This window comes from Rhipicephalus sanguineus, chromosome 7, assembly GCF_013339695.2.
Source record: "Rhipicephalus sanguineus isolate Rsan-2018 chromosome 7, BIME_Rsan_1.4, whole genome shotgun sequence".
NCBI classification, from domain to species: domain Eukaryota; kingdom Metazoa; phylum Arthropoda; class Arachnida; order Ixodida; family Ixodidae; genus Rhipicephalus; species Rhipicephalus sanguineus.
Window position 1 is genome coordinate 118,011,867 of NC_051182.1, and position 72,089 is coordinate 118,083,955.

The following is a 72,089-nucleotide window of genomic DNA, read 5'->3' on the forward strand; positions in this document are numbered from 1 at the left end:
TTCAGAGCTGTTCATGATGTCGCTGCGGCCCTGAGAAACACTAGAACAAAACGTATGCCAACTTTCTTTTGTCGCATACTAATTTTCCATGTTTTCTGGTGATACGAATTTCGGACGATACGAATATTTTTTGGTAACCCTGCGAGATTCGTATCACCGAGGTTTTACTGTATCTCTCAGCCTTTCGTTGTCTTCGTTTTTCTTTGCTTTTCTTTTTTTTCTTTTTCTTTTTTTTAGCGTTGAGGCGCTTGACGCGCGTGCCCTCGCTCTGCTCACGCGAGCACCTACGACGACGAAACGCGGCTACAAGATAGGCGGATTCACACAATTTGCTGGCCGAACCTCTTGCGCCGCCCCCACAGCGTTGACTGCTACCTATGCAACGGAGTATATACAAGTGCCAAAGAAGACATTGCACGACTTTTTACGTTCATCAACATGTTATTCGAGCATTAAATCAGCTAAGACGATGGCCATTGTTGTTGGAGATATTCATCAAGTCCCCATGGAGCACCTGTCCAGTCTTCAGCCGTTTCTCTGGTTACTACACCTGGCTTTAAGTTTTTGTTTCTCGAAACAATCAAGCAGCAGGAAATTGGTGAATACAGATAGAGAACACTTAAGTTTGTATTCAGGTTTTTTAATTGGGTGTACTCATCATGAATAAAGGGAGGCGAGAAATGCGAGACGAGTATTTTAAGAGTAGGTGCTCATACGTGAGTGTTGGAGAATCCGTCCAGCCAGCTGACAATAATTTTTTTTATTTTTTTACGGCGGAGCCGTTATCCTTTTCGTCACGCCGTTACGCGTTCGCATAAACTGTCATCATCATGAATGGCCTATACCTTTCGAGCGCGTGCAATGCAATGAGTCAGCCGGCGCGCTCTTTCTACGTCCTCTTCTTCAGCTACGCTCCCCGAACATATGCGCCGGGCGCGCGCTCTGCCTCAGCGACGTTGTGTTCGGCGTGGGATGCAATAATTTGGATGGATGAGAGATTGAGTACAGAGAGAGAGAGAGAGAAAGAAGGAAATGGAGAAAGGGAGGGGGAGAAAGAAACAGAGAAAAGGAAAGGCAGACATTCTTGGCGAAAAAAAAACTTCGTGACAAGGCGGGATTCGAACCCGCATACCCATGTTCGAAGGCGAACATCGTAACCACTAGGCTATCCAGGCACACTAGCAGAGCAAAGCATAGCCTTGTATATTAAAGTATAGCTGGGGGGGGGGGGGGAGGGAAGTTAGGGTCAGAAGGAGAGGTGTGAGGGAGAGGATGAGGGGAGAGAGTAAAGCATGGCATAGGAAGAAAGAGAGAAATGGAGAGAAAGAAAGCAATAAACCGAACAGAAAGAAAGGCAGAAAAAGATAATCAAATAAAGAGATAGAAAGGGAAAGAAAGATAGAAAGAGTGAGGAATATAAAGAAGTATGTCGAGAATGAAATAGACAGAGACAAAAAAGACAGAAAAAATAGAGAGAAGAGAGAAAAGGAAAGAAAGGGATGAAGAAATGGAGAGAAAAATAAAGAGAAACAAAGAAGGCCACTCAGCTCTGCACTTGTTCAAGCTTGGCACCACTGTTGCGATGCTGCGTTCACTTTTTTTTCTTTATCGGCACGAGCAACTCGTGACACTCCTGTTCCTCTTGCAAGCACTTCCGGTCGAGCATGTACTTCCGGTTTTCCGATTATCCATAATGTTTTGTTTTAAAAAATAAAGCTGGTACGAAATCGATGGTTCCGGTTCAAGCTAAGAGTTATATTGGACGCATATCTATCGGAGCGTAAGTTTACTCGAGATGAGGGCCAATTAACTGCCAGGATAATTAGTGAAAATCAATTGAATGAGTTCATCGAAAGAGCGGACGGTTTTCTTGTAAGCAGCTAGGAGCGTTGCGCCACCTGGCGGAACAGATCTCAACCACGCGCTTCTTCCTACGTGTCCTCTGAGATCTGCTTCGGTAGCTGGATGAAATGCAAAGTCAACTGAAGGAATACCCCAGTGCACACGATCGCCGACGTGTGAATGCCACTGCGATACACCTAAGTGAAGTATTAGAGTCGACTCCAATTTTCGTTCTTAGCTTTCACTTGACCATACATGTTCCTGAAAGATCTGTCATTTTCTCATACCTGTCATTTTCTCATGTATTCAAGTCCTCTCTCGCTGTCCTCTGTCTCTTTGAAATTCCGTTTACACCTGAGAGTGGAGTATCTCTAACTGAGTATCTCTACCTGAAAGTGGATTAAGCACTACCTTTCATGCTGCAAAAGCGCGTAGCCATTACAGCGTACGGAGCAAACAAAAGTGCCAGTCCACGTGATAGACAAAGCCTAATGAATTCAACGGAGAATTAAGCCAAGAAAGACATGGAGGGCATTTCTTGCTGTTTTGAACTGTGGTCTAGTAATTATGACATAAGTTGAAATGAACAGAGGTAGACGTAAAAATGCCTTTGCCGTGGATGGGGCGCGAACTCATAACCTTCGAATTGCTAAATAATGTCCCCCATGCTCTTCTGGTCCTAACTGTCTGTTGAATGCATTAGGTTATGCCTTGCAAGGAAACGGGCTCCCGGAACAACCCGCCTTCTTTCGTTCAGTCTACGTTATGCTTTAGATGGGCCTCTACGTCTGAAGCAGCAAAGAGTCACAAAAACAGGTAAACTTTTTTTTTCAACCAGAGCTTTAATGAACCGTGGCGATGTCGTGTGGTGAAGCTTATTGGAGGGAAAGGAGAAGGAGAGATCGCGCGCTGCACAGTCAATAGCACTCCAGTATAGTTTTACTCCGCAATATAGTAGAGGAGCGGAGGCTATCGCAAGGAGGAACAAAAAAAAAAAAAAACGAACGAAGAACGAAACGAAACTTCAAGGTGAATCTTTGGTTTCAGCAGGCGGGCTGGCGATAACGCAGTCAGTAAGGCATCGCCCACACACACACATAAAAACAAACGTTCGGCGCACGTCTCACACCACAGAGTCCTTCAATGTCTCGATCGGCAGAGATCTTCGGCTGGCAGCTTCCTGCGTTCGAAGTTGCGGTCTCAGTGCTTTCCCCGTAAGCGCTACGTGTTGAGAACTGCGGGCGCTTGTAGACGGAACCATGCCACATCACCTGAGCCCCGTGAGTTGCCAGGGGACGATGTCCATTTTGGCTAACCAGCTTCGCAATGAACTTCGAGACGCGTGCTCAACCGCAGTGGAACTGTCACTTGCATTCTGCATTAGCGATGTAGTTCAGAAGCCATGTAGCTCAGGAACTGAACAACCTGGTTCCTGTAGTTCAGGAACCGTGTACAAGCTGGCGGGGATGGCGTGCACAAAGTGTACGCACGAGAGACAGATGGGAGCTACGCGCCTCGCAAGCAACTGCTGGCAGTGCACTGCAAGCTAGAACGCGCGCTCCCGAGTCCCGAATCTAGAATGTGCTGTACCCTTCGCGTTCATCAGCCATCAAAGTATCTTTTCGCGTGTGTCATAGTATCATAGTTTCGCCTGTCATGGTGCACGAGATACGCTGCCAAGCCAGTTGGCACCATAGCTTAAGCACAACGCTTGAACTGTGCATAGGTTTTTCATGAAGTTTTGCGGAATACGAGTGTAGAGACGAACGTATTGAGGGCTGAATCTATGTCATATTGTGCAAGGCATCCTACGCACACATTTTTTTTTTGCTGCAATGATGCTTTGAGGACAGATTTATTGGGACAACACTTAGTGCCACAGTCTTCCCGAGATATATATCTACAAGCATCTTCGCTGACAAGGCATCACAATTTGAAAATTGCGTTGTGCCATATTTTTCGCCACTTTTGGTGTCATAGAATGGACTTAAGGAACACGCTGTAACGATACGTTCAACGCATGATAGAAGCAGAGACAGTTCACTACAACCATTTGCAAACACCCACGTCACTGGCATCGGCAGCTACGCCACACGCGATATTGCAGCGAAGCAGCTGCAGTTGCGAACCATGTTTCTAGATGTATGCAACAACGCCACGTTTTCTCGGATGTCCGTTACGTCATACTGCACCGTTTTGCATCCTAAGTCGCTTTCGACAGCAACAAGCCAAGATATGTTCCACTGCGTTGTCCGCGAGGCCACGTACTTTTTCGGCACTGAAGAACGCAGCGAAGAGAATAAGGCACATATCATTTCATGAAGTCCCGCACTGTACAAGCAACCGAGGTTCTTAGCTTACACAAGCCTGTCGTGTATGTCGCAAATGCACAATTGGTATTTGCACAATTGGTATTAGCACAACTGGTATTTGAAACAACTCTCGGCAAACGCACGAAAACGACTACCGACGATGCCTTCTCTGCGATGTCAATCTTCATTCCGGGTGCCACACGTGACAGTGCCATGACGTCACTCATCCCGCTCATAAAGGTAGCAGGTCTTTTGACTTCTTTCCATCTTCTCATCCTGAGGGCAGAAGAGTGAGTGCGACGTCCATGGCGTACGAGATAAGTTTACGTGGTACAAAGAACGATTATGTTTTGCCTTGACGTAACAGCGATTTTATGGTGCTACCGTACAGTCAGTCTGAACCGTCCGAGCGTATTTTGAAAGAAGTGATGTTATTGATTGCACGGATGTTCCACGCGAGCGCTGGGCAGCAACCTGTCACATGCAAGAAGCAAAACGTTCACGCTAAGGCTATTTAAAACATGCAGCGCAGCTTTCTTTCGCATCCGGCACGTGATCAGAATATTGTCCCTCGAAGTGCTTATCAGCTGTGGAGTCGCGACGTTCGCACACACTTCCACACTGACTACTGACCCTCTGAAGTCCTAAAACACTGCATTTCAGGTTGAGTTGCACGTCGTCTCTGTAGTGTACCTCGGAAGCCTATTGCCGACCGGCAAGCCTCACTATCAGTCAGCTGGCCATGTCGATGAGGGGTCATTGCAGCACTCTCGCGTGCTTGTCCTCATCGTAACGAACTTTCTTTGGAGACTTTCGTACGAAGGAGCGACATGTGCAGTACAAGTCTACCGCAAAGATCTGTACAGCGATTTTCGAACAGACACAGCACGTCACACTGTTCAGGTGGCATTCACTTGCTGATGTCATTGCTGCACTGTCTGTACACTCCTCATAAAACGATGGCACAGCACGGCAAAGCTTTTAGCGGTGTTCTTGAAGCGCCACCGTCCGGGCCTAGTTTGTGGCCACATATTCGGTGAAGTCTTCTTGAACACTTCAGCTATGGGCCGCGGAAGATGATCCACCGTCAGCTTGCGTAGATTCCGTCCCCGTTCTGTTGTTTAGGGCCTCCGGAACTTCGTCGCGCTATGGATTCCACGTCGTTGTTAGCACCATAGGTGCAGATCATGGACTCTCTCCACTTCGCACCCATCAGAAGATGTCGATCGTATACGTCACTAGGTGCGCACAGAAGCACATCCTTCACGACACGCCGACCAGAACGCATTACGCATGCGTATTGTTATACTGCCCGCAGAAGCACATCTGCTACACTTTTTCCGCGACGCTATCGGGGCGACAGGAAGTGTCCGGCCAGAGCCTGCGCCGTTCCGTACGCGCATGCGCCGGAAGAAGCGTCCATCATCTGCGTCCTGCTATCCGCGCCGAACAGTCCCTGGTCCTGGGCCGTGGTCTGCACGACGTGCGTGAAGACCGGGCAGTTCTGGACGCCCAGAACTCCGCGCGTGGAGCAGTACCCGTCAGCATCGACGAAGCCGGCAGGAGCGGCCCTCCGGAAGTCGGCGGCGGCCGCGGCTGCCGCCGCAGTGCCGTAGTTGTGGTTCCGGTACAGGTGGTGGTGGTCCACGACACCCGCGTTGGTCGACATGGCGCCGGAGTTGGCCGGGTGCGAGCGGTCGACCGCTGCGGCGGCCATCGGGCCGGCAGAGCCGTCCAACGGGTGGTCTTCGCGGCCGAAGCAGGAGCCCATACGGAACCGGTCTTGGCCGAACTGGTCGGCAAACCTGCAAGAAAGATAAGGTTGAAATTTATATTCTTAAGATAACATAGTGGATGACAAAGTGACGCCAGAAAGCAAGATCGCTTAAAGGAAGCAACGAAAACTCACAGGTCCTTTATACATTAGTCTAAGACGAATCGAAGGCGAAAACCATCTTCTTTTTCTTCTCAGTCGATTGTATTGATCCCGCGGCCCCCGAAAGGTTTCTGCACTTATAACGTGGCTTTATAATGCCTCCGGGGTCAGAGGCATTGCAAGCTTTCCGCACCTTACGAACCTCCGGGATCGGCCCACCCATGACCAAGCGACGTTATGTAATGACGTCATCATGTCACGTCACGTTATGTGACGTCACTGTGATGCCATGGTGACGTCACACATTTTGGTGAGCTGTGACTTAATGGCGACGTAATCGCATGATCATGATTGTTCGTATCACTCGTGATGACGCCGACGGTCACTTTTCGTGTTTATGAGGCACATTAAGGTTTTCACCTTGATAATTTCGGCTGCTCAGTTTTCGGAGTGATAGCGCATTGAAGAAACGTGCGCAGTGTGTGTAAGGTTATATTTGAACGTTTTAGTCTGTCTGGTATTCCCCTACACGCAAACCGTATAGCGCAGGCCCGTAGGCAGGAATGTTTTTCGGTGTGGGGGGGGGGGGGGGGGGCACTTGCTGAAAGCCTTGACTATTTGAGAAAAACGCCTATTTTTCATGATTTATTTTCAATAAAACACCATGTGCCATCAAAATTTCGGAGGGAAAGGCGCCCCCCCCCCCCCCATCAGGCTACGGGCGGGTGGGCATGAACTGGGCGTCAACTGCGCATGCAGCGCCCGATACGCATCGCCCGAAAAACATGGCCGCACTGCCGAAAGCGGTTGCCGTCTACGTCGAGTCTGTCACGTGACCTTCGTGCGCTCTGTAGCCCGTTAGCTTCGAACCAATGTTTGTATTCGTTTTAGATTCATGTCCTGAAGCTTCGACAGCAATGTATTTGTGGCGATTCGGCACCGAATCAGAAAGCCATACTCAAATATTGATGCTTTAGGCTTAACGAGTTGCGATGGGCGCTATCGAAATTTCGGAGAACATTGATTGCGCGTTTGCTAGTTGTTTTTTTTTTATTCTCCACCGCTGGGGCCACTTGGTGTCAGTGCTTTGTTTAACTTAATTCAAAAGATAACGCAAGGCGGATAAAGCAAGTAAAAGGTATGTTGAGCAAACAAACATGCCTTAGCACTATGTGCAATGCTCCAGCTTGAGGCAGTGATGGCGAGCTTATTATCTTCTACATCGTGCATACTCGAATGCGGCGACTGACAGCCACAAGGTTTGAGATTGGGCTAGTTCGTAATACATCTTCAAAAAAAGAGTTTTAGCGTATTTTGGGCGTACGTACATTGATAAAGTTCGTTTGCGAGCGTTGCTACGCCATCCAGCACACGCTACCGGTATTCCGCTACGCCTTTGCGTGCAGCGGAATACTGGACAGGCTAAAACGATCTATTACGCTCTTTCAGCATGTGCTGGTTTATCGTACGTAAGTACGGAAATATGTGATCGTCGTGGACTGCACGTAGCTTTTTTAGTCTGCAAGAACCCATCAGCCACTTTGATCATCTTATCACGTTACCGCAAGCAATGAGGAACTCGCGTGGCTAAGACGTTTAAGATGAAGCTACGTGCCGATAACGACGTTACGGTATTTCCTTACTTACTGTATGGTAAACCGGCGTTGCTAAGCACACTGTTGTGGGTGAGTTTGCTATCACATTTAGTGACAGCGGTGGCAGAGCGTTTGGTAACCACTTGATTTCTAAACGGTTGACACTACGTCTAGAGTTAATTAATCAAAACGAACAGCTGACCGAGCTTATACTCACCCTTTATGAAGGCTATTAAGAGAAGCAAAGCGCACTGTTACTAAAAAAAAAAGTTGTCGGGAAACACCATGCCTGTTGATGCTTACCGACATGATGCGTGGTTCTTTGTTATAACTTGGGCTATCGCATTACGTCTCTTGTGATGTACGACTCTTTCTTTTTAACTTTTCAGTGCTAATTTGTTTCGGTGTGCGATGACAAGAATGACAATATTGATCGTTACGATCACTGATGTTTTCATATATTGCATAGACTGCATTGGACACTTGCATGTGCGCTTGTGATGTCTCGTATAGACCACCTGTCGAATAAAGTTCGCACAACTATGCGAAATCTCACAGAAATAATGGCTTGATCTTGGATAAATAAGCCCTTGTCTTGGGCGTAATATCCCAGAAAGGTAAAAAAAAAAATATTAGACGATGCGTTTAAACTGGAAGTGTGCTTTCACGTTGCGCATTGCTTTTAATGTTCTGGAACACAGGTATATAGTCAAAACAAATTCTGAAGCAACAACTCCAGCCTCTCACCTGTGCGCGTTCCAGGGTCCGGGGCACGGTCCGTACTGCCCTCCACCTGCTGGGTTGAGCCCCAGGTGGACGTACGAGTCGACGGTCGTCATGGCAACGGCGTGGGCAGACGCTTGGGCGGCCGTGCCCGTGGGGTCTACGCCGCCACCGTACTTGCACGTGGCCAGAGACCGACTGGTAGTGCCGCCTTCATGACCTGCACGTAATTTGAACGCGACAGCGTTAAAGAGCTTGCTTCGCAGAAATTCCGGTGTCGGTGTCGTTGGTTGTGAGCGAAAAATCAGCGTTGTCCCTCAGCGAAAATTCGAGGTAGGTGTACATAAAAAAAAAAGAATAATCAGTTTGAGTGGGACCGGGGATTGGAACCTGTGACCCGTCGCTCCGTGGCGCGATGCGTTTAGTCGCTCGGACACCACGCGTACATACTCTAGCGTACTAACGGCGAGCTATTTATATACACCATCTACCGTTGGTGGTACGCACATCTCGGACGTGCTTCGGCGTGGCAGATGCTTGACTAGCACCCGCGAGATGACACAAAGGGCCTACGGGCGCGCTTTGAACGGCACTGCCCCGCCGTGTTTCGACGCGCCGCATGCATGAATATAGGAGCCGGAGGGCGTCCGCGCTTTGGCTTTGCTTGCGGCACGATTTAGGTGTCTTCCAAGAAGCGAATGCAGCTAGCGATTGGGAAGGCGACACGAACACGGTCCGATCACGATATCGCGTTCTACTCTTTAAAGCGAAGATTAAGCCCCCTCCGTTTTTTTTTTTTTCGTGTGCAAGGCGGCGGCACGAAAGCAATTAGACGGATTCTTCAAGTACAACGATGTTACTTGGAAGAAGGTGCCTATACACATAGAGATATACGTATGTTTGATGCAAAGCGTGAGACTCATTAACGATAATTGTTTAAGTTGTCAGGTTGCACGTGCCTAAACTACCGTATGATTATGAAAGAGCAGAGATAGGGGCCTTTTGGTTATACATGGTCCTTGGATAATCGCGCTCTAACCAACTTGAGACGAACTGGACGCACCACAACACATATATCATCAGAAACAAGCTCGATGGTGTATCTTTCAGTATTCTAAGTTTCCCTGCATTTGGTATATTTTGATTTGATAGTGACGGCACAAGTTCATCGGTTGTACTTTGTTCTTAGTTTTTTTGTAGTGATTACGCATGTAGATACCGAGATGTTTTTCATGCTACATCGTACATCGGCGTGTATAAATGCGTCTTTCGCCTTCGTATTTATTTCAGTTGAAAGTTTGTGCTTGTGTCTGCTTATGAAGGTGAAAGCCTTAGATACCTCATAAAAAAGCGAAAGTTCACCGTCGGCGGCGTCAGAGTCCCACGTCAGCGGCGTCAACACAGAACAAAAAATCGTCACCCCGTGATGACATCCCCGCATGACGTCACATATCGCCAGAATTTGTGACGTCCTCATAGCGTCACCATGATGTCACATGACGTGACGTCACATGATGACGTTATCACATAACATCGTCACTTGGTCAAAGGTGGGCCGATCACGGAGGCAGTGCGAATCTAGGTGAGGCGCAGAAAGCTTGCAAAGCCTGCGATCCAGGGTGCAGTACAAAACCACGTTAGGTGCAGAAAGATTTCGGAGGGGGCCGGGGGAGAATGGTTACATTGACTGAGAAGAAGAATAAGATGCTGGCTTTCGCCTTCAAGTTGTCTTAGGCGAATGCATAAGGGGCTCTGTGAGTTTTTCTAGTCCTACGTTCTTAAGCGGAGCGCAAATAACCGTGCCATGAATTCCGACCAACTAGCCTGCGGACCAGTACCCTTCATCATCGTATGTGCCTTTATCACATAGCAATATCTCAACGCAGTGGTCGCTACCACTCACCTCGTAGCTGTGGCGCGCAGTCGATGCCTCCGGTCTGCGCCACCGAGCTGAGTGCATCGTGCGCCAAGGTGGCAGCAGTCGAGGCCCCCAGGAAGCGGCCCGTTGCGGCCGCGGCCACAGCCACGTGCTGCGGTGTCGTCGGAGGCGTCGGTGGCGAGGCGCACTGGCCTGCATCGAGACAAGGTAAGAAATTTCATGGATCAATATATCGAAGGTGCTAAACCTTTGCCAAGCGCTTTGTTCCCTGAACTTGTACAATATTCACGCATTTAAACGCGACGGCATTTTTTTGAACAGCGGAGCTTCTTAAGCTTGAGTTCCAGCAGTGGCCGGCGACCGCTCAAAACTCGGCGCAGCTGTGCAAAGCGAAGTGAAAGCGTGGCATATCCATGTATAGTATAGTAAAGCAAGTGGTAGGAAAGGGAAGTGAGTGTGAGGAGGAGTGATGTTAGGGTGAAGAGGATGGAAAGGAGGAGTGGTACATAGATAATAACAGCCTGAACGAAATAAGTACGCCGGATGCTACAGTTGGCACTATACGTAGCCATGTATAGTCTAGTATGCCAAGTGTGCGGGAAAGAGAAGCGAGGATGAGGAGAACGGAAAGGAGGAGGGCAAAGCATAGCATAGCCTTGTATAGTATTGTACGGCAAGGGGGTGGGATAGGGAAAGGAGAGGGAAAGGTTTATTGTGACAGAAAAGCTGAGAGGTAGGGAAGTTGAGGAGGGAAAGGAGGATGGGAGAGTGTAAAGCAAAGCATAGCCATGCATGGTATAGTATAGCAAGGGGTCGCAAAAGGAAGTGAGGGTGAGGAGGAGGGAAAGGAGGAGGGGGAGGCTAACAGCTCAACTGTTTCCTCAGTCTTCGCACCAAGAGTGCGTAGCTGCTCCAGTCTTTAGTGCAAGGACTGCTATGAGCAATTGCTCGCGATAACCGCCTTATGTCGCTGCATGCAAATGTGACCGCTAAAGGTAATGTTGACTCTGATGTTAGTGTTCGAATAAAATTACGCCGACGTAACACTAACCGCAGACGCTGAAAATGAAAGTACGTGCATTACATAGCCCTAAGTTTTCGCGTCTGAATGCGCGAGTATTGTACATAGTGGCAAACAAATATTCATCATAGTAATCCCTCTCAGCCCGTTTTATGTTCACGGCGGTACGAAGACCTTTCCCAATTATCTCCAATTTATCCTATCTTGTGCGAGCTGATACCATTTTGTGCCTCAAACTTCTTAATTGTTGCCACGCAATCTACACCCTCTGAAATATGGAAGTACACAGCTCGAGCACACACGCACGAGAGAGACGACCCGTAGACACACAGCGCTTGTGTGCGCACATGTCGTCTCTCTTGTGGGTGTTTGTTCACGCTGGTACTTCCTTAATTCAAGATGAACCAACTTAACCAAAAAGAAGTATTGAATAATTTAACCATCTGCCATCTTTTCTATTCATCCCAACGCTCTGAAAAATATTACCATATTAGATTTAGTCAGTTAAACTTGATAGTTAAATTTCCCACACAATGAACTACACTCGGCACACAAAAAAAAAAGCGCTAACGACCCTATGCTACCAATCTCACGTATCGACAGCGGGCCGGAAGAAACCAACTGAGAATGGTCTCTCGGGTAAATAAAAACCACAAATCTATTTTGAAAAATTCTGGCAGATCCTGTGCATTGTGGGAATCAATTTCATGCGAAGCAGTCAGCGAGTAGCAGCCTAAGCCGGATTTTTCTCCTTGAGCCAAGTGTCACGAGGTGGATCGACGTCATTCTGTGTAAGTTTCTGTGTAAGATAAATTCATTCTGTGTAAGATAAATTCATACAGAAAACGGTTCCTTTCATGCATCAGAAAAGTTGCGCGACGCTACAAACTGACGATTTTACCCTGTCTAGCTGTACGCGTGATTGCAGACACAACAATATAGTTACTTTCTGCGCGTATCACGAGCGAGCGAAATAAATTTTATTTTGCGACAACGCGCCGCTTATATGGAGTGAACAGGCGAGGTGCAACCGACTTCCAGGCCGATGTCTTGTGCGTGACGTCACGGACGCGTGCGGAGGCCTTGAGCTAATAATCTAGGTGGCGTTGGTCGAGTTCGCACTTGTGCGGCTTATAATCAACTCGAGTTTACCTTAAATATGCTCGTTAATAGGGCTTTTAGTATGACGCGACCAGAGATAACAAAGGTGAAGGAATTAAAAACGCAATGATGTCAGTGCTGTGCATGAACTCAATTACATGAGGCCGCATCTCGCTTAAGTCATCCTGAAAAGCCTTCGTGCGTGATCTGGTTATATTTGAGAGTTCGGCTACCTATCCAAATAACTTTAATTGTACCTGCAGCTTAAAAGTACTGACAAAAAAAGAAATTAACTTTCCATTTTACCATTTAAACAAACGACTACAATATGGAGAATTTCTTAGAATGGCGCCGTCTCAATGCCTGCTACGAATTCCTCACGAAGCAAGGGGTAGGCTCCAGCAGAAGCGGCCCTGATAGCCATAGCAACGAATGAGTGAATGAAGCACTGACGCAGTAACTCCTTTGGGAGTTGTCCCACACTGCCGACATTGCGGCTGCCTGAAGACTACCCAAAGTCACGTTCTTTGGGAATGCGAGGGAAACCCGCCTCTAAAAGCAATACTGCCAGCTTCCTCCCTCGAGGCGCGGGAGTCGCTCTTGTCATCAAATGACCAACGTATTCAGACAGAAGTTGTTAACTGGGCCGAAAAGGTCGTGGCGAGCTACTTGCCACCACCATTCGAACCACCGGCAAGGTAAATTCAACGACCTCGCTGTGTCGTCAATAAAGTTGTTTCTCTCTCTCAATTTCTGGGAGTTGTCCGATGCGTGAGCCGAGAGTTTTAATGAGGCAAAAGCCTTAGATGACCCATCTAAAAGAGAAACGTGAGTGTCGGCGACGGCGACACAAACGATGCAAGAAGGGACGTGATCAGAGATTGCGGCTCGACGACGTCACAGATTGCGAAAATTCGTGACTTCACTGTAAGTAATCGTGGCGTCACATAATTTGAAGTCACGTGAAGACGTCATCACACGAAGTCGTGGCGTCGTCAAAGGTGCGCCGACCCTATAGCGCCAGGTGAGCTGCAGAAAGCTTGCAGAGCTTCATGTTCGTTTGCCTCTTCCGGTAGCGCTGCTATAATCCTGAGGAGGTTTCTGTTTAGGCGTTGTCTATTCTCGCTCACCAGCGGGGCACACGACAAACGTATGGCGCTCCTCGCGAATCCTTAGATGGCGAGGATGCCGCAGAGCTTCGGAAGATTCAAGTGAACGCGTATACAACTGTATCGAGACTGCATAAAATCCATCTTATATACTTTGTGCCAGGACGTCTGTGCATGGTGTGGCGGCAGGCCAACGTTCTTCCACATGTCACGGAGGTGTGAACAAAAGCCAGCAGGTTTGGATAAATTTCTAAACCATAGCATAGAGTTCAAAATGGAGCAGTGGGAGGCTCATCTCGCCAGCACGGACCCGGAAACGCGCTCCTAGATCAGGCCCGCCGGGCGGCGAAAGCCAGGGGCGTAGACAAGGGGGGGGGGGTTCAACCCCCCCCCCCCGAAATTTTTCAGTTTTGCTTGCGTATATATACACGCACACATACAAACGCACGCACGAACATACATAAAGTATGGTTGAACCCCCCCCCCCCGATAAAAATTTCTGGCTACGCCCCTGGCGAAAGCTATTGGAGCCCTGGACCTAGGGAACCCCCCCCCCCTTTAGCTTTTGCATTCCCCTTTACCCACTTCCCTGAAATAAAGTTTCTTCTTTCTTCTGATCCTGGAAGCCGTGCAAAAGCACCTTAGGTCAGGAATCTTTTAGAAGCGCTGGGGGCAAGGAGAAATATATCGACTTAGAGGAAAAAGATGAAGATGGCTAACAGTTTATCGCGATTCGCAAGTTTACCAACACACCCGGTGCGAGTGCCACTCTCAGAACTCCAAGTTTTGAACAGAGCTCGATTTACATTTAGTTTTAAGGCGAAAGCCTTAGATGCCTTATCAAAAGCAGAAATTGACCGTCGGCGTCGGCGGCGCCAACACCAGTGATGCAAAAAGCCATCATCATCACATGACGTTACCATATGACGTCGTCATGACGTGACAGGTCGCCAAAATTCATGACGTCGTCATGACGTCACTAAAACATAAGGGGATGTCAAGTGATGACGTCATCACATGAAATAGTCGCTTGGTCAAAGTAGGATGATCACGGAGGCAGTGCAAAACCAATAAAGCTTTCTGCTGGGCGAGTTGGTTCATACTTGCATGGGAAAACGGTGGCGCGCAAACTTAACACAGACGAGCGCAAACTACTTCTTGCGCTCGTCTGTGTCTAGCTTGCGCGCAACCATTTTCCCTCGCAAGTGCAAAACCACTCTATAGTTGCAGAAAGCTTTCGGAGGGGGAATGGGTGAGGTCAATACATCGACTGAGGAGCAAAAGCGGATGAACTTAGGCATAAGGGATCCTGTGAGTTTTTTGCTATTGTTGGTCATTGGACTCCCTATCTAGTCAACGTGATCTGAGGCAGTTTACTTACCTCGGTTGTAGGGCGAAGTGGCGGGCGGGCAAGGGCCCGAGTTGAGCATGACCGGCTGCAGACCGCCGGTGGTCCCGCAGATCATGTCCACCTGATGCTGCTGCTGCTGGTGATGCTGCTGTTGCTGTTCGGCCAGCGAGGACGGGACGCACAGTTCCACGGACGCCGCGGATCCGTCGGGTGCGGAAGCCGCACGCTGAGATTGTTGTTGCTGCTGCTGGCTTTGCTGCGATTGGCTGCTGGCCCTGCGAAGTTATTGGCATGCGCAGGACGGCAATACTTAAAAAAAAGCATTCAGGAGCCTTTAAACACGAGCGCGTAACTACACAGGGAAGCAAGAAGACAGAGACAAACGCTTGCCCGTGTCTTCTTGCGTGCCTGTGGAGTTATGCACTCGTATATCAACTATCATGAATCACCGACTCGCCCAGTCCGCCATTGAGGAGCCCTTGCCTTATCGGGAAAAGCTTGGCGTTGCGTGCCTGAAGTACTTCTTTCTTTCTTTCTTTCTTTCTTTCTTTCTTTCTTTCTTTCTTTCTTTCTTTCTTTCTTTCTTTCTTTCTTTCTTTCTTTCTTTCTTTCTTTCTTTCTTTCTTTCTTTCTTTCTTTCTTTCTTTCTTTCTTTCTATATCGCATTGCGCAATGCTCTATACTAACTGTTTCCTTCCTCCATGCCGGGAATTGGGCCTTCATCCACGTGTTCAGCAGCGCAACACTTCTGTTGCTACGGGCAACAACGACGGTCATGCGTTCATATCTAGGCAGCGTTGAAATGGGGCTGCGTTAAATGACGAGTCCCCTTGATAACCGCGATAAAAGTTCCGCTTGCCGTATCAGGAACGGGTGATCGCCGACAAGCCCACGATCGAGTGAGCATCAGTTAGTGGAAAACGGTGCATGCAAATACGCATGTGAGAGGCGCACCTTGGAGGGCCGCATTTCTCCCCGCTTGCGGGAGCCGGGTTTTTCGGCTATAACGCTGCCACGGAAGTTTGTGAGTAATAACTAGCTTCGTATGAAGATATCCTTAAACCAACCAAAGAGATGTGCAGTGATGTTCCGTGCAGGGAATTTTAGGGGCGAAGCACCTGGGGGCCGAACCTTGTACCCCCCCCCGCGTCTAACGTAGCTTTGGTTTCCACGGAGTGTGCTATGGGCGCTGCTACCGCAGCGCCCGCTCCCAACGCGTGCTTCTGGTTTGAATGGAGACCGCTAGGGGCACGTTATGCTCTCAGATGCATTTCACAGACCTCGTTTTCGCCTGACTTCAATTACATTCCATGCTAGAAACCGTGGCTCTTCATTTCACCGAACTCAAGGCGGTCGTAATGAAGGGGAAACGAAGGCCGCACCTCAACACCATATACGCATTATGACATAAATGAAACAACATTGTATATACTGTACACGCGTGTTTGTCATGCATTTGCATGCTCGAGTGGGCAATGTACCGGGGATTCACGGTTACCCGAATGATCCCCGGTACTTCGCCCACTCATGATCATTCACATCGTGGATATGCGTAAATTTTTTTTCTTCGGGGAATTGTTAGCCATCATTTAGGACGAAAGGGAAAAAGGGAATATTTGCGATATTGCAGGGAATTTCAGGAATGGGGAATTCCCCTACTATGACAAAGAACATAGCGGTCGCAGTGCGCTTTCGGCTTCTGCAGTTGCTTAATATGTACATACTGATGGACTAGTTGGTGAGCCGTGTTACTGATGAAGCAGCGCACAAAAGACGCAAGCACGCGCACATAAAAATGACGCAAACACAAGCGGTGTGTTCGCGTCATTTTTATGTACGCGTGCTTGTGTCTTTTGTGCGCTGCTTCGCCAATTTCTGCATTTGATTCTGGCGCATGCGGCACGCAAAGGCATGGCCCATAGAATTTGTTTCCGGTAATTCTATGGAGATATTTCCTTTTAACTCCGGGTGTCAGACGCGAAACCCACTTATGTACAGTGTACTTACAGCAGGTGAGTTACTATGTGCATGCTTTTGCGTGGTGCAGCAGCGCAGGCGCTAGTCATGATTTGAATAGTAAAGATGTCCCACACATGCACTATATAGTATGTGTGCCGTGCACCTGTGTGTGTGCGCGCGCGCACATTACTACTGTAGTGCAGGGAAGTATGCTGGGATTTTTTTTTTTCGATGTATGCAGGAAAAGATTACCCTGAATAGGGAATTTTCATGTCTCGCAATGGGAATTCTTGAGCGTAGTACGGAACATCCCTGCAGATGTGTACAGACAGACATGTAGTCGGCAATAATAATTGCGATTCAAAACCACGTTGTGATTGAGACGCGCCGTAGTGGGATGGGGGACTCCCGTTTGATCTTGACCACCTGGGATTCCTTAACAAAGTACACCTAATTGACTCAGCGCACCGGTGTTCTTTTCATTTCGCCGTCATCCAAATACGGTCGCAGGGGCTGGGAATCGAGCCCTCGTGCTCAGATAATCTAGAAGTAGACATCGACGGCTAGTCAGTGCTAACGTGTCATGTATAAGCCCTACAGGAATTAAAAAAAGAAACATTCGTAAAGCGGATTTTTTTACGCAATATTTCTTTAGGGAACCGTGCGTTAAACAAGAAAGGTTTGTCCCCTCACCTTGACGACGCCTGCGAAGCTGAAGAGGATCGTCCCTTAGACCTCGCCTGTCCCTGCTGCTGTTGCTGCGGCGGTTGCGGGGTCGGCGGTTCGAAACCCTTCAGCGGTTTCCTGCGGCGCGGCTGGTACTTGTAGTCCGGGTGGTCCTTCTTGTGCTTGCATCGTAGTCGTTCAGCCTCCTCCATGAAGGGTCGCTTCTCGTCATCTCCAAGGACCCTGTACGGCAAGTTGAAAGGTTCAATTCAATGCAGTTTACTCCAGGTCTTGCCTGAGGAGAGAGAGGCTAAAAGCTTTAATCGCCTGATGGTAACCTCTGCCCCCCCCCCTCCTCCTCCTCCCGCCCGAGTTCTCAACAAGAGCAATACTGAAAACAAATCGCAAGATTGCTTAGAGCAGGGGTCTCCCGCTGGCGGACGCCCGCACATGACTATCTTCGTCTCATTTTTTTCATTATCTAACTAAGTATGTTCATGAGTTACACAAACGTACCTAGTTTCGAGCATTTTTTCTTGAGGCACCCCATGCGGTCACCATGTGCTAGAACATAACCGTGGATCAAAAACTCTGTATTTCAGAAACGGCGTCCACTTTTCAGCCTTTCTGGAGATCAGTATTAAAAATTGGCCACGTATCTGCGTGCTTCGCTGCAAATATCGTCTAAAGACGATAGAAGAGCCGCTGCGTGAGATATGGACGCCATCTGGCAATACGTCGGGAAACATTAGTGCTGTGTTGCGGGCTGGTAGTCCCGGCGCAGCAGCAGGCGAAGACCGGCGGTGACCAACGCGACCGGTGGGGACGCCAACCAGCCCGAACACGCGGTTTGGCGCGATGCGCTGAAGCAGAAGAAACCTCCGCACTCAACGAGTACTCTCCGCACACTCTTTTATTTACACGTCGCCTGCGTAAAACAGGAATGCCAGAGCGGCGCCCCATGGCATTCGCACTGTGCAATACAGAACCGAAACCGAAACACAACAATGAGCTCGTGCAGAGTGCACGGAGGAAGGCAAGTTAACTTTCAGCGCAGTCGCATTTTCAGCGCAGCTTAAGAAAGTATGGTCTTTGGGATTACGTATGTATGCATTTTTCTATTAAAGGAACACACGATCTAATACTTACCTAGTGATGTTGCGCCTCAGATATGCTACTCTTTGATCGACAACGTTCACAAGTATGAACAGCCGTACCAGTTCAAGATGGCTGGCCCTTGGGCAAGTGGTTCAACTTTGGCCGAGTGGCTGAATCGAGGGACGTGCCGACAAACAGAAAGACAGACAGAAATACAGACCAAAATTTCTCCGTTTAAGTATCCCAAGAAAGACTATCGTTTTTAATGTTCTCGTAACCTGACGTCAAATCCCCTTCACAAATGACCGATGTATCAGATAAAATAGAGGCTTTCTTCCAAATCACAACGTTAGCTGACAATTTACTACGTGTTAATACGTATCCCTATGGGAAGCAACGGTGCTTCGCACCTCCCCAAGTTTCACGTTAGTGAAGCTGTTCTTTTCTTTTTAAATGCGAAGCATTTCTTAGCGAACATCAGGCACATTGGCCGTTTCTATCTACGTATCTATCTATCTATCTAGCCACCTACGTCTGGGCCCTCTCCGAGCGTCTCCATAATTTGTGATATACCGAAATTGGCACAGCAGGAGATCAGTGTATGACGAACACAATCTCCTGGTCATGACACGAATAACGCAAAATACCGGTCGCGTACGTCAAGAAACCCTTTCTCTCAGTCACGTGTGGCACACACCCGCATACCAGAATTCATGTTTCGCGGGTATGTGCCACAGGTGATACAGAGTCTCAACCAACACAGTAGCTGCGCACACAAACATTGACGCGCAAGGAAAGAGATAATATTAATAATAATTGTTGTGGTTTTATGTCCCACGATATAATTATGAGAGACGCCGTAGCGAAGGGCTCCGGAAATTTTCACCATGTGGAATTTAACGTGTACCGAGATCGCACAGTACACGGGCATCTAGCATTTTGCCTCCATCGAAATTAGACCGCCGCGGCCGGGATCGAACCCGAGACCTTCGGGTCAGCAGCCGAGCACCGTAACCGCTACACCACCGCGGCGGACGCAAGGAAAGTGAGGAAGCCACTCGTCCACGTGGATTACGCAAAAGCCGGGATCAATGTTTCCTACAATAAATCTGCCGAGAGAACCAGGCCTCTCATCATTACCAATGACTACAACTTTGATTTATCAAGACCCAACAACGCCTGATCCTTATACTGCATGAAAGACGGCTTGGATGTGGACGGGGCATCAAAATACCTCGCTGCCACGTCCCAAGACAGGAGGCATAAAAGATCATTTCATCGTAAGAGGGATTCAGAATTTCCACCAGCTGTACTATACCTCGCACTTCACTGCACGTATAGACCCCTCGTAGCCGCTGTCACGAACGGATACGTATAACAAGTCCGGTCCAGCTGCTGGGGCTCACTGATCACAGTGATGACGACCTTGTTCAAGAACTGTCAAGAACCCCATCCACACATGCACACGGGTTCGTGACACGTGCGTGCGTGCGTTCTCCGTCATAACCATAGAGTTGGAAACTGGCGCTGCGATCGTTCAACCACCATGGAATTGATGGGAAGTACAGGCTTCGGATTGGATTTCGTTAGCTAGCGAACTGTCTACGGATCTTTTTCTGCAGGTTCAGTTTCGTTCTTTGCGAGGCGTGGGCAGTGGGGTGCGTTGCAAACCACTCAAGCTGTGCCTTTGTTGTTCAGAAAGGCTGAAGACCGCTAGGTTTCTTGGTTTGCTGCCACGTTGCAGCTTTACAGGTTGTATTTGACAGTTTTAGCAAAGCATCGTGCACACACCGCTGCGCATAGATGTAGCGTCCCATGTCAGTGCAGGAAATTGCATAGAGTTCACGTTTGTTTGATAAGCGCGTATTGCCAAAACTCGTTCAAATCGGCTGCAAAACGACGGCGAAAATAAGTAGACGCATCGTCACGCTCCTCTGACTCGACTTCACAACAAAACGAGAGATGCGTTGGGATCAGGCCACTTGGACAGACGCATGTGGCATCGCAGCAGATGATATGTTAAGTGTTTCTCACTCAATACGGTATTGTTATTTCTGTAAATAGATTATGCGTACTTTCAAGGGAAAGACAAGCGCGTTTGTTTTAATTGTTGTAAAGAAAATAATTCATTACACTGTGATGCCAAATCTGGAACACAATTGCAGAGCAATGCATACCCTGGTGGTTGAATTTGTCCAGGTTTCAATTCCATCTCACAGTCACGCAAACCTTTTGCAATGCGTTTTACGTACAAAAGAATGAAGAAAGTTTTAATTGGAAATAACTTCGTATCGCTTTGTCTTATACTCGGCAAACAAGCGTCGCGAATCTCAAGAACCTAATCCATCCGAAGCAAATCCGAAGCCTGTAGTTCCCATCATTCCCATGGTGGTTGAAGCGCCGCTCAAGGAGCCCACGTAAACACTAGCGCCAGATTCCCCTCTATAGGTAGTATTGTAAGAAACCCTATGGTCATAACGGACAAGTATAAGCAGAACAACTGTACCAACTGCAACTGTGACTGTAACGTACGTTCAGTGCGCCTGCGCGTGCCACTCGGCTGTGTATGTATCTAGGGAAATTTTCCTGAATGAAGCTTAGTTGCGAGTAATGCCTGTCCTGCGCATCTGTGTTCCTTCTTTTTCTTGTTCGGATTCGCGCTATGCAGTATTGAATATCATAAGCACTACATATCAGCTTACCGCGTCTGGTGTCGGCAACACCCATGTTGCTGTTAGCATTTTTACGCAACTGTAAAAAAACTGGTTACATAATACATATGCGACTCTTCAACATATGAGTGTGCGTATACCACTTCCACATTTCTCTAGCGTTATTCCGTAACGTTTCCCTCAATGTGAATAAATTATGCCACAGCCAACATCCCGCGCATGCTTCGCATAACATCGATTCCCACGGTACGTGGGATGTGCCGAATTTTTTACAGACGATAGTCTTTCTTGGGGATCTTAAACGCAGAAATTTTGGTCTGTCTCTCTTTCTGTTTGTCTGTCACCCGATTCAGCCACACAGCCAAAGTTTAAACCACTTTCTCCACGCCCAGTCATCTTGAACTGGTACGGCCGGTCATACTTGTGAACATTGTCGATCAAAAAGCAAATATTACGCATATTTGAGGCGCACCATCAATACATAATATTAGGCGGTGTGTTCCTTTACTAGAAAATACATAGATAAGTAATTCTAAAGACCCTAGTGTTTCTAGGCTGCGCTGAAAATGCGACGCTATGAGCCGAGATGCGGCGGTTCAACATAGAAGAGGTGGGCTCGTGCAGTACGGTCGGCACAAGACTATCGTCTTTCGACGACATTTGCAGCGGAAGCACTCAGATACGCGGCCAATTTTTTTGTTTTGTTTTGCCTTTACCGTCTCAAATTTGATTAAATGTATCGGCGTATTTGCTTGGACGATGGTCACAAGAAAGTTGTTGGATTGACATTCCCGAGTCCTGTATAGGACGACCTTTGTTCCACGCAGGCGCACCGTTGGAGCCTGCGTATAGCGCAGCTGTGACAGCGGCGGCTCTTCGATATTTTCGGTGAGAACAGATGGTCTGGTCAACACCGACCACCCGACCATACAACTCGAGGGAATCCAACATGCTATAGAAGTGCAGGTCCCTTCAGTCACGCTGAGTGGACCCGTCCGTGTACACCTGCGTCCAGGCAACATCGATTTTTCAAGCGAATCTTATTATAACTCGCTGATTTCGGTGGTGGCGTTATCGTTCGCTAGAAAATCCGGTGCCCTACGCCGATCACATGCGTATTTTCACAACTGATGATTTCTCGATCGTGGGCTCAGGACCCCTTTCCCATATCTAGTATATCGGTGATTTTTTCAAGCGAATTTTGACGTCAACTTTCGAGAAACATCAACTTTCGCAAACACTTAAGTAGTCAGGAGCTGTGGGAGGCTGCCGTGTGCAGCTACAGCCCCGCACTTCAGGAGGCTATCCTGAGGTGGTTGTGGAGGCCTACCGCGAGTATAGATCACTCGCCTTCTCGCAGCCCCTTTTCCTGAACATGGGAGAAATAAAGTTGTTTCTCTCTCTCTCTCTGCCGATAGATGAATATGAAGTACTGTGACCAGATAATGCTTGTGGGCTTCAGCTGCTCACCGGGCTAAACACCCACTCTTGCAAAACATTAACATATCTGGACCACATGAATGCGTTGCATACACTCTGTGCAAAACATATATAAAAGGAGAACAGATTTATATAAAGGCTTCGTTGAATTTGGTAGTAGTGGACAAAAATAAAAAACGCTGTCCTGGACAAGATGTCAAGCCGACGTGGGGGGATTTGTGCACATCAAGAAAATTTAGAATTCGCGAATCTTTAATGCTATAGGCTCGAGCTTCGGGGGTCGCGAGATGCTGCTTTTGTGGGGCCGTTCCACACGCTGACGAACGATATGGAGAGCACGAAACAGTCCATGCAGGTCCGAAAACGATAAAGTTCCAGTGAAGGCCGCAACCCACAAAAACTCACAGGTTCACTCATGCATTCGCCTTAGATCACGCGAAGTCTAAATCAATGATCTACTTTTCCTTCTATGTCGACACATTGATTGTCTTCACCCCCCCCCCTCCCCCGCGGAAAGCTTCATGGTCCTAACGTGTTTTTGCACTGCCTCCAGTATCGGAGAATTTGCAAGCTTTCTGCTGCAGTTCACCTGGTTTTGCACTGTGTCCGGGTTCGGCCCACCTTTGACCATGCGACTATTTCGCGTGATGACGTGTTCTTGTGACGTCATATTATGTATCGCCATAGTTACGGCATTGTGACGGTATAATGACGTGACAAATTTTGGCAACTTCTGACGCTATGAAACCGCAATCTCTGATCACGTGACTTCTTGCGTCGTTCATGTGGATGCCGCCGCCGGCGCCGATGGTCACTTTTCGCGTTTGATGAGGAATCTAAGAATTTTGGCTGGAAGCTCTACGCTTACGCATAACTTTTAACTATAGGCTCCGTGTTTTCGGATTTTACTTTTCTCGAAATTCGGAGGGTGTTTTTCGGAGTTTATTTTTTTTACTGAAATTCGGTGTTTATCGGAGGTTATTTTTCGTAAATCCCCAGTTCTCCGGAATTTGGAGATTAATTTTCCGCGATGTAACTGTCACACACTTATTGTGGACATGCACCGGTCTACAATTAAGCCGTCGTCGTCACCTACGTGCAACAGGCCTCAGGCCTGGCCGAACACCCGACCTTGACCGCTGGATTAGTGGACCTCACCACCGCTCGTTACTGGACTTCATACACGAAGCAAATTTATATGTGTATTTCTGAATCAATAATTAATATGCCTAAGGGCAGACTTTCGAAAAAAAATTGCATTATTCACAATACTACAATATTTTAGACGAAATGATATCTGAACACGAAAGCATTGGAACACACAAAGCGTGTTTTAGTTGTTGAAGGTTCGAACGCACAAACGGATATACAGGCAAGCACAAATACTTAAGAATACAAAACACCTACGTTTGTATGTAGTATACAGCCTTACAGCTTACTGTAATAGACGCAAGCATACTTTACGAGGTTCGTATATATGTTCGATGTCGTCTGGCACGCCCAAATGCCATCAGGGGACCATGTATCGCGATGTCGTCTCGCGCTCCCGGGAACCATATACATACGTTGACGTCTGTCGCTCCGTGCGCGACAAGTCATTTGTTAAATGTGCGATGGGTGCGGTCTACGCATAGGTCGGCAAACTCACTCATGAGTCGACTCACTCAGGCTCACTCAGACTCAGGTTGGGCCGTAAGTCTGAGTGAGTCTGGGTGAGTAATATATTTTGGTGAGTTTGAGCCCGAGTGGCTGTAGAAAATTTTAGTGAGTCTGAGTCCGAGTGAGTCCAGTTGAGGAAAATATTGGTGAGCCTGCTGAGTGAGACCTAAGCGCAAACTATATTTCTTGAGTGCGTCCGAGTGAGCTCCACCTTTTGTTGCCGACTTACGGTCCTATCAACTCATATTCATCATTACTATCAGTATTAATATCGGCTTACGTTTATACTCAACTCTATTCACACATATCTGGGCATACTAGAATTCATACGCCACCTCAAAATTATTGATCAGAGGCGTGAGTTGGGGGAAGGTGTGCCATGACCTCCCCCCACAAGCTCTTTCATGGGAAGTTCTTGATCGAAATATCTCGTGTGAGTCGCGTATTGCATAAAAATGTCCTTACTGCATTGATATATGATAATGATGATATATGATGTATGATGATAACTCTTATTTGAAGGTACAAAATCAAAAGGCGTAACGTAGAGCACCTATTATTGGCGTTAAAAAGAATTGACACCATGATCGAAAAAGCTAATTTTACGCCAACGGACTCATGAGTCGACTCACTCAGACTCACTCAGACTCAGGTGAAGCCGTTAGTCTGAGTCTGAGTGAGTCCGGCTGAGTAATTTGTTAGTGAGTTCGAGTCTGAGTAAGTCCGGTTGACAAAAAGTTTAGTGAGCCTGAGTCCGAGTGAGTCCGGCTGAGGGAAATTTTGGTGAATGTGAGTCCGAGTGAGCCCTCAGAGCAAAATATAATTCTTGAGTGAGTCTGAGTGAGCTCTAATTTTCTTGCTGACCTATGGGTCTACGAGATACTGTTGAAGTGAGGTAAAATTTATTATCGGCTATACCGGTCGATGTATCAATGATCCCTTAGAACAGGCCCTTTCGAAAAGAACGGAACAGGGTCATATTGGTCTTTAAAATCAGTGTTTATCGGTTAAATCAGAATGGTCAAAAAGTTTAGCGGCGAGTGTTTATCGGATCTTTTCGGATTTATCCGAAAACATGGATGCCTAATTATGACCAAATAAGAGTCTGCGTGGATTGTGAGCTCTTGCACTCGTTAATATGGCAGTCAGTGATTCTTTTGGTAGAACCTGCGCCTTTCTTGATCCCGAATTCGTAGCAGACGTTGAAACGGCCCTATTATAAGCATTTTAATTGTGTTGTTGTTGTTTGCTTAAAGGATAAAATCGAAAATTAATTTGTGTTTTACAGCACTTTTTACTGTACCGGTTACAAGTAAACTATTTGGATAGGCAGCCGAACTCTGAAATATAACCAGACCAAGCACGGAGGCTTTTCAGGGTGACTTAGGTGAGGTGCAGCCCCCGGTGATCGGCTCCATCGAATGTTTCGCCCTCTTGTCTTGGAGGTTGTGCGAAGTTCAATGCAAACGGTGGTTGGTCCAACGTTTGTTTTGGGACGGCTTATCGCTCTCCCATAGTACAGTACACGGTACTCTGAATCGTCGATGTTTTAGGAGCGTTGTCTCTTGTCCCTTCTGCCGCGTACGATAGTTCTCTCAGAGCGGAGCACGCGCTGAAGTGCACGATTCAAGGGCACGTGCTCCGCTCTCGGCGGATCCCGCAGAGAAGAAGAAGCCAAGGCAGCAGCGCGAAGGGCTTGCAATTCAGCGGTAGTGCGGGCTCGCCGCCAAGGCCTTGCGGTGAGAGCTCGCGAGGCCGAAGAGAGACGCCAGCGCCGACAGCGAGCACACGCCACTACCAGCACCGAGGCAGCGGCGGCAGCAGCGAGGGCTCGCGATGCCGAAGCTAAACGAGCTCGTCGACAAGCGGACCCGCAGCGAATTGGGCGCAAAGAAAGGTGGAACCTGAGCTGAGAGCCCGCGAAGCAGAAGAAGCCGTTATACAAAAGGAAAACGTTCCCCCAAGCTTATGTGATCCGTAAATAAACTCAACAAAATGTATATACTGCATCAATATGTAAATATATGTATATAGTGCATCGATATGTAAATTATAAACATTGTGTATATATCATTGTATTATAACATTGTGTTATAAACATTGTGCATATACAGTCACACCACAATAACTCTCGTGTCACTTCTTTATATGATGATGATTGAGCAGATGTACAAAGGATTCACGGTTTATCGGATTTAACCTCTGGAGCAATTCGTACGACGTAGCGCACCACGACAAGGACAGAGAAGAGGGACGCACAGACACAGCGCTAACTTGCAACTAATAGACCTCGGGCTGTATTTTTCGCCGGCAGGAGTGTGCTGGAGCTATGAACCGCGAGGAAATAAACCGGTCCTCCCGTTCACATCCGCTCACTCAAAATTGGTAAAGCGAGCTGTGATAAATTCCTGTTTTCAAAATGCAATGATGAAGTCGTGTCACCACAAGCTTGACGCAAGCTTGTGGGCCCAGGCTAACGTTTAACGGATTCTGGTTATCCCACGCGCCTGTTGACCGCCGTTGCCGAAAATGTGAGCAGGAAGGGAAGGGCAAACGCCGGGGAGCCGGCAGCCGCTACTAAGGCATCCAAGGTTGCTGTAGTGCCCTACATGCATGCCATTTCGCATAATTTGCGAAGGATAGCGAGGAAGGCCGGTGCGGACGTTGTTTTTTCTGCTCCCGAACGATTACAAGGGATGTGCAGAAAGGTAAATGCTGAGAGTAGCGGGAAGCGGGATTGTGCGATCAAGCACCGGGAAAAATTTGTCATTTGCAGTCGAGGAGTTGTGTATTGTATCCCTTTGACATGTGACCGCGTATACATAGGCCAGACTGGAAGGTGTGTGAACCAAAGACTTAGGGAGCACCAGTACAATGTAGAAAAAGTTGTATCTGGTCATTTAGGAATTCACTGTCGGAGGTGTGGTTGCGCCCCAATGTTTCCAAATACCCGTATTCTCGGTAGGGCCCGCGGCAGAACCACGCGAGAAATAATTGAAGCCTACGAAATCGTCAAAAATAAAGAAAAATGTGTGAGTGTGCCTTCTTTGGCTCTGTCAGCTAAAGAAAAGATGTATCTGGAATCTTCGCTTTGAACGTTGGCGGGTGCAGATTGTTGTGATTAGTGATGACACGTGCAGGCTTTGTGCTGTATCTTTACATGTTTTTCTCTCGGTTTTATCTATTCACTGTTATTGTATATAAGGCATGTGTGATCGCAAATAAAACCATTAGTTGCAAGTTAGCCCTGTGTCTGTGCGTCCCTCTTCCCTGTCCTTGTCGTGGTGCGCTACGTCGTACGAATTATGAATCCTAACCAACTAGCCCGGCAACGTGCCTTAGCTCTGGAGCAAGCTGCTTCATCATCATTCACTTCGTGGATATGCTGTGATTTTTTTTTTCTAAACACATATACTTTGTACCACCTGTGGTGCCACGCAATTTGCGAGCACATATAAGAAAAAATCGTGCATGAGTTACTTTGTAGCCGCACATAGCCAACCCGAGGCGGCTCCACGCGAGTCAGCCACGTGCTCGGGCACACGTGTAGCAGCAGTTGTCATGATGTAAGTCTATGAGAGTGTGTCTTTATTTCAAAAGGACGCTTGTTATAAGCTACAGATTTCGGAGGCGGCAGCGTCGTGCGCGAGGATTTCGATGCGCCATTCTCCAATAACTGATGCTCTCTCGATCGTGTGCTTGTCGGCGATCACGCGTTTCTGATACCGCAGTGTAATCTTTTATCGAGGTGAGTTCACTGTTCACGTCGCCGCATTGCACTGTTGCCCTGGTATGAACGCGTGGCCGTCGTTGTTGCCTGTAGCAAGTGAAGTGTTGCGCTGCTAAGCTTGCCGATGAAGGTCCAATTCATGGTATGAAGCATGAAAACAGTTAAGGAGGAGCACTGCGCGGCGCGATATATTTTCTCGTATCCCAACTCGTACAGCCACCGCGCGCGATCAGTAACGACCGGAGTGTGCACCCGGCCACGATCCCTCGTGAGCTATAGAGGAGAGCCGCGAAATCCACAGAGTTAGCACAGACTCTAGAGGAAAAGCTGAGTCGAAAGAGCGCCGACCACAAGAATACCGCCGTTATAATAACGTTGTCTTTGTTGCCTTTGCAATTACCTACAGATCGGCTAAAACTAGCCCTATGCAGCGCAAGTACGTTGTAGTACACTGAACTGAAGAATGCAATTCAAAGGGCTCGTTTATTTGTTCAGGCAACCTTAATGAAAACCAATAAACAATGAAACCAAGGAGGGTATAGGGGACGTTAATTGTACTGTCATAACTGTCCATGTATTGTAGTAATTTCGATATAAACGTGAAGAAAGTAAAGTTGACGGAAAGACAACTTGCCGCCGGCACGCTCCGAACCTGCAGCCTTCGGATAACTCGCCCAGTGCTATACCGATTGAACTTCTGTGCCGGCCGTCCTCTCGCCTACTTTATCGGGTATTTAAAGACAGCAACGTGGACGGAAAGAACTCAAGAAGCGTAGGGTTGGGTGCTATAGTTGGTAAGTCTCGTAAGTAAGTTGGTAAGTTCTTCGCTTGTTCCCGTCCACACCTTTCTTCTTGTGTCCTGTATGTAAGCGCAGTTTTCCATGGACAAAAAGGCAACTTGCCGCCGGCAGTTCGGACCCTGCCGGCGTCAAGTTGTCTTTTCGTCCACTTTACTTTCTTCACGCATGCGGATAAATACTCGATAAAGTGGACAAGAGGACGACGGCTGCCGTAGCTCAATTGGAGCATCGGGTGCGTTATCCGAAGGTCGCAGGTTCGGTCCCTGCCGGCGGCAAGTTGTCTTTCTACCCACTTTACTTTCTTCGCATTTATATCGTAATTACTACAATACGGTTAAAATAATACAACTAACGTCCCCCGTACTTTCGTTGGCTTAATTATCTGTTCATTTTCATTAAGCTAGTAGTGCTGGCAATATAAATCAAGCACTGACATTTTTACTCATTAGAAACGCTCGAAGAGTGTTTGATGTTTATTTAGAATAATTTTAGGAAAGATTCAAGGCCATTTAGATGACTGACTGTGCGCTAGACTCATGTCCTGCGCACAGTCATGGCTCAGGAAGGAGTGTCTGCAGGCGCGTTTGCTAGATGGCACCACCGTATCCTCTTGAGTTCGAGAACGGGGCCGATTTGGCGTCTTATAAGTTGCAGTGCGTCGTCGTCCGCGCTTTCTATTGACAACTTTACGTGAGCTCACTTTCATTCACCGCGATGAAAGCTGAATACTACCGCCAAGTCTAGCAAGCGTCTCAGAGGCTGGCAACGTTCGCAATGTAATGTAATTGCGGCTATCGCGGAGCCCTGCCGACCAGACATTGTAATGCATATATCCTCTTAGTAGATTTCCATCTAGAGTCTGCATGACCCTATGGGGAAATCCCCATCTGTCCTCGCAGGATGAGCCCTTTCGAACGCGACTCCCTGCTAACTATATACGTTTTCAACGGAGGGAATTAAGGATCACCTTCTTTCTGGGCTGTTTCGTGGGAGCGCGATAGCTGACGTCACAGCCTCGGCAGTGCATTTTCGGGGGTCACACATATTAACAGCAGCCCATAGGGAATTATGGCGGCGCCCAGGGAGCCTTCGTTGACAAGGTGCGTAGTGACCTCACCATAGCAACTGCAGAACACAAATAAAATGTGCTGCTTGGCAGCTGCTGCTTTCATTTGTTTCATTGAACTCCAGCACGGACGACTACTGCCACCTCGAGGAGCCTGAGGAGAAAGACGAGAAAGCTGCATTAACTGAATTTGCTGTAGAAGCGTGAACCGTTGGGGTAGTTGCTGTGACAGTTATGGAGAGCGAAAATATTATCGATGAAAACCTGTACCGACGAAAGGGGCACAGGACTGGCAGAAAAGACGCAAAACTCGCAACTGACTTTAATATATAGGCACGGAGTTGTAACCGAGTTTATTATATAGCTCCGGACGACAGTCAGTTTGGTTTAGGGAGGGATATTTGCCAGGCGATATTCATTGCAGCTACACTCTGTGGAAACCCGCGTCTTGACGGACGCGAAAAATACACAGAAACCCAGCCAACTACAGCTTTACTGTAAAACGCTATGCGTGGTTGTTAATTCTGATACCTTGCGGCTGGCTGATGACGACTATTGATGCCACGCAATTGTACGCACTCGTTATGCTCAGAAAGGCAGCGAGAGTCGAAAGGTCATGTTCGCTTTAACGCTCATTGTGGCTTGCAAGGTATCAGACGCTGTCTTGAGGGAAATACAGTCACACACACAGGAGATTTTCGATTGTGTTCTCTAAAATATTTCAACCTTGTGTGTGCAGCTTCTTCATATATAACTTTCGCTTTAAGATGTTAATGAAACTGGCCGACATGAAGCTATTGGCCGCGTCATTTCTTGGTTTCCCCAAGAAACCCGTGTCACTTCTCAGGCCTCTGGAGTGTTTTTCTATTTCTTAAACATTAATAATGATGTCAGTGTTCGAGCGCCTAACCCAAAAACTCACGTGGTTCCTAATGCATCTGCCTCAGTGAACTTGCAGGCGAAAGCCATCTTTTCTTTTCTAGTTCAATGTATTGAACCTCCCGCACCCATCTCCGAAAGCCTTCTGCAACGAGCGTGCTTTTATACTGCCTCCAGGATCGGAGGCATTGTAAGCTTTCTGCACCTCACCTTATTTTGCACAACCTCCGGGATCGGCCCACCTTTTACCAAGCAATGATGTCATGAGATGACGTCACATGGTGAGGTCACATAACGTGATGACTGCGACGTCACAGTGACGTTACGCTGACGTCATATTGTGGCGCATCACATGATGATCTTTTTGCATCATTCGTGTTGACGCTGCCGACGTGGGACGCCGAGGGGGGACGCCGGTCAATTTTCGCGTTTGATGGGCAGAAGGGGGTCGTAGGGGGGGGGCAGTTGCCACCCTAAGATTTCCGTTTGCCCGCTTTTGCCCCCCCCCCCCCCTAAGAGAAGACGTATTCAAAACACAGCGCAGAAGCCTCAAGCCTTCCTACTCCCTTGAAGGAACTCTCTTGGCATGGGTGCCCCCCACCCCCCAGTAAAAAAATTCCTGGTGCCGCTCCTCTCAATAATGAGGCATCTAAGGCTTTCGCCTTAATATTTATACGTTGCTCGTTCAATCACAAGAGGTCGGGCCAGAGGCCTGTACTACGTTTGAGGCATTTCTGAATGTTTGCGTCATAGCGCCTTGGTTGTCAGGATCTCCCGTATTTCTGCCGTCTAATTGCCACAATGGGCTGTTTTAGTTTAAACCTTTTATAGTCAATAAAACTGCCTTCACCGTGGCTTGGAGCTGCTTAACGTTCCTTTAGACGAACAATGCTGGGACCATTATCATTGTCTGCCATTTTGAGCTGAGAACAAATGAATTAAGCTCCCAGAGGGTAACGTGACGTTGTGGTTGGTATATCGAAATAAAAAAAATACCGAAATGAGAAGAAAAATTGTTTCAGCTTAGCAAACTCTAGAATGTCTGATCTTCCGTGTTTGGCTCAGGCATAGTAGCTCGACCTAGCTGTCCTAACTTTCTTGCGAAAATGAAGCGCCGAACGACACAGGCATATATCAACACACAAACGCATTGTGTGACTACATACTTTTTCTTTCTTCCCATTTTCGTTTGGAACTTCATTCCAGCAGTGACTTCCCAGAGATATTTCTTGTGGAAAAGACGGGGTAAAATGCATATAAAGCTCTGCCACACTTCACGTATTGCAGTTAACAAAAATATGATCAACATGACGCGTGCAACAAATCCCGACTCGTGAGCACACTGCATCGATTAAGACGAAGATCTTTGTCGCACTCGTGGAGCTGTAAGTGCAGTGACGTACCACCGATATTCCAGTATAGTATAAGCCAAGCGTCTACTGACATGAGATAACTTGCTAATAGGGTAATTCATTGCGCAATACATCTTAAATACATGAAGCATATGATGCAGCTTTTGTTTTACTGTAGTTGTGCGAAGAGTTAGCTCCCTCGCACGTCAGCATCCTTGGCATAAAAGATACAAAGGCAGCTATTGTAAAGTTTACTTATAAGTGACTAAATAATCACCCACGAAGTTTACAGCTACTGGAACACCATTACCATCGAGCGTGCACTGGCTCAGATTTCGTCGAAATCACTAGGCGCTTTCCAAAAGCGCTTGGTTTTTGCGAGTGCCTTCATCTGCAGGCGCGGTGCTATTCGCGTACACAAGTCAGAGTTTTCCTCTCCCTCTTTTTTCTGTATCCCTTTTTCCCTTACGCCTGCGTAGGGTAGACAACCAAGTGCTTCTTTTGTTCTCTTTGCCCTCTCCCCTTCTCCCGCAGTTTGGCCGATAAGTTCTATGATAGACCCGGAAGGCGGAGAAATGTTCATGAAAAGAATGAAACCCTCCACCCGTTCGCAGCCTAAAGCTAAAAAAGTCGCAGTTTCGCCTCAAGGGCGAGCGCTTCGGAATACATTTCTTCAGAATTATTTTATTTCTCGATTTTATTTATGTATACATACGTATACATATCCGGGACATGACGGCGACGGCAAAAATTCGCGCCGATAGTGTCCATATAATTGCTATCGCAATAAAAGGAAATCCCTGATCTGTAACAAATTCCTTAACAGGACAACAAAGAAATGCTATATTGGGAATCCACGTATAGATTTCTTTTGTATTTTTACGAATGGGCTTACTACACTGTTTTTTGCCTTTTTATATATCTGTCTAAATCTAAGAAACTCAAACCGAATTGGGCTATTTCTGGATGCCAGGGCCGTACCCAGTAATCTTTTTCGGGGGGTGTGTTTGTGTGTAGAACGGCCAACTTTGGCAATTGGTGGTCGCTGTGAAGGCGCAGGTATTTTAGTGTCACCTGAAAAGTTAAAGCATGAAAAAATTTCGGGGGGTGTCAGAACCCCCTCACCCCCCATTGGTTATGGCCCTGCAGGACGCAAACGATCTTTACACCTCCATTTTTGCAAATTCTTGCTTGGCGAAAAAGTGTTCTAAAGGCCAACTCCGGCGATTTCTTGGTCATGTCAAAGTAATGGTGCTTTTATGTTCCTGAGACGCTCCTGTTACGGGCCCGATAGCAGAAATACTCGGCAAATTGGAGAATAATTTTAAATAAGCAAAATGCGCAACATCGAAACCGATACCCAAGCGAGTGTACTGTCTACGTATGACGTAGACGTTGTTACGAACGAACCGGAAGTCGTGCAAGGCATGCCGGTCACGCCGGCACGGTGTATGAAAACTGCGACAGCCGGGACGACCAGCGAAGCGCCGGCCAAACCAACGCTGTCTGTCGCCTTGTGCACAGCAGACGCTCGCTGTAGCGGCCGAAGCGCCGAAGTTAGCGGTGCCCTCCGCTGCGTCACTTCCGCCGCCTTCCCAATACTGACGTCACAGACGCAATGTTGCCAATAATTGTGGGAAGTCAGGAGCGCGTTTGGAGGCAGTCTTTAAAATTCATTTGCAAACAATCTGCGCATGTCTCAAGCCTGTAATTTGGCATAAATGACGGAAACGTGCAAAGGAACGTACCCAGCGAATTTCATTGAGATCCATCGAGCTCGAAAAATCGCCGGAGTTGGCCTTTAAGCCTCGTGCGCTTCGTCGGCGTTCACGTATATGTAAAAAGTGTCAGCGTGGGGAGGTACAATGGTTAAGTGCTCGGCTGCTGAACCTAATGTCGCGGGTTCGATTCCGGCCGCGGCGGTCGCGTTTCGATGGAGGCGAACTGCGAGGCCGGCGCATACTGTGCGATGTCAGTGCCCCTTAACGAACACCAGATGGTCGAATTTTCCGGTGTCCACTACGGCGTGCCTCATAATCATACAGGAGCTTTGGCGTGTGAAACCCTGCGAATTATTATGACTACATACAAAAAGAATGGCGCTTGTATTCGGCTATACAGACATAACACAAGACAAAAGAAACAACACTCACCTCCACAGTTTGCCGAGGGTCTTGCTGAGTTCGGCGTTGTGTAGGTGTGGGTACTGGTCGGCCAGCTTCCTCCGAGCAGCCTGGGCCCACACCATGAAAGCGTTCATAGGTCGCTTGACGTGCATTCGCTTCTTCTCCGACGTGGTCTGACGAGTCGTCTTGGCCACGAGCGACCAGTCGTAGCTCTGCAGCACTTTGCTCACGGCCGCCTGGATGCCCGGGTTGTCGTCGAGAGGATCGATGGACAGTCCCTCCGAGCTGTCCCCCGAACAACTGTCGTCCTCGTCGTCAAACTGGCGTCCCGAAGACGGTACCATAGACGACGATGCCGGTTGATGATGATGAGCGTGGTGACTGTTGTGACGGTTCCGGCGACTCGAGCTCGGCTCCATAGTGACCAGCTCGATAACCTTCTTGGGAAAGAAGGTCTCTTCCGAAAACCCTCCTCCTCCACCACCGCTTCGTCTCGGTGTCGATGGCATTGTGGTTTGTGTTTCGTGACGTGGCAGGCGTGATGTACTTGTGGCGTTAGGGTTAGCTTCCGGAGAAGCCCAACGTTGGCCTCGAAGAAAATTTGGGCCGAGGGTACACGATAAGAACACTCCTGACTTTGGGATATGTCCTGTTGAAATGGCCACAGTCCTTTCAGATAATCACTCCATCAACAAGCGCTGAACGAGAGCTGACACTTCGTGAAATATTCTGGCACAGGACACGTCGAGATGGTAAGAAACTGAAAAATAAGCTGCACTCTTTGTCACGCCCTCGCTCACACACAACTTAAGAGGCAAATAAATTGTTCATATCCTAATCCATTACAACTTGAAAGGTGATATATAACTCCACGAAAACTCCTCAACGACTACCTGCTGCCCAAAGGCGCTTTCAACGAGGCTTCAACAAAGGGACTCGTTAATTTTTCCTCGGGATTCCTGAAGAAGTCCTGAGGAACAAGGATTTCTCTCATCTTCCCCGCGTAAGAAACGAGAAATGAACAAAATAAGAGGAACTCCCGGTGCGAGATTATAGCGCTGAAAGGTGTCGTGCGTTCCCGAGATTGCTAGACAACCTTGACAATCACGCTGTGACACTGAGGCGTCCAGGAGTGGAATCGGACAGCGCGAAACAGTCACAGTTCTTTGTGCGCGGCGTTGCCGCGACCACGGCGGGATGCACGAGGAGGGGGGGGGGTCCCTTCTTCAGTGCCAACTCAAGTGAACAAAAGGAGTCGCTGTTTCATCCGGCGAGTTGATTGATGGCCCCTTATATATGCCTTCGTCGTTCCAGTCACACGTGTTTAAGCCTTCGTTGCACGATCAGGTAGGTATTATAACGCCTAGTTACAGGTGTCCTTTTTGCTCCTCGCAGAGAACAGGGGCTCTTTAGAGAAGGCAACAGCGAGTTCTCTGTGCTCGCGAACGCAGATAAGACGCGAGATGCTTCCACTTAGCACAGACTTAACACTTGCGAAGAACGACTGAGGTTTTTGCTTCAGCTAAATCAGTGATTGAAAGGGCGGACGTGATCTTTTTGCAACTGATTGCTGCAGCGCGGAAACGGTGTAGGTATTTATGCTTTAGAGAAGCACAAGTGCGCACTTCGTCAGGATTTCACAAAACACATTCCAAGAGGTTGATATTTAAAATCACGATTTTTTTTAACCACACGAAGATATCTGGTATGCCGTGGTGCGCGGCTCGAAGAATGAAAACGAACCGTCCCAAGCAATGCGAGTCCCTGCTATTTCTGAGAGAGCGAAAAGACTGTGTGAAGCCTTGGTCAACGAAGGTGTTATGATGTGGTTTAGTTTCAGGACATGTGTGGCGTCACAGAAAGTGAAAGAGGATTGAATGGTTTCGCAATGGAATCTATGCAATTATGCCAGAACTGTAAGCATAATGGCAGCCTTTGTCGACGCCGAAGTTGTCTATTATTATTGTCTTTGTTCCTGGCACTTCTACGAGTAGCCTAAAGTACCCCTTAGCGCACAGAGCTCACCGCAGCTTCGCAATATTTCTACACCGGATCCTGCAGATTTCAATAGTGGAACGCTTGGCACGTGCTTCTTGTGAGGGTGAGCAGAGTACGTTATCTTAAGTGTACCCTATAGTAACATTGACTTTCCTTCACGGAAAATTAGATTGCACTGCGCGGGCAAATGTGCCACAAGTCGTTGTACTGGACACTCAATGTTCCTACTTCAATCTGATGTCTTGTTGTAGCGTTCACTTGGAGAACGTTCTTGCTAACTGATATCACACCGTCTTTGTCCGCCTGCTGCTCGGTTCTTTGAAGGGAGTGTTCAACCAGAGCGGATACAACGTAGCTTCATAAGACACACACAAAGAGATCCCACCTGCACAAAGGTCGCCCACAAGGAACTTTCTGGTTGCGCGGCCCACGTTGCCTAGTTGCAGCTGTGACGAACGCTTTCGTCGCACGCACTCACTGAACAAAGCCGTGGCAGTTATGTAATCCAAGCTTCGATGGCACACTCGCGCAAGAGTCACAGGAAACACTCACACATCACTCGTCGTCTTCTCGAAGCAGAAATGATTCGAAGTAAACGCAATGTCCACTGGCGAGCTACGCACCTGGAGCTGGCAGAGCTTGACGACTTTGGCACCGACAAGTCCTGGCCTTCGCATTGACGTCACCTTCACTGACGCCGTAATCCACGCAACTCGGGTCACCGGGATCGTTCCTCCGTCACTTTGCACAGCAAGTGTCAATCTTGAGGCCTTTCGCAAGTGAGACTGGTCCGTCGTTTCGACAAGCAGCCTACTGAAGGTACAGGTGCCTCTTCGGATTGGTGCGAGCTGGGAGGCTAGTCACCGCGCAATCTTCGCGCTCGTCGTACACAGACTAGTGCCGGGATGGCTCCTCGAATATGGAGGAGGGAAGCGGCTCTGTATCGTCGGAGACAGGGCGGGGAGGGTGTCAGAAGGAGCGCGTGACGGTCCAGAGGGTGGCAGCAGGGCCACTTCCAACATAGGCTGCAGCCCTCCGGACGTTTCTATAGCTGGTTGTCTGTCGGGGCAAATTAGGCGGCCGATCAAGCACGAGTCGCAAACGGCGGCTGCCAAAAATCTCGCAGCAGCCAAGGAGAGGAAGGGTGTCCGAAGAGAGTGAGAGTGTGGTATTCCACAAAGGCGAGAAGGTTAAGCGACGCCGACGGTTTCGCCTCTTGGGACTCGTGACTTTCTCCTCGCCCTCTCAATATGGATCCAGAGTGAGGCAGCGCGCGTTCTCTCCCTTGGCAGCCGGCCGTCGAAGCCTCCTTCACCGCCGTCGGCGAGGTTTGAGGCGACGGCACGTCGTCGTAGTCGTTGCCTGGTCGGAGGAGCGTGCGGGAGGCAGTTGCCGCATACCCGAGTCCTTCGTCCTCGCGTCTATTCTGGTCGCGTGCGAGCTCGCTTGCGTGGGGTGCGATGGCAGTTGCGAGAGGAAAAGAAGGCGGGGTCCTTCTCGCTTAGTCGTTTGCGCGCCTTGAGCGAGGTGCTTGCCGCAAACGCGGGGTGGCTTCGCCCCTCGCGTGTAGCCGCCCCTCGGCGAGAGAGGAAGACCCGTTTCGCCGTGGAAGGCCGGGCTCCCTTCGTAGCGAAGGAGGGGGGCCTCGCTCCGCCTACGGGACGTCCCATGTTGGAAACTTTACGTGTTGGACGCGTAAGGTGGAGGGGGGAGGGGAGTGGTGAAGAAGGTGTTGTCCGACTCAGACCCCAACCCCCGTCGGTACAAGCAGACATCGCAGTTGTGTTTTCCTTTTCTTTTACAAACCGTTCAAATGCGCCCCCCACTACCACTGCTGTACAAGTCTAATCTACAATCCCTTCCACGCCTTCTTCGTATGCACCGCCATGAGCCTACTCAATTCCACCCCCCCCCCCCCACCCCGCCACCACACACACACTTTTTCTAGAGCTTTCCTGCTCTCGTTGACGCTACACCGCTCTTGGGCAAGTTCAAGGAAGACATATGGGTGACAAAACCAGTTAAACGGCATTTTATTATAATCTGCTGCGCGGTTGGACCGCTGCCGACGTCTAGGCGCCTCTTTTGCGGTTCATTTTACTACTTTCAGACGCGAGCTTTCTCTCGCGTGCAGCGTCGATTCCTGCGTGGGACGTCCCAGTAAAGGATCGAATGGGCTAATATACAGCAGCGACGACTACCTGGCATAGACTGTAAAGGAGACTGCTTTCTGCATTGGAGAGCCTATTAGTGGCCATGTTCTTCTTAGGTTGCTAGACGAGAGCTCCTTCTATGACTCGTTGTAGTGGGCCTAATAAATAAAAGCAAGTGGGGAGGATATTACTGACACAGATGTGTCTCAAACAACTTCCAAAATGACTCATGTTCAGGGGAAGATGCAGACTTGAGGAGATCAGAAATCGTTGAACAGGGAGCCAGCTGCATTCCCTCGTCTGGAGCCAGCTGCATTCCGTCGTCTAGAGCCATTCCCAGTTCAACAATTTCTGATCCCTTCAGACAACCTCAGACACTCAAACACAGGTGGCACTCTGGCTAACAAAACCATTTTTATTTTAACTGTATGGACACTCTATATACAAAAACCTAATGAAACTGCCTTGAACTCGGCCACTAGCTGTTAAATGGATGAAGTATTTGACTGACTAATTGATTGCTTCTTTATTGCATGCATTTCATTCTACAAGATTAGCACAATCTGTCGACAAACTCATGAGTCCTCTCACTCAGACTCAGATCGGCCCGTGAGTCTGAGTTTGAGTGAGTCCGCCTGAGTAATATGTTGATGAGCTTGAGTCCGAGTGAGTTCGGCTGTGAAAAGGTTTAGTGAGTCTGAGTCTGAGTGAGCCTTCAGAGCAGAATATATTTGTTGAGTGAGTCTGAGTGAGCTCCAACTTTTTTGCCGACCTATGCAATCTGTATGTGGTCCCATAACCAATCGCTAGTACGGGGTCCACCCATTCAGAAATGTTCACTTGAGAAACTGTTTACAATAATGCTAGTAAGTCTATATTCAGCTGTTCAAGATAAATGCGAATATCTGAAAAAAAAAGGAGAAAGACATACAGTTCACTGTCGTTGAGAGTATTCACTCGGTTAACAAAGCAAAAAAGAAAATACAAAATCCTAGCAATAAGCACAATGACTAGTTAATAATGGTAGTATATATGGATTAACAAAATGAAACTTGCGGCATGCATTTAGTGTTAGTCTGTTCGATAGGTTAACTAAACCCTTCGCATAGAAAGTGACTGATGAATAATAGTTGTACATGCATGGTTTCACTCAATGAGAACATAAATACCAGTTTTCTTTTTCAAGAAGCCGACAAATTTTGAAATTTACTTCGAATTACAGTCAAATCTTGTTGTTACGTTTTTCACGGGAACCGGAAAATAAAACGTATTATGCAAAAATTGTGACAACCAAGAATGTTGGCCGTATCAAAAACAAAAACGTATTAGGCAGAAAAAAACGTATTATGCGCAATCGTATGAACGAGATTTCACTGTAATACTTTCATTGCTATCAGCAAAGTCTGCATAATAATTAGACGGTGTTATTAGGAATATTATTACAAAGTGTGATACGGCTTGTAGCAATGCCGTTGAATTGAGCGCAGTGTACAGTTTTATGAAATATGTGTCTTATTCTGAGGTAAATACGAAGACGTGTAAGTATACCGTCGCGCTCAATATGAGCTGCAGTACGGTGCTCGTCGTTTTAGGGCCCCAAACTTGCATTGCGGCACCGGTAAACGTTACACTGGTTAACAAAAACCAGCAATAGAAAACAGTGTTTAATTTCCCTGGTATTTCGCGTCGGCGCCGCCGTTCAGCGTGTATACGTGCCACTTCGACAACGGGTACCGTTGTTCTATCTTATATATATAGCCCGACAGTACATACGTGATGATATTTAACGGCCAATAAGCATCAAAACTTTACCCTCAAGACGCATGAAAAGTTTTGTAAAGAAAGGCAGTGATTAAGAGATATTCCTACATGAGAAAACGAAATACTCATAGCTGTAAATCTGGAGACTAATTGCTGATTGGCTACCACCTTTGTGGCACCAGAATGACCTCATTGTTTTGCTATATTAAATGCACAGTTAAGTGTGAACGCAGGGTGCATTAAAATTGTCTATCGTAAGGCAGCTATAGATTTCAAATTGTACCCCTTTTCCAGTATATGCCCGCGATACAAGCTATCGGGTGGCTGTTGAGCAGCTAAGCTCGGGGATGCGTTTACGATTCCCGGTTATGACGACCAAATTTCGACATGGGGTGAAGCGCTAACAACACCTGCGTACTTTGATTTATAGGCGCACGTTAATTAACTACACCTCGCCTATGTTGCAGTCACAGCGTGCTTCGTACTTCATATTGGTCTCGCCGGGTGCAACCCCACTTATTTCATTAGACCGTATGGTACGCGCACGGACGTAAACATACTAAAACATAATATCTATACTAAAATAAGTAAATTGGCATAAAAATGAGAATAAGAAAACAAAGTTAACGATCGAGGTGTATCGTATATACATGTGGACAAACGTTAAATATTCGCGATGTACTTAGGTTACAGAAGTGTTCGTGAGAAAGTTTCGGCAAAAATTCTGGTACATGATACTAGCGAAGTCACTGTACCTATGCGAAAGAGCTAGAGCTTACAAACGAAAGCTTCGTGAATTCGATGTCGAAATGCACCACGCACTAAAAACACTATTTTGCGTGCGTGCTTGAACGCCATGACGTTGACATACATCCTAACAGCAAACACATACTCTAAATGTGGCTCGAATGAATCAACATGAATCCGCACACATACACGCACACAAACGCACATAAACACACGCCCACACAAGTACAAAACAAATGTTAACGAGGTTCCGTCCTCCTTGTCAATGAGGTGTCAACCAGCGAGTGACGACAACGCATGATATGTTGTGTGTATACCTTACACACCCTACAGAGAGACACTGAACCTGTCTGTCCTGCGAAGCTGCGCCAACGGCGCCGGGCCACAAAACAAGGGGACAGCCTCCTTCATTCCTCGGACGTGTGGCGCTAAAGCGGCGATCTTGGAGATACCGACGACAACGAACACTCCAATGTCGTGTCTTGTCTATGGGCTGCTACTATATACAACGAGTGGCATACACAATCACGACCAATAGAGAAGCAACTAAGGCATAGTTGTTTCGGGGCGGTGGTGTTGAAAGAGGGGGGTAGGTGGAGGAGGGGACACAGATTGAACGCCGGTCCTCTGTTTGATGGGGCCTTCGAAGCATTCGCGGCATGGGAGCCTTTACTTGAGTCCTGAACGAAGACGAGCATTACAGCATGCATGACTGCGATAGTGCCGCCTTGTTTCCCGGTGCCCAGAAAAATGGCCTCGCTTTCTCTGTCCGCCCCGTGAGGCATCTCGCTGTTCCGTCCGACGAAACAGAAGCTTCAGCTGTGGCGCGCTTGTGATGCTATAATGGCTACTGCTTGCCACGTTGTGTATAGAATGTGGTAGTCCGAGAGTCGACTCTCTTCCTGACGAGGCGTTTTGACAAGCGATAAGGTTTCGGCAAGGTGTTACACTGGCTTTATTATGTCGTTTGAAAGAGTCTATGCGATTCAGAGTGATGAAAACGAAGGGGACGAGAAGGGCCGGCAACTGTCTTAATGGAACAACGTCTGTCTATTCTCTTTGTGAAGGAGGGGACTGCGGATGTGTATATAGAAGTGGAAGCACAACGGCGAAAGCAAAACTATATGACCGACGAACAATCGCGGCGGATAGAAAAGAGGAAAAGGAACAAAAGGAACACGGCGTGTAATTCTTGTCATCTGTCGAGTTGTTCGTCCCTGTTTTCACGTCTTGTCTTTACACCGAGCGATGTGAGGGCGTTAACATATTAGGGCGATGGGCAGGGTGACCTGCAGCAAAGAGTTTAATGGAACCTGTCGTGGTGGTAGTGCATATTGCCAACGCGTGTTTATTGCTTTATTTAGCTGTATTCGGGTTTCAATCGCGAAGACACTTAGCCACGCTCGGCGAAGACCGCACCACAATGTTAGAAAAGCTTCGCGATTGTTTGAGATCATTCTGTCAAGATTACGCGCAGGACGCGAATAGTCGAGAGCTTACGCGAGCACCAGCGATAACGCTGGAAGGTTCGATGACACGTATAAAAGACGACGCGTTCTACCGATGGACAGATTACTCGACGGCCGATGCTGTTGTTTGTAGTATGACCTTTCATTTTCCGGGCACAAGTTCGCCCAAATAAAGAGTTCCGTAATTCTCAGTCTTGCTGCAACGTTCTTTCCCGTCACAACCACATGAAAATATATAGACTTCGATGCCTTACGGCAACGCTCACTCTTTGGCTTTGCCAACGAACGGGAACCGAGACACTGCGGCTCCCTTTTATGTGATGACCCATGTGACATATATTGAAAGCTATAGGTTCCTAACAAGCCAGTTGGCACGCACGATAACTCTTCTAATTAGTGTATGTTAGAATACCGGAGAAATGCGAGAAGCACAAGAGTACCTTTTGTTGTCACGAACGGGCAAGCTGGAATCTACTCGAAATGTCATCGGCTGGGAGGACGTTGGTGGTCCATTTGAACCTTAAGCGCGCGTTTAGCTTCGCATACACAGCCCGAAGTGGCCAGGCGAATAGTGTTGTCCGTTTGGATGGCATCGTCACCTTCGCCCCAAACCTTGATCAACACCTCTGATGCCTTGGGACAGTAATAGGCCCAATCAGGTCATCTGGGCTCATACGGAAACCTAAAATGTCCCAATTGGCATACGAATAGTTTCTCTTCTGTAAGATGTCGTCGGCAAGCAAGTCTGGACTCAGCCCCGAGCAACAGGAGACATATTTGACAAAAAAACCTTTCTGATTGCGCCCAACGTTTCAAGAAAAGCACAAGACAGGACAGGGCACACGCTTACAAACTTGTCGTATCTTGTTCTTTTCTTTCCTTCAAACCTTCTGCACGCTGAAAAAAGGTTTTCTTTGTAAAATATGTAACAAGGCAGTATACGCCATTTTCTTGGTCTGTGCGTCTATCACGGCGCTTTGTCAAGGACATTCCCCGCATCGCCGAACCGCTTACTTAACTCACTGAATCGTACGTCCAGACGAAGTGGGAAACGCCACAAGTCGGAAGATCTTGAAAAACTGGTGTAACGCCTGCAGCCGCCGCCCATACTGGCATCCACACAATTTGACTAAGACCCCGATAGCGAAATCCTCATGCGAACAGCAAATAAGAATACCCGGTGGTCAGTTACAGCGATGGAACTCATGGATACCAACGAATGGGAAAGGCAGCCGAGAATGACAGAGTTAGCGGGTGTGATGAAATTGAAGAACCAGCAGGGATAGAATGTAATCGGCTCGCACGAGACAGGGTGGTTTGGAGATCATTGGGGAGGGGAGGGGGGAGGCTTCGTCTTGCAGTGGACATAGAATAGGCGGATGGTGATAAGAAAACATGAAAGAAGGAGAAACGCCATCTCAGTGTGCAACACGCAGTGCAGTATGCAGTGTATATACGGGAGCATGCATGGAACCTCATATATATTTGGTTGTCTTAAACTGCTTAAAGCTTAGAGTTTCCTACAAGATTTAACAGAGGGAACTCTGGCACTATAGTGTCTATGGACTCAGATGCAGCGCATGGTGCTTCAGCCAGCATGGGAATGGATAGTAGTACGCGGATTTGTCTAAACCGTTCTCTCGGCTCTGTTTGGCTCCATGTCGCCTGGAGCCGCTTTGTCGCAAGACGAAGTTCAGCAAACGTTCAGCCGTTCCACTTCACCACCTTAACCTTTTTACACTGTAAGAAAAATTCGAGTATTTGGGGAGTATTTCTGCCACACAACAATAATCGTCATCTGGCTTGTTCGCGTTTACCTTTATTGAAAACCCGGCTCTGGTCACTTTCCTATCAAGAATGCCATGTCACGCTGATAACGCGCGCCGTTCGTGACCGGGAAGTGCCGCGACCGCGGCGATAACGCGAGGAAAGTATGCGAGGTGGATGACGATTATAGTTGTGTGGCAGAAATACTCCCCAAATGCTCGATTTTTTGTTAGTGTAGACTCGCCAGTTCAAATCAGCTCACGAAGCTCACAACGATCCACTCATTTATCAAAAACAAAAGCCTAAACACAGCAATAAAAAAAGCCACAAGTGAGTTCGAAGCCGCAAGCACGAAGATGCAAATCCGTGTACTACCCATGCATATAAGTCCTACATGGTGGCTGATAAAGGACCTTAGTGGCTGAACGATCGCAGCGCCAGACTTCCCTCTATAGGTAATTGTAGGAAACTCTATGGCTTAAAGGAGTACTGACATGAATTTTAGGAGTTTTCATATTGTTGCTCGAAATAAAATCGTTGGTGTCAAGAACCCTAAAAAGAGTATCGTGGTGTCTTTGAACGCGTTGAATATATATCTTCAATACTACTATGCCTTAAAAAAAGCAGTTTCGGTTTCGATATTGAGGGGGCGGTTTCACAATGACGTGCCAACACAGCGTGTAGTTCTAGGTCACGTGGGGACAGCAGCTCTGTCATGTACAGTCAGTTACAAGTGGTGTGCGTTGAATATATATCTTCAATACTACTATGCCTTAAAAAAAGCAGTTTCGGTTTCGATATTGAGGGGGCGGTTTCACAATGACGTGCCAACACAGCGTGTAGTTCTAGGTCACGTGGGGACAGCAGAAACGACATAGTGAATTGTCCTCCGGCGACTCCGACAGCGATTTCGGCCGCTTGCAGGACACGGAAGATTGCAAAACCAGCGAACTGTGCTGACTCGTCATGATAATGTCCATTGCGGTGGGGCTGGCTTGCATGTGCTGTGCGATGAAAGCTTTAAAATCAAACTAAAACATTTTATACGGGCATCCTGGCTACGGTATACGTGGAGAGGCTAATGCCAAGGAAACGAAATATGTCCTTTTCGCGCTGCCTTAAATTTGTGTCAGTACTCCGTTAAACATGGAAATCAGTGTATCTATACTGTGGTTGTTTATTGCGGACTTCGTTGTCCGCACATGCATCCTCATCGTCACGTGGTCTTCTTCATCTTCGCTTGCGGGAACTCGTCTGTTATATATCTGTGCCTTGGTTGGCCGGTTGGTCGCGCCTCCGGGGCCCTACGAATGTCATATTAACAGCTGCGTCACACGCAACATTTTGTCGAAATGCAGTCAGCTGCGCATTTTGAGACAATATAGGCGGCGGCCACCAAAATAGGCTATCGTATAATTGAGCCAATGAGAACTTTCCCTCAGATGATTCGAACTCGCACCTTCAACATTAGTGTCCGGTGTGATATGGATACATATATCACGGTGTTTATGAGGCTGCTATTCACCCATGCATTCACTTTCTTGGCTACATATGGAAGTGTAACCACATGGATACAACTGAGTACGAACGTATATAGCGTCAGCCACGGCGACGTGTTTGCTGCGCTAGGAGAGCGAATATGCTAGCGATTTAGCGGGAAAGAAAAACACGGGCTGCCAAGTTTCTGCATACATCTCCTATTTGTTACTCAGCGCCATGTATATATAGACCATCTCGATGCGTTGCGCGCTTCAGAGATTCCAGCCAGGAACACCGCGTATCGTTGCACTTCCTTCTTGCGGACGAACCCTGGCGCCGCGTCAGGCGTTCGGAAGGTTCCAGCCCATGGTTGCGTAAGCTGATATTTACTTTTTCCCTGCGGGCTATTTTATTCACTTGGCACGGTGGCGATGACACGAAAGATAAATGAGGTATGCGAACATGATCCCAATTTTTGTGTTCTGTGTGTGTTTGAAGACAGACTTGTTTTTGTTTCTTTGCTATTTCTATGGTGCAAGCCCTTTCTATATGCGGGCGCAACACTCGTTAACTTTTCGAAATAATAAATGAATAAGAAGAAAAAAAAATAACATGAAAACCCGCGTATGTTTCCGGAGTATCCAAATAGGTTCATGCATAGCTGCAGCCTCTTGCATGCATGGTTTTCGAGCTGCAAGACAAACACTACAACCGAGCGCATACTGGGCATTTATCGTCAAACTGAACCCTATAAGTCACGTCACCAGTTACGAGAAGCGGTTTTCAGCCATTTCAGTGCTTCTGTACATTCCTCGATTTTAAGTGGAGTTGGTTGAGAGCACATCCTACAGCGCCACATATTTGGAATGTGGGCTTTTCGCAAAAACACTTACACCGTGATTCTGCCCTATAAAATTGGAAGCGAATGTTTACTCTCAAATTTGCACAAGACTGCATGTCCCGGGGACACCTAGTGACGTAAACGATTCTTTCTCATTTGAGTTTTTTTTTTTTTTCTCGGCTGTGGTTTCTATGGTTAGACAAACAGAGAGGAAGACAGGACTATATACTTGACAACAATTGTTGGGATTTTACTTCCCAAGACCACGGTATAATTATGAGGGAAGCCGTAACGGAGGGCTCCGGAAATTTCGACCAGCTGGGGTCCTGTAACGTGCACCCGAATCTAAGTACACGGGCCTTGCATTTCGCCTCCATCGAAATGCGGCTGCCACGGCCGGGATTCGATCCCGCGACCTTCGCGTCAGCAGCCGAGAGACGACTACATAGACTACCGTATTGGTCTATAGTTATTTATAATCGCCTCGCCCACTGTCGTTCTATAGTTCTCGCTCTATTACGGCTTTAGTTTTTCCGCCCTGTGTTCATCTAGTGGTCTCTTCTGGTTTGGCTACTTTGCGCCAATTTGGCTACGTTTTTAGGCCGGTGGCGGCAGAAAAATCATCCTGACTACTTGGCTCCTTTTAGGCTACTTTCTTGTCCCCTCGATTTGAGCAATATTATCAATATCTGGTGACGTCGCAGCCGCTGGTGTTCGTGTATATGGTGCCAAAACATGGCAGTCAAAGGGTGCGTCCAGCTCCGAAAATTGAATTTTGCCCTTTGATTACGCAGATAATGAATTTAATGAAAAGGTCGGCGCAGTGGCCTAAGCAGGCGTAGTGGTCAATGGTCGATCACAGCATAAATATAAATAACTACACGTTTATAACCTGCCAGTCAAGCAGGCCTCGCGCGCGCGCACATACACACAAAAAGCTTTTGGATGCCAGGTTGGGGCTCAGCGAGAACTGTTGCATGGGGTCTCATTTTGAAGTTTACCCGTTTGTTAGATGCAAAACGATGATGATTCGGGAGACGTGAGGGAAAGACTGGCAAAAACACAACGGTTACTTTAACAGAACAACGTTTATTTAGCTAAAGTAAAGAAAACTGCTGGAGAGACAAGAATACGGCGTCTCTCCAGTTGCACAGCCGTCCCTCTTCTGCCTTCTCTCGGGGCCCGCGCGCAGTCGCACTCCCGCGCTCCCGCGCTCACCACAGGGGGTCCACTTCGGTGTCCCATTACAGCGCCGGCCACCGGCCGGCTCGGCTCGCACAGTGGTCGTGGCCTGGCGCCATCTTTCGAGCCCCACCTCGCACAACAAGAGCGCGCACACGTTGCTGAACGCGGCTTTGCCCCAATTGCAAGTGAACAGGAATCGAAAGCTCCACGCATCCAGGGCGCTCTGCATTCATCGACATTAGAAATCGGATATCCGACATTTCATGTGAGCACTGAAAAACCAGGACACAAGAGGCAAAGGCGGCGACACAAGCGCTAACAGTAGTTGTTAGTGAGCGCTTGTGTTGCCGCCTTTGCCTCTTGTGTATTTTTTTAACACGACGGTGTTTTATGCCGGGGTCCACCAAGACTTCACTGACGTATTTCCGTCACGAATATGACGCTGTAAAGTGTACACTAACAATGACAAACAAAAAAACTAGAAGAAGTTCCGTCACTGGGAATCGAACCAAGAACCCCTAGCTCCACAGCGCGCGCCGCTGAACGACTCGGCCACAAAGCGTACGTTCTGCAGCACACTAACGGCGAGCTATTTACATTTACCGCTGGCGGTACTCAGAGCTCCGTGGCACTTCAACTTGTTATCGTTATGACCAGCAACAGGGCGCGAAGGGCGCGCTTTAAAGGTCGTCGCCCCGCTCGTTGCGATGCGCGCGCGCCTCCTACCAGTACTTTGCCCTACAGAACGTGGTCGCCCCCCTTACAAAAATCAAATTAGACAGTCTAGAGACTAACTAAACCCATTTTTAGACAGTCTATAGAGTGTCTAAGTATACTTTTGTAAGGGCCGTGCGCGCGCGCGCTTATCTCGTGATGGGGGTGGTTTGTACGTCTTGTGTGTTCACCGCAAATGTTGCGTTGAAATTACAGAGCGCACGAAGGTCACTTCGCTGGCTGCAGCAGCCACCTTTGCGAAAGGAGCCTGCTGCTCAAACCCCCAAAAAGTTACAATGGTGACAGTTGTTAGTTTGCGCTCGTCCTGAGTATACTTGTGGTTTCGTTTTGTACGTCCTTTGTGTTTGACGGTGCTATAGCTGCCAAGCACTAAAAGACATTGTACAAGCTCTCATATATCTATGCACAATAAACGCTCGACTACCTCTGTGAAGACACGCTTCACTTGTTTGTTATACCAATTCATATGACAGAGGGATCAACCATGTTTTTTATTGCTCTCTTTAGAATGTCGTACCTACTCGCCCAACAAACAATCCTTCTAGGATAGCCGACGAACTGCTTGTATCATTGCTTAGGCTTAGGTACGGACTGCACTTTGGATTCGCCATCACGGACGAAATATTTGCAAAAGTGGCTTCAGTTTATGATTCAATGCAGTAACTGAGATTTTGAGCGCACTCGTCATGCCGTAGACTCATTTTTGTTGTCGGAACTTCTAGTCATTTCAAGGAAATTCATGGAAGACGCGTGAAGAGAGAGTCATTCCTTCAACAGCTCGAACACCACGTCATCATGCATGAAATGATCGCTAAAGTCAACAATTTATGCTGGAATCTTAGGAAGTATGATTTTTAATTGTTCATGAAGCGCGTATTTACATTTTCGCCGAAATGCTTTTGCATTTAGTCATATAAATAAGAAAAAATGTGGAAGTGGTTTTCACACATGCGTGGCTACCTTTGGCTACTCATAATCATATCGTGGTTTTGGCACGTTAAACCCCATCAATTATTATAAATTCATTAGGAAGACACTCGCGTACATTTCCAGGCAGAACATATCCACTCCCGGACGAAGGCATAATGAACCACGTGACATTCTTACCTTGAACATCTTGCTCCAGACTGCAAAGGCAGCCGTTCGAACACTGTCCATAGGCAATCGGTTTCTTTTTAAGTCATGGCGCATTTCACAACGACACACAGACGAAACCAAGTTGCACGCTATATATTAGAACAGCCGCTTTTCACGTAGTTCTTCACAATATTCTTCGTGGAAAAAAAAAAAAAATTCGCCACCACTTGAACAGGTAGCCTTATCTAATCTGGCACAGTACCGCAGTGAAACTGGCTGTATATAGTTCGGGTTGTAGTGAGCGGTCACTCTTAATCACAATCGTTTCGCAATAAGGCGCTACCGGAATGCTATATTGAAGAGGCCCATTTTGTCGTATACAGTATACTCAGATATTGCAAAAAAGAAAAAAGAACTCTCCCAGCCGCATTTCTATGGAGGCGAAATGCATTAGAGACCAGTGCAGGTTAAGAAACCCCTGACGGTCGAAATTATCCGAACCCCTCCACTACAGCGTCTCTCATAGACTCGGCTGCTCTGGGACGTCAAACCTCACAAACGTATTCGCAATGCCCATAGACTGTCGCGCCACCGAGCGGAATCGAGGAGCGTCCTCTCGAGGAGGGTTAGTAGACGACAAAATGGCGGCACTATGCAGTCGCTCCCTTGTTTGGCTGTGCTAGGCTCAGTGTTAACGCGTTGGTAAGAAAGGAACACTACGACTTTGCATGTTCCCTGCGTCAGTGAACAAACCGGGCCCTCCGTGACACGAGAAATATGATTCGTTCTTGCGAGAAGCGAAGTTTTCGTGAAAATACGTGGCAACTCGCGCTTTCAATGCTAGCCCACAGTGTACGCATACTATCAGCTTCGCGAGGCTTACTGTAGCCACGTAGGTAAGTTAAATGTTATCGGCTGACATATTCAGTTGAAGCTCATCCTGTTTTACTTGTATATATAATTGGTCAGTGTTTCTTGTAGTGCATGAGTCCCATAACACTGTACGCGGGAGGGAGGTCGCGCGGGCTCGCGATGTGCTCATGTATAACTGAGCGATCTCAAGTTGGCGATACATTAAAATAGGGCCTCTATCCTTTCTCAGCAAAGCGCTGTTAGGAATCGTGGGAGCGACGTTTCAATCATTCGAGGACGCGTCTGCTCGACGCCTTTCGTGGAGCGAACGCTTTCCATCCACGCCGTCCTTCGCCAGTGTGTTGGGTTTCATAGCCACCGCTGCGCCGCTTGTTCTTGTACGTTTGTTGATAGGTGGCAGCACACTGCAAGTGATTTGCTTGTTGACCGGTCTGAGAGCAAAACGTTCTCCGCGCCCAGACGTCTCTCTAATTGTAAACGTGGTGATGCGGAGTGGACGAAGTCGTTCGGCGGAGGAAATTCTTCAGATTGCTTTCAGCAGTGATGTTGAAAGAAACCATCTTGACGACGAGGATTTTTCACTGGACGTAGAAGACTGTGAAAGCACCGAGAGATAGCGACGATGAACCAGCAGCTGCTAACTCACGACGAGCGAGTTGCACTTCACGTCCCCTCGTGCGTTAATGTTCTTTCACGCTCGTAACTCGTAAGTCACTTTGGTTGTATTTAATGTATAATATCCTTGAGCGAGATCAAAATAAAAGCATAGTTCCTCTTGTGCATTGCATGTATCACAATTATTGTGGATATTATGGAGCGCCGCATGCCGCCAACACGCTCGAGCTCGACCAGCGAAGCGAAATGGTTAGAGCGATGGAGCGTGCAGTCACGGCCACAATTCACGCCTCTCGGCGAACTTCTTCGACGTTGCGAAAAGCACACGTGTGCATTCTTTTCGATATTCATGTTTCGATCGTGCTGATCGAACCTGCAACATGCGAGTGAAGTACACGGCTAGAGTCTCAGCATGGCTGTGACACAAGCGCTACTGAATGGCATGTTAAATGCTTGTGTTCCGTTGAAGACGTAACTCCGCGTTTCCGACTGCGCAAGTAATGACGAAGGGGTATTATCGCAGAACACTTTTATGCTTGCAAGCCATCATCACGCGCAGCAGCGATGGCGCTACTCGCTGGCGGCCTACTACTGCGGCAAATCCGTCAGGCAGGCTCGGTACGTACTACCTCGGAGTGCCGTTCAGCTCATACGTCAATTCTAGTTCATACAGGTTTATGTAGCACGCACAGGATTTCGCAAAGCATCGTTATGCACGGTAACGGAGCTGAAATATAACCTTTCACTTCGCAGCAAATAATTAGGTGGCGAGTACTTAGCACTTTCCATGGTTTGGGAAAGTATTTTAGTCTCATATCCATTTCAGCGCAGCTCATGACTTCATCCGGTGAAAGCAGCACGGGTCGTACGTCCGCACGTCCTATCTGTTCCTATGCTAACAAACGGGTTGACCCTCCTCCTGGCGCCATCTTGAAAAGCACGGCGCGCCACCTATAGTTCGTGGGCATTGCGAATACTGACAAAAAAAAAATAATTCGTTGGGAGTAGGGTATTGAGTCCGTCGTCCCACGTGTATATAGTTTTAGCAGGATTACCATGGGTATCGAGCGCTGTTTTAAACTGGCAGTCGCAACAACGCAATGCCATGATCACCCGCAGCTTGCACGCGGCGCAGAATGTCGCACCGACGGGGGTGTGCTTTGCCCTCCATACTGTGACACTCAGCCTCTTCTGCTCCCTCACGTCATTACCCGCCCCGTTACTTCTATTATTTATCTATTTGTTTTGCCTTCGTCACACAGAGGAGAGACGCGGTGTGTTTTACGGGGTGGTATATCGGCGTCATCTGAAGAAGTCACGGTGCTTCCTCCTGTCTTCAAGGTCGACGGTGGAGGCGACGCGAAGGGGCTCGTTCGGAAAGGCGACCGCGACAGGGCGGCGGCTTCGCTTTGATCTCTGTCACGCAACCATGGACCCAAACACCGAGCTGGGTTTTGAGTACACCCCTCTTCTACACCCCCACCCCCACCCCCCCCTTCTAGAGGCACACACACAGACACCACCACCACCTCCTTTGTGGCTATTTCCTTTAGTTCTTGTTCTTGGCGAGCAGCTGAGGTCCCGCGACTTCCCCCATTTTATCCGCTCAGCTGACGCTCTGCGACAAGGGCATTGGAGGAGAGGGTTAGGCCTCGATATCCGTCTCTCTCCCACAGCCATACCTCCCCCCCCCCCCCCATGCACACATACGTATCAAACGTAAGCATGAAAATAAATACAGGCGCTCACGATACAATCACGCGCACACCACAATCGCGTACAGACACAAAAATATGCGCGAAGTCACACACGCACATATTTATTGTATACCCTACCAACTAGTTCCAGCGCCTGTTGTTTGAAACAGACAAAAACACACAACATATTCAACCTGTCCGATTATCTCGAGCTTCTCAGCGGCTCGAACATTGTTTAGTTTGTCGAAAACATGACTCGCACGGTGTGTGTGTGTGTGTGTGTGTGTGTGTGTGTGTGTGTGTGTGTGTGTGTGTGTGTGTGTGTGTGTGTGTGTGTGTGTGTGTGTGTGTGTGTGTGTGTGTGTGTGTGTGTGTGTGTGTGTGGTGAGTGAGTGGTGAGTGAGTGAGTGAGTGAGTGAGTGAGTGAGTGAGTGAGTGAGTGAGTGAGTGAGTGAGTGAGTGAGTGAGTGAGTGAGTGAGTGAGTGAGTGTGTGTGTGTTTGAAAAACGTTTATTCAATCAAATAAGAGTTTGCAGGCCCACAAGAACCCTTTACCTAAGGGGAGTCGTTACTTCCGGGACCGCGCTGGACAAGGCCGCTACCCGTGCCCATTGGACTAGAGCCCTTTGAGACTACAGTCCTGAGCAATTGATTAGGGCTACTTCCAATGCCTTTCTAGTAGGGGAAGGGTTAGGGAGAATGGAAGGATTCGCCTGACGTACCCACACCATGTGAAAGTTATCGGAGACTTCCCCACAGCGAGGGCACCACCCATCAGCTTTCAGGTCAAAACGTTTTACTATTGCAGGACACAAGGTGTTGGTGTGCAGGCACCATATAGTTCGTTCTTCGGCCTTACTCAGCCCCTTAGCCGTCTTTGCCGTTTCGACAATGCCATTGGGCGAAGAAAGAGGAAATAACCGCGTGAGAAAATTGTAAAGTCTGGGTGCAGCTAATTAAATGAGATACGCGAATGAACTGTACGTCGTTCACTATTGAGCCAATAAGCTCCATTTTGAGAAATTGCATGGTGCCCATCGAATAGACCGCTTTCTTACTCTTCCTTGACTCTCTGAAGAGAGCGTTATTGGACTAGCGCTTGTGTCGTCGTTTTCTTCTCTCCGTTCGTATTCCGTTTGCGCTAACCATCATGAGCACATGAGCATTTTCCAACTCGCCCAATTCGCTACCCTCTTACGTTATTGGGCCGCTAGCAATACCATGGGAATGCGCAGAGTTCCCCATTAAAGGAGGACGGGGAGTGGGGGGCGACGATTCATCGCAGCCCCTCCCCCCGTCGTTGGTCGAGTCCCACGGACAACGTGCGTCACAATGGATAAAAAAAAAAAAAATGAAGTGGTGACGTGTTTCTCACAGTGGCCTGCCTTTGGTCTCTGACTTTCCTGAAGTAAAGATGGGAAATAAGCAGTTCTTGGAATGCGAATTCAGAGGCCTTGAACGTCATTCTCGTTGAAAAACTGCCTGGCCATAACCCTGGTCTTAAAAAAATTGGCGGCACAAGTCGGAATGAGTAAACCTATGGGACACATTTTGCGCCCCCACCCATAGGTGACTACGGAGTTGGGGGGAGGGTGGGTACTGCCCCCCTCGTGCGCGCACGCCTGTGGGCAAGACATGTGTAATTCATCCAAAAAGCAAACAAATTTGTGTTATTTACTCGGCAGATCCTCATTAACGGCAAGACGAAGCCAAAAAGCGCGGCGCGGTGACGTGTTCAAATATGGCCCCGTCCATGGCTGCGGCGTTGTAAATGGTCCGTACGGTGAGTGCCAACTGGTTCCCAGGCGGCTGGAATTCCGATCCCTCGGCCAGGCCGTGCTCCATCTCCCTGAAATCCAATTTTTCTCCCGCGGTCGGCGTCCAGCATTCTGGGCATTCGCCATCAGCTGTCAGCCGAAAGAGTTATTGTGTGCCAGCCGTAATCGAGTGGTAATTTTAGCCGCCGCCGGGCGCTCATGAGGTGGCGTTCGTCTGCGCTGGATATAGGTGGCGCCTACTCGTTTACCGCGCAGTTTACTAATTATTTAGAGAACTGGATTTAACCCTGCAGCGGGTAAACAACGACGCATAACGTGGTTGCACAACGTGTTTTTCGCGCAGAAACGGTAAAGCAACGACGCACTACTTTTATTTGTGCAACGTTGTTTTGAGCAGAGACTATCTCTCTAGCATATAAACACTCTAGACAGATAGTAATCTTTAATTATATCACCGGAGATGTTAGCCTTGTTTATGTGTATACATTCTGAAAGCAATTTGTACCCTTATAGGTGTTCTCCTATAACGCGACGGCGTATATATCAGTGTCCTACCTTCCAGACACGGTCGCCAGGTGGGTACTCCACGTGGCGACCTCGAATATGACGGCTTGTCCTCTTCTTGTTCTGGCTAGGCGTTTCTTGGGCGCGCTGTAGATACGCGCCGACGCGGAGGTCGTTGTCATCGCTGACTTTCAGGAGCATGGCGTCACGCGTCGGTACAGGGTGCCTTCCGCAGACCAGTTCGCGAGCAGCGTCATCTGTGGGGCTTCTTGTATTCGCCTTCCGCCGCGGTGGTATAGCGGTTACGGTGCTCGGCTGCTGACCCGAAGGTCGCGGGTTCGATCCCGGCCGCGGCGGTCACATTTTGATGGAGGCGAAATGGTACAGGCCCGTGTGCTTAGATTTAGGTGCACGTTAAAGAACACCAGATGGTCGAAATTTCCGGAGCCCTCCACTACGGCGTCTCTCATAATCATATCGTGGTTTTGGGACGTAAAACCCCAGATATTATTATTATTATTATTATCTTGTATTCGCCTTGTTGTAAGCAAAGGCTACATACGAAAGGATGGCACCCCACGTCTTGTGTTCGACGTCGACGTACACATGGCAAGCATGTCGGCGAGGGTTTTAATTAACAGCGCTGCTGTTTAAGGTGTCGGTAACCTGTGCTCCGTCGTAAAAAAGCGGTAATCATCATGAACCGGCACGGGCTCTCTTCGTTCTCTTTACGGTGATGCCGCTTAAGCTATCGGTGACTTGTGCTCCGCCGTGCAAAACTCTTGAGGTGGGCATGCGCTACAGGAATTTGGCGAGACCCACTGCCATGTAAAGCAGATGCGAGTGTCCAATGAAAACGAACACGTGAAAAAGAGACAGAGAGAGAGAGAGAGAAAGCAGTAAAATTAAAGAGTAAGAGAAAAGAGAAAAGGAAGGAAGGCAGGGAATACGAAAGAGAGAAGGCAGGGAGGTTAACCAGACAGCAGTCCGGTCGGCTACCCTACGCCGGGGGAAAGGGAAGGGGAGTGGAGATGGGAGAGACAGAGAGAGAGGGGGGAGCGAGAAAAAAAAATGAAATGATCAATAAATGCACTGACACGTATGTGGCGGTGGCACTGTAAAAATAGTCACCAGCGCTCACAAGCGTTCACGCCGGCCCGTAGTCCTTAAAAAGCACAAAAATGCTTTAACTGCCTTGTGGGCCGACGAAAGATGGGGAGGGTGCTCCAGAAGCATCTGCACGGAGAGCGGCCGGTCGTCCAATCGTCGTATCGCATCAGAAAGAGTTCGTCTTTCAGAGGCAAATCGAGGGCAGCGGTATAGCAGATGGTCGATGTCTTCCTCAGTACTGCAGACCTCGCATGCCGCACTGTCGGTGATTCCAATTAATGTTGTGCATGCCTTCGTGAAGGCAACTCCCAACCAAAGCCGACAAAGAAGTGAAGCTTCACGTCGACGAAGTCCGAATGGAGGTCTGAGTTCCAGCGGGTTTATTCGGTGGAGTCGCGTACGTTTTATACTTGGCATGTTCCACTCCGCCAAACAGAGACTACGTGCCAGGTGACGAAGCTGCCTTTCAGCGTCTGTCCTGGAAAGAGGAAAGAGAGAGAAACAAAGGGAATAAAGGCATAAAAAGATAGAAGTACAGAGAAATACATAGAAAGAGAGATAAAGATATAGAAGTAAAAACATAAAAAAGAGATAGAAAAAAGAACAAAGAGCACGACAGAAAGAGAACCATAAAGAGAAATAAACGTAAACAAAAATACAGAGAAAGAAAGAAGCAGAGGGAGAGAGAGAAAAGAAAGAAATACAAATAAATATATAGAGAGGGAGAAATAAAAAGAAATAGAAAAAATTAGACCATCTCACCGAAAAGAACGCTGATGGGATGCGAAGCAGCAGCGTTGCGCACGGGTGGCGTTACGGGTTGAACGGCGCTAACGCGGGTGCTGCGGTGAGCGCTGGAAGATTCGTTTGAAGCGAAACTCGGTGTAGCGTTTACTGGTGTAAACGTTTGTTTGAAACGCAGGCACGGGAGACGAGCGGGAGTTGGAGCCGGCAGCTGCGGTGCTCCGGTGGGTGAGGGAGAGAGTGACGTACGCGCGCACCTGCGAGGGAAACGTGCGAGGGGTGCGTGACGTCAACGCCCAGCTGCGGCGTGACCTACTTAGCACCGCTCCAACACCTGCGCCGAGGGAAGCGTGTTGCCTCGCGTGTGTGCGGACGGACGGACAGCGTTACACAGGCTAGTCAAAGAGCTGCTACGCATCTAAAAAAAAGGAATAGAAACAGATACAAAAAAGACATACAAGAAACAGAAAGAAAGTGAAGAAAGAAAAAAACAATAAAGAGAAACAAGGAATACCACCCGGCTCCGCTCTTCCTTCAGGCTTGCCACCACTAGCGCGAAGCTGCCATAATGTTTTATTTGGACGCTCGGTAAGCGTCCATTATTTTTCGTGTGACAGTATAGGCGGTTGTCCCGATCGGTGACTTGTATGGCTGTATCGCAGAATCGCTTGCGAAAGCTACACCGTGAAAGCCTCAACTCTGTCGGTGATCAAGAGTTCTGGGGCACTGTGCCGTAGTAAAATATTCTCGACAAAGAATTTCACTACTTCGACGGCATCCTTTACGCGAGAATTTCATTTCGGAGCAGGGGTAAGGTAGTCCAGAATAAAGACCCCGTCGTTTCCGGTTGCTGACGTTGGAAATGGTCAGAGTAAGCCCATCCCGATCTGATCGCTCAACGAGGTAAATCGATATGCTGTAAAAAAATTGTGGACAGCTCCAATCTAAGTGTATGCTGGGGAAGTGCAATGCACACCTTGTCCCTGTGTTTCTCTTTTCGCAGCATTTTTTCGCGCCCCACACCTCGGGATCGGCTCGATAGCGGCTATAGGGTGCCATGCGTGCGCGCGCATCGAGGCACCCTAAGGCACCCTAATAGCGGCGTTTCGCTTGCGTTTCTCTGGCTGTGACCTTGGGATTTTACTTGCATTGTTGCCGTTTGCATAGAGGCGACGCGAAAATTGCAGGCGCCACAATACTTTATAAAACTTTGGCGAGATTCACCCCCAAGAATGTTCTCAGAAATTTTTGTTATGCGCTTATAGAAGCGGCTTGAGCTATTCTGTTCGCTTTGCATACACATCATGTACGTTGATTTAAAAAAAGCGTTCGTTTAGCCCAGCGGGTAAGGCACTCGACTTCGTTTCGAAACCCAGAACTGCCGAGCAAGTTTATTTCGTTGTATGCATTTATTTCGTTAACTTCGTCTTACGTGACAGAGGGACGGACTGACGTCGAGCACAGTTTTCTGGTTGAGCCGGTACAGACACTGGCGTAAATCACGGGGGGGGGGGGGTCAGGGGGATCCGATCGCCCTTGTGTTCAGGCTGGGGGGGGGACACCCTTTGCATTGTCCCCCCTTGAGATTTATCTTGCAAATGCCATATATTTGAATTGCTTGAGAGTTAAGTATAGTGCAATCAACTTCTTTTGTTAATGCCTGTTTATTTTACAGTGTGTGGAGGCCTGTGTGCATTACCATTCGGCTATGTGAGACTATTTAAATCGCAGCTGCCGCTTGACCGCTTTCGGAGAAGACTCAATAGAACAATGCAATTATATGAGCTGAGAACCCATGCACATTTTATAAATTTTATTTTAAAGCAAGATTTTAATATTTATATAAATACAAATAAAAACAAAATGGCCACTACGGAAAGATGTGTGCCCCCCCCCCCTAGTGATTTAACTGGATTTACGCCACTGGGTATAGAAGTTTTTAGGCATTTGAAAATGAAAGAATGGTTCATACACTGAAGAGACCTCTCTTTTCACTCGAGAGCGCTCGAGAGTCTTGTGTTCGAGCACAATCAACAGTAAATAGGCTGGTTTTTAGAGACGAACGCCCCCAAGCGATTCGCGCTGCAAGAGACGCCGAAGTGTTGTATTCCGGATAATTTCAGCCACCTGGTGTACCTTATAGCGTGCAATGAAATCGCAAGATACACGGCTCTCTTGCATTTCGCCTCCGTCGAAATACGACCGCTGCGGCCAACAGTCTACTGGCTTTAAATTTCATTAATCGACTTACTAATTACTTAAGCGCACATTTTATTACACATGATTTAAAGTCGTGATCAGTTTTTGAGAGAAATTGTTAAACTTGCGGTAAAGATTCAGTTTCTTTCGTGATTTGTTTCAGCACAACACCTTTTTGTGCGTTTAACCTCGAACAATACTGAAACACCTATGCGCTTCTTCGGGAACATTGAGAGTGTATTTTTGGAACCTGGCGACAGCGGCAGAATTTGTTCTATAATTGCATGTGCTGTAGAATACGAAAGAGAATCGGTGAAGTTACTGTAAAATAATTGGCAGTTCATACTGACTTATCGTCCAGGTATTGTCAGCTTCTGAAAGTAATCTTGCTGAACAAAAAAAAAGAATTGCGCTGCCTTGACCGGGTGTTTCTGAAAACGGCCGTTAACACTTGCAAATTAAAATAAGGAGAGAGCGGCGTGGCGATATCGAGAGCTCATATCAACACACACACACACACACACACACACACGAAGATCCATCGCTGTGACGCAATGAAAACATGCAGCGCACGATAAAGTAATTTTTATGGGCGACCGGTGCGAATTTTTCATAAAACACACGAGCGAATGACGTGAGCGTAGCCAGAAATTTATTTCGGCTACTCCCTTGCTACCCCCGTTTTATATGTTCGCGCGTGTGTTGTATGCACGCATGTAAAACTATGAACACTAAATGTAAATATTTCGGGGAAGGGTGGGGAATCGAACCCACCATACCTTCCCTCTGGCAGCACCAATGGCTGTGACGACAGTGTTTCTGGTTTTTGAGTGAAACGCGCACCTTATATTCACTTATCCCTTACGCGAAGCTTATAATCTAAAAGTTCATCAAAGAAAACAACTGTCAAAGCCGGGTGTGGCTCGTTCTTGGAGGGGAGATTCTGGGTAACCACGCAAAATGCTGACCAACTGGGCATTTCCTTTGATTTTTTTTTTTGTACACAAGAACTACACAAGTCGCGACTTACATAATACGCAAAGTCATATCACATCGACGGCGCGAATGCGCGGTGAATGCGAGAGATACCTTCGTCAGCGCGTTAGCCGAGGCGCGGCGTGGACCATCTATGGAGAAACGCGATCACGTGATGACTATTGACCAATCGGCGGCGCTGTGTCGTAAGAAAAGCGGGTTGCGATACATCCTGTGACTTTATGCTCCACTGCGCCGCAGCGCCGTCTGTCGGTCAGTAAAGGGCGTGTATGATGAATGCCACGGCACACGGCCGCTCTCGGTGGCGGGCTGTTTGAATTGCGCTAACGGCATGTACAGCAATAACACGCGATTTTCTTTCAAACTAAGCAATTACTTGGCACGAAACGGGCACTACGATGTTTCTGGAACGCTATTTCAACAATCCACGTCGACTTAATATTTGCCTTTAGTGTCCCTTTAACGCGTACGAACTAGATTCAGGTGCGTACGATTCTTGACGATTGCCGGTTTCCAAGAGTATGTGTTGCCTCATGTGACCACGGCCCAGGGGTCCATCGAGCCTAGCTAACATTCCTGATGAAAACGGACATTCTTCCATGTTACCACTTGTCTTAGTCTGACTCTGTATAAATAATTTATTGTTGATTTTCTATTTTATTTCCTTACATTTCCTCCTAACCTTCCTTTCCTCTATATGTCTTCATCCTCCAGAAAAAGTAGAGAGATGTGCTCCTATACGAGCAGCTGTCAGCCTGCTCTCCCTATTTCTTCTGTGTCTTTGTGCATGCGGATCAATAACATTAACAATAAAATAACATAACTAAAATAATAATGAAATAATACTACTAATAATAATTATAATAGGACACAGGAAGTGTTTGATAGCGTCCTCGTTTCACGAAGGATATCACAAGCATGCTTGCATGCCGCGCTGGAACTGACTTTAATACAAGTTCAGAAGTTCCGTGAAGTCATTGCCTGCGGGATAACTTTAACTCTTGGCGCGTGCGCGGACGATGCATCACGACCGTGTGCAAAACAACCATCAGTCTGCGCAGCAGCGACGGTGACGCGGACACTCAAAAACGAAAACGGGACCCGTCATATACGCTTTTCTGTCAACCCCCCGCCCCCCTCCCTTCCCCATATTCTCATGTGCGAGACCCCTGCTCACGTATCTTCTCATCATCTGGACGCGCACAGTACCGCGCCTTTTATCTCGAGCCGAGATCTAGAAGAGGCAAAAGGGAGATCGGAAAGCCCGATTCACCGTACAACGCGCCTCGGCAAAAGGAGACCAGGAACCCCGAGAGGAGTGGGCGTACTGTCGGTGTCCTTTGCCGTCACGGCTCGACAAACAATCGCCGATCGCCGCGGTACAGTGTAGCCGCAGTCGCCGGCGGCCTGCAACGACGCCTGTTTTCGTTTCCTCGAACGCGCAAAACAGGGCCTGCCTGCGTGCTATGGCCGTCTTTGCAGTTTGTTGTTGCCAGTGCTTGTTGGTACGTGTTAGTATACGCCGTGACATTATTAAGGCAAAAGAACTGGTCACGGTGCTCTAGTGCTTATGGTTCTCGACTGCTGACCCGAAGGTCGCGGGTTCGAATCCCGGCCGTGGCGGCCGCATTTCGATGGAGGCCAAATGCCATAGAGGCTCGTGTACCTAAGGTTTAGGTACACGTTAAAGAACACCAGATGGTCAAAATGTTCGCAGCCCTCCACTACGGCATCCCTCATAATCGTAGCGTGTTTTTGGGACGTAGGTAAAACCCCAGCAATTATTATTGCATTGTCCTTATTGCTGTAAGTAATGGACCATTTCAGTGGAAGGGTCCGGAGTGTGCTTTGAGGATGCGCGCTCTGGTAAAATATCGTGATGGAAGCCCTCTTGTTACCGAGTGTGAAGGACAATCTGCGACCATATTCAATGATTGCAGCTATTCTGTTCATTTGCTGTTTGACGGATAGAAGGGTACTGTACACGGTAAAGTTTGGAATATGCTAACAAGAACAACCATCTAATGGGGGCGAGGGGGGCAGTAACACTTATATTACAACGACTCTGCTCTCAAAAACAGTAATTATCAAATTTAGTTTTTTTTTTTATTTGCAGGTATACGCAGCGTCACTTCCTTCTAAATTCCTGTGAACTTTCGTGGCTTTTTATGAAGCAAAGCCCCTATTCGCAATAATCACTTGCGGCAATAATTCATTCGTAAGGCAATGTTTAGCGCGGCCTCGATTTCAAGCGTGGTGTTATATAGCAAAATATACACCCACGAAGTAGACAATGCAAAAAAAAAAATGGACGTACCAACACAAACAGTAGTGAACTCTGTCCTAGATGAGGGTGCATTTGCGCTCCGGAGAGACAAGATCAGTTCTTTCGCTAATCGTCAGTGCATTCATTCTCACTACAAGGACATCGCATCTTTACCTCTTAAAACACTGCACTTGTTTTACTGTTTGCACCAAAACCGAACCAACACTATACGCGCTTGCCTGCTAAATGTTAACAAGTGAACCAGAATGTCTCGAAAGCAAGTAACATTTAAGGCGAGGCTTTTAATGCGAACCATGCGGGGTCTTGCTGACAGTGACTGCTGCTCTTGCCTTGTTGCATAGCTTGCACAGATGATAGTACTCGTATAATGAATGGGCTTATATGTGTGCTTCCATCTGTATTCCGAAAGGGGGGAAGGAAAAGCGGTCGAAGTGCCCGATTTCTAGTTGGTCGTTTGCATGCGAAAACAACTGACTTCTTTCTGTGGACGTCAGCAGATTGCTTCGACTTTTGTACGAGGTATTAGCCTCTTGAAAGGAAGGCGCAAATTTGAAGAAGACGAAGCGAGGCATTAGGCATTAACGAGGTATTAGGGGGGAGTGCCCCCCCCCCCCCCCCCCCGCGCCATCCGCTACATCCCTGTGCGCACGTCTAATGCCTATCTGTACTGTATTCTGCAACTGTGTCATATGTCGGCCCTGGTTTCCATAGCATTGAGGGGTGAAGGAAAAAAAAAACGCAACATAGGTGTTCACTTCCGGAAGAATGTAAGCTTTGAAAAGCATTGTTTATCAAAACTGTATTCTTTCGTCAAATTTCGCGCCGCTTGCATAAATTATCAGGCATGCTAGAAGTTCTTTTTCACGGTTTCCTATTCAGTGTAATCATGAATGCCCTAATGAACACTGGGCTCCATTGTGATGGAAGTGCCAGCGGTGGTTACGGAACGAAAATTAATCTTCCACCTAGTTATCGCGCTGCTTATGCTTTGATATTGTGTCATAGACGCCGTTCCACAATGTTTCCGGCTCAACTGGAACGAGCTCCCATCGAGGCATTCGCGTCGCTGCCTCAGGCACGTGGCGGTGGTGCTTTTATTTGCCGTATAAAAAAGAAAAACCAGCAGCGGAGCTGCGGCGACGACTCCGGACAATTGGATCCCATTATATGTCGCACTCGTAGATCTCGAATGGAAAGCTCCTGTATAAACATAGGAACACAAATACAGCTAAGGAATGGAGGGCGAAGGTACACAGTGAGACGATGAAAGACCCTTCCCTGACGACGGTAACACGGCACACCGTGTGAGAAACGGCCCATCTCGCGATGCCACGAAAAGACCACAGATGTCATCACCCCTTGGAGGCGTCCTGCGTAAAAAGGGGTGAACACCGCGACGGTAAGGAGACGGGGACCACAAAGCCGGACCACTCATGACTCCGGAAGCCCCGTAGTGAAAACTTCGAGTGTGGGCTCGGGGTTGCTACCGAGCTCCAGTGTGTCGGTCTAGCGCGTCGTGGTCCCGCGACCAAGACGAGGACAAAGGAAGTCCTCATGAGGCAGGGGACTCAGGGAAGTCCCTTTCTTTTTTTGGGAGACCCGGAGATTTTTGCGAGGAGGGTCGGCAGCGACAGGGAATGCGAACCGAGACGACTGGAACACCCATGTCGAGTTGTGGGAGGTGCCTGCTTGGTTGCTTGTTCGCTCGACAGACAACCGAGGGTCCTTGTTAAGGGCTGTGAGAGATCATTGCGGATCGCTCCCGAGCTTTGGACTCCGTAAGGAGAACACATGGACTCGGGACTTTTTTTTTGCTTGGAGGCTGCCCCCCCCCCCCCTTAACAAGCACCGCTTAGAGATGCTTTTCACACGTGCTCGGTCTGCTTTGCAATCTTGAGGCGTTCGACGTGACATATGAGCCCTCTCTGCTGACTACTAAGGCGAAAGCCTTAGATGCCTCATCAAACACGAGAAGTGACCGTCGTCGGCGTCAACATAAAGTGATGTAAACGATAATCATCATGTGATTACGTCATGGTGTCGCACAGACTGCCAAAACTTGCGACGTAACTGTGACGTCATCATGGCGTCACTGTGACCGCGCATAATGGCGTCATCACATCGCTTGGTCAACTGTGAGCCGGTCCCGGAGGCACTGCAAAAGCACGTGAGGTGCAGTATGCTTGCAACGTGTTCAATCCCCGAGGCAGTGCAAAACCACAATAGGTGCAGAAAGCTTTCGGGGGGGGGGGTGTTAAATACAGTCGACAGAAGAAAGAAAACAAAGGGGATGGCTTTCGTCTCCTAGTCATCTTAAGTGAGTGTATAAGAAGCCGTGTGAGTTTTTTTGTATACTTGTAGATCAGAGGCGAAGGTCCTATCTAGATGAGCCACAGCACCGGAAAAAGGCGGGTGAAGACTGTCAAAAAGTTTCGAAGCCGCTAAGGATTTGTCAAGACATGCGTTTTTACCATGGCACGACTCCTGAAACTACCCTACGTTTACAAAGATAGAGCGAGTTAGTAACCGCTGGGCATATAAATGTTGCGAGTAAAAGGACGCCAACAGGCACTAGGAACTGTCTTGCAGAAGAACACCAAGTTGGGCTAGTTTGTTGATGTTCATTCTTCAAAGGTAATCTCCTCCTTTTTTTCTGTTTCCTTGTTTCTTATAGCGCAGTGTGCCTTTGAAGAATGAACTGTCTTGTGCAGGTCGAGCGTCATAAATGCGCATCTGTAAGAGGATGGATAATCAGGACACGGCGTCATCTTCATATCAGCACTAAGTAATGATCGAAGCAAGCGATGCTTATCTTTCGGCAGCCTGACGAGAACACCTGTGTTCGGCATGAAATGAGCGATATGAGTGGGACGAGTGACTCTTTGCCATTTCGTGGTTTAGAGACACAGCAAATTACGCAGCCGTTATGGCATGCACTGTGTGACGATAAATTCGGCTATACTTGCAACCAGGGCTGGGCAGTATCGCGATACAAGAGTATCGCGATAGTATTTCAGAGATACTTTTGAGTATCTGTATTTCTGTATCGAGATACATTTGAAAAAATGTATTTGTATCTCAGTAGTTAAATACTTTTACGATGTATCACTTGTATCGCGATACAATACAGGACACGGGTATCTTGTTATATTTTCTTTTTGTCGGAAATGAGTTGACGCGTGTTTCCAAGGGGGTATGACGGTTTTTTTTTTTCATTTGTTTTTGGCCAAGACAAGCAAAGGCGCGCCGACGGTCGCCGACAGAAAGGGCGGCGATGGTTTCCCCTCAAGGACAGAATGGCCCATGTGGTAAAGCACGCGACGCCGCAGACGGCAGAATCGCGGAGGCAGCGTTGCCGGCCTCTGCCGACGAAAGTGGTCTCTCAAGGCCATGCAGCTCGCCTAGTTTTTTTCTGACCACCGTGACCCCACGGCGGTTACCGCCTTGGAACGATCAATCCTTCGCGTGCGTTCATTAAAGCGGCGGCACTTCTAAAATCAGTTCCCATAGCCGCGGCGGAAGTGACAAGAAGATGGCTATCTTTGGCGCTTTCAGCCACCTCTCCAGCGTGTCAGGGTCGTTTCTAATTGATCAAAGCGTAAGGTCTTTTGTGGTACCAGGCTCCTCCACCGCGGAGGCGACTTCGCCTGTTGTGGCTTCCTGAAATGGGTGCTGGTAGCGTGTACAGCTTTATTGAAGTACCCTTTGCCCACACGACTTTATTTCTGAGGGGGCGCTCTGAAGCTAGGTAAGCGCAGGAGCGACTAGTGGGATTTTAGGTTTGGATTGTGCCAGCACATGAGCGGTATGTAATTATGACAAGACGATGCCGTGGCTGATGCGTCTTCAGCGTGCTCCAGGCTCCGGGATTTGGCCGTTGTGCCCGGGAGCGCTATAGACTTTCTTTTTCTTTCGGACTTGTACTGAGGCCGAAGAGCTATCTAGAGGGCCTCCAGAAGCAGTACTCAGAGCGATGTTATGTGCGCGTATACTTTTTCTTAATTCACTGGTTGATTCGAGGAGCTTAAACTATGACAAGACTTGTCACCAAGCATGCTGCCCAATGTCTGCTGCTGTGAAATAGTGTACGGATTTATATCAATTATGCAGTATTACTAATTATGACTTTGTAAGCCCCCCACCCACCTCTGTGATGTCCAATGGCGCTAGGGTACAATAAACAAATAAACTAAAAGCAGCGCAACTTTGCACCAATAATTATGCGCAGTCTTTGAACGAGCATCGAAATACAGTAAGCGGGATCTGTAAATATGAAGTAGGCGACGTCAACTTTAAGACTACTGACACGCATGGAAGTCTTGCTGTGAGTATACCAGTCTTCTGCAACGAACAGCGATGAAGGCTAATGGTTCAGGGCAAAAATACGGCATGCAGCTAGTCTTGGCAATAGCTTTGCCTATACCAGGACCGCGTCCCTGTGTACCGCAAATAACCACTCCGACTTCTCTCGAGCACTCAAGAGTAGCAGCCGTGGTATAAGCTCTCTATAAAAGTGTCCAAATGTGTTTGTTCTAGCATCTTTCGAATCCGGGAGCTGCTACCGTTAAATCCCACGTACGGAAATACACACGGCGAACATAAATCTTGCGCTGGCCTTGTGCAGAGCGAGCTCACGCACGGAGCTTACTTCCAGACGAGGCGGGAAGCTCTTAAATCGCTGTCAAGTCTGGGGAGCTACCGCCCGTTTTCCAGGAATATATATACACCGCAGTCGCTCATGCTCGCGCCAGTCCCAGAGCAACCGACGCGCGTTCCTGACTGAGACCACGTCTGGCCACACGGTTCCAAGACCGCGGCTCGAACGCTAGACATGGCCTCGAGGAGGAGAGGAGAGAGTACGCGAGGACGATAGGCAACGCAGAGCAACGCGGATCTCAGCAGCCGGAGCTCAGACACTGCGCAGCAGTAGTGAGGAAAAATACAGGGACCCTTTGTTCGCGATCGCTCGGCGTGCCAAGGCAACCGCCCGTGGCTGTGACACTGATGAATGATCTCGGGCGCATGCCTGCGCGCCCGGGGCCCGAAATCCACCGCAGGGCCCCACCGTCGCAAGACCGCGGCCCGCGGTCTGGACCATTCCTAGGACGTGCGCGCCCCGCACTCCCCTCTCCTCACCGACGCCCTCCTCCCGGAGTAACTATGTATACAAGACCTCCGCCTTGTCCACCTTGAGTCGTTGGGAAGACGCAACGCGAAGGCGGATGGTCGTCTCGCGCGCTTCACCCGCGAGATATCGTTCGCTCCTGCGTCCATCAAACGCCCCACTCACTCCACGGAGCCTATGCCGTGCTTATAAGAACGTGCGCTGCAAGCAGTATATGCTCGTACAGGCGCTGTTAAGACGTGTGCCTTCCGCGACCCTCAAAGGCATGAGGGAAGGAGGAGGGGTCTGACAGTCTTCGACGTTTCGAGGTTTGCGAGCGGGCGTGTGACCTAGGCTAAAGAAAACAACAGTATATTGCGTGGTATGGGGGCGCACAGCGGATGTGAGAGCGGTACAGCTTTGGAAACCATAGCGCCAGAGGCGCTTCCTTTCCGCAGGAAGAGGCAAGCGCGTGGGCTCACAAGCCGTTAGGCTTAGCTGCAGTGCTCGAGGATCGCGCAGCCTCTGCCGATAATAGACGGCGGTGCGATAGCGTCCGCTGGAGACGTGCCGTGCGACGGTTTCTTTATTTCGGTGCACTTTTCTTGCGAGACGGTTCTTCAAAACGACGGGAACGCCTCCCACAACCTCCCCGTGCAGCTGCTTTTCTTGCGGCCGTCTTACGTCGTCTGCTCACGGCGACGACAACGCCATCTTGAAAGGGGACAGGAAGTGGAAGTGCGTAGGCGTATATACTTGCGGGAAAAAAAAATAAAGAGAAAACGAGGTGGAGAGGCGGGTACTAGGATGCGTGGCATGCCGTGCAGTGCAGGACCGTCTTCGGCTTGGTCTTCTCATGTCTTACAGCGGATCACAAAGGAAGCCGCTGATGATCTTTGCGCGAGCTTTCGAGAAAGGCCTCGCTCGCAGACGCGGCGAGCATTCCTGGAGTGACGTCAAGATTCGTGTGTATGATCCGGGCGCGCGCGCGCGCCTAAGGAGCGGGTCATGAGCGGGTCGACCTGTGTACCCCCTGGGCAGGCGTCGCAGGAAATGATGGCGCGCGCCCTTTTTCGCACGCTCCTCCGTTTCGCTTTGGGCGAACAAATGCGCTGTTTGTGTCGCTGTGCGTGCGTGGGACGCCGGTGTGTTTGAGGAAGCATATCGTTTGCCGTCGTTATGCTAGCACGACGCGGCCGTATAAACCGTACACGACCGTAGGGTTTTCTGTGGGTCCCTCCGGTCCTTGCGGGCCGCTTAATCGGTTCCGCTCCTGGAAACAAGCGGCTTGTTAAGGGACGTTTGCGTAAAGAGCTTATTTCCGCCGTATTAACGGTGATAGCGTTAAAGAGCTAGTTTCGCAGAAATTCCGGCGTCGGCGTCGGCCTTGTTGGTTGTGAGCGAAAAGTCATCATCGTGTCCGTGACCCTAAAATCGAGAGAGATGCAAATGAAATAAATAACAACAATCTTCGGGTTCGAGTGAGAATCGAACCCAGGCCGTCTGCGCGGCAAGCAGGTATTCTACAGCACAGCCACTATATTTCTTGAAACTGCTTCGGGAAAAAAAAAAAAAAACACTATATGAATGCCGTGTAGTGGAAGGCGTTTCCTTAAAGCATGTAATATTGCGTGGCAGAAGCGTCAGAATCGTGCCAGGCGTCAAAACATGTCATTTGCGCATTGAGTAGATGTTGTAAATCCCCCCTCCCCCATTACAAAGCGCTCAGACATATTTATCATCTTCAGCAGCAAAAGCATCAACAAAGTGAGCAGTTGCGTAGATTCGCGTGTTGCCTTACGGACGCGTAGGGGGCCCTTCGCTGATACGCAAAAGGAATAATTATGGCGTAGTAGGCATTTAACGACCGTACTTGCAGTAGGCATCCTAGGATACTTTGAAACGGCCAATTTTACGCGCACGGTCGTTCGTTTCCTTACGGCACGGCTGATGCATGCACTGAGAACCGAAGTCAGGCTAGCAGTTGAGAAGGCGATGCGCACGGGACCCGATTAAGCTATCGCATTCTACTCTTGAAGGCGAAGCTCAAGCGTCCTCCAAGTTTTTTTTTTCTTTTTTTTGGTGGGCGCTGTAACAATTCTCACGTGTCAACGATCTCATATTTGATCAACTCACTCAATTTATCCTGCACTTACAAGTGTGGGTCCGTGAAGTGTTAATTAACTAAATGTGAAGTTGTGCTTGGTAAAATATACAAAAGTCCCAATTAATTTTCTTTTTGCGCACGTCTTTGCGAGAATTTCCAGTATTCTTTACAACGTACTTTATGAGGTACTGGAAACATTTTAAACAGATATTCAACTTTTAGCGCGTTGCGCACAAGAAAGGAGGACGAAATTAAAAGAGCACACACGGACAAGCGCAATACGTGTGCGCTTGTCCGTGTTTGCTCTTTTCCTTTCGACCTCGTTTGTTGGGCGCAACGTGCTCAAAGACGAATTCGCTCCAACTAGGCCGATTAGCAGATCGCTTGAAATGTTCAGCGCCTAAATTTGCCGATATCACGTGGTTGTGAAGTCCATTAAATTTGGCGGCCAAACCACTAAACTGGAGTTTTGCAGTCTTACACATTTCGCATTCACTGAATAATGCATAGAAAGTTGGTTGCAGATGTCAAAAAAATCTGATGTTTCCAATCAAAGCAGTTCTTGTTTTCAACATTCTTTTCTGTAATTCTTTGTACACGGACGGGATATTTCATTCCAGGTGTAATAATAGGGATGGAGATTTTCCACTTTTGGTCAGTGACGATTGCAACACGGCAGAGCAGTTCTAGAATGTACGCTTCGAGGTTTAATATAAGATGGGGTGTTCGTCTATTTAGTGTGGCTTGTAGTATTTAATTCTAATCCATCAGGGAATCATCATTTGTTCACCGTAGTTAGGGTTTGCAAGCGCACACTATGTTGCACTTCGGTGGTTACACTGAGTGGAAAGTTTGATTTCCGGGGCAATAGCATCCGCGGTGGTGCCATTCAGACTTAATGCGTGAATGTCCCCAAGAACGTGCGCCACCCCCCATCCCCTATCTCCTCAGGGGGCTCCACGTCTGCGAATACATTTACTCAGTCATACCTGCATGTCCAGTCATTTTGTAACGTCCAAGCTTATGGCCATGCAGATTTGTAACAATAAAGGCGGCCGAGAGCCCTTGAGTTTGTTTCCTAATATTACACTAGAGGGAAAACTGGCGCTAGTGTCCGTGTGACCTGCAACGCATGGCGCTTCAGCCAGCATGGAAATGATGGGTAATTACACGGATTTCTCTAAGCTTCGTTCTTTCGGCTCCGTATGGCTCCGTGTCGCCTGCTGCCGCTTTCGAACGTTCAGCAGTTCCACTTCACCACCTTGACCCTTTCAGGCTCACCAATTGCAATCGGGTCACGAAGTGCACAAAGGTCCATTTCTTTTATCCGAAACAGAAGCCCAAACGCAACAATAAACAAAGCCGCCAGTGCGTTCGAAGCCGCAAGCACGAAGATTAGGCAAATCCGGGTACTACCCATATTCCCATGGTGGCTCAACGATTGCAGCGCCAAAGTTTCTTCTAGTGAATACTGTAGGAAACTCTATGGTTGACGTTACAAAGCAAGAACGGTTTACTCCCCCCCCCCCCCCCATTACACCCAGAAAGCCGGGTATTAAAGGCAAGCCGTTGTAAGCAGCACGTCATCACTTAATTTCCGTTTCTGCATTCATTGCGAAGCTTCTTTCCTTTTGGACTCGAGCAATGGTGTTTGCAGGGTGGAGTAGGGGGGGGGGGGTTTGTGGTTAAACACGGCTCCCACTAATGGAGGACCCTGCCCACTCCTATGAATACCCCTTCGGTGAGGCTTTGGGGTACGTTATGTCATGCCAGGTGTTCAAACTCATCTATCCTCCACTTCGATATCTGCATTAGAAGAAATAGAAAAGGAGTGCTTTGACTCTCCTTTTGTGAAACCCGACTTGGCACGTATATGGCTCTCTTTAAAGAGGCACGCCAACTCTCTTTGGAGTTCATTGTACTCTCTTTGGAGAGTCGTAGGAACCCGAGAGAGAGTTCACGTGCCTCTTTAAAGGGAGTCATATGCGCGGCAAGTCAGGGCTCACACAAAAGAGTAACACATACTCCTTTTTCTTGCGCTAGAGTGTATCGTAACACTGCTGCAACTGACACGCTGTAATTGGTTAGCGAATCAGTTATGCATGCAGGTGATCGCCATGTGCTCCTGGAGAGTCCTTGCTGTGTTCCTACAAAAGTTCCCGTAATACTCTCATAAGGTACTTCTGAAGTATATATGCAAAACTTTATATTTTCTCTTCCGTCAAAAAAAAAATTTTAGAAAGAATGTCTCAAAGGACGTCTCGTAAGATTTCGGTGTATACCCGATGGCCGGCGTAACTAGGTTCACGTGTCCAATTCAGTGTTACGTAAACACCCCCGGACAAGGACTAGAAGTTTCGCAGCAGCGTAATCGCGATCGTCACCTATCGATTATGTGATCCGTCGCTGCACCCTTGTTTCATTCAAGCGGCGTTGCGAATGAACTCGTGGAATAACTTTGGTGCTCGGAGTGTGCCATAAGCAATGAGCCTCCGTCTTCGCAGATTTGCCCTCCAGCGAGCAGCTGCGAGAGCTGTTATAACCGGCGCCCGAAAGAACCCGTGGCGCAGAAAAAAAAAAGAGGAAAGCCCTAAACGGAGCCGCAGT

General features: G+C 48.2%; 2 protein-coding genes across 2 annotated transcripts; both read right to left on the bottom strand.

Annotated features, from left to right (window-relative positions):
* Positions 1–2,682: 2,682 nt before the first annotated feature.
* On the bottom strand, positions 2,683–15,080 carry LOC119399787 (uncharacterized). Its single transcript, XM_037666630.2, has 4 exons — positions 14,840–15,080; positions 10,252–10,419; positions 8,373–8,568; positions 2,683–5,959 (listed from the first exon to the last, which is right to left on the bottom strand). Exons 1-4 carry the CDS (start codon positions 14,922–14,924, stop codon positions 5,503–5,505), a joined length of 906 nt encoding a protein of 301 aa, XP_037522558.2. The 5' UTR covers positions 14,925–15,080; the 3' UTR covers positions 2,683–5,502.
* A 2,377-nt stretch (positions 15,081–17,457) lies between these two features.
* Positions 17,458–34,858, bottom strand: LOC119398963 (transcription factor Sox-8-like). The gene is made up of 2 exons (XM_037665780.2): positions 34,284–34,858; positions 17,458–17,677 (listed from the first exon to the last, which is right to left on the bottom strand). Exons 1-2 carry the CDS (start codon positions 34,763–34,765, stop codon positions 17,458–17,460), a joined length of 702 nt encoding a protein of 233 aa, XP_037521708.2. The 5' UTR covers positions 34,766–34,858.
* Between the last annotated feature and the right edge of the window lie 37,231 nt (positions 34,859–72,089).

Bases quoted from the DNA above. Each gene is read 5' to 3' on its own strand.
- LOC119398963 (XM_037665780.2), bottom strand. From the start codon at position 34,765: ATGCCATCGACACCGAGACGAAGCGGTGGTGGAGGAGGAGGGTTTTCG. The intron at 17,678-34,283 runs GTGAGTGTTGTT...CTTGCCGTACAG, and splicing joins ACCCTCGGCAAACTGTGGAG to GGTCCTTGGAGATGACGAGA.
- LOC119399787 (XM_037666630.2), bottom strand. From the start codon at position 14,924: ATGATCTGCGGGACCACCGGCGGTCTGCAGCCGGTCATGCTCAACTCG. The intron at 10,420-14,839 runs GTAAGTAAACTG...GTCTCGATGCAG, and splicing joins CACTTCGCCCTACAACCGAG to GCCAGTGCGCCTCGCCACCG. The intron at 8,569-10,251 runs GTGAGTGGTAGC...AATTACGTGCAG, and splicing joins CTGCGCGCCACAGCTACGAG to GTCATGAAGGCGGCACTACC.